The 72,089-nt window shown below is 39.0% G+C and overlaps 1 protein-coding gene across 2 annotated transcripts; it reads right to left on the bottom strand.

The window, feature by feature from the left end:
- Positions 1-32,599: 32,599 nt before the first annotated feature.
- Positions 32,600-58,187, bottom strand: WASF3 (WASP family member 3). Of its 2 annotated transcripts, none has more exons than XM_009820330.2 (8): positions 58,055-58,187; positions 50,828-50,962; positions 47,340-47,493; positions 45,144-45,261; positions 38,624-38,799; positions 35,480-35,743; positions 33,466-33,836; positions 32,600-32,757 (listed from the first exon to the last, which is right to left on the bottom strand). In XM_009820330.2, the coding sequence occupies exons 1-8, from the start codon at positions 58,185-58,187 to the stop codon at positions 32,600-32,602; spliced, it is 1,509 nt and encodes a 502-aa protein (XP_009818632.1). The 2 variants fall into 2 exon arrangements, with proteins under 2 accessions (XP_009818632.1, XP_009818633.1); XM_009820331.2 differs by lacking the exon at positions 38,624-38,799 and adding an exon at positions 36,603-36,769.
- Positions 58,188-72,089: the final 13,902 nt, after the last annotated feature.

The following is a 72,089-nucleotide window of genomic DNA, read 5'->3' as shown; positions in this document are numbered from 1 at the left end:
TAGACGAAGAATTTGCAATTCCTTTTAATGGATCAGAAATCTGGATGAACTGCGAGGATATCTGCTTTCATATTAGGTGGATGATGAAAGATGAGAGGATGGAAGTCTTTATGGCTTGGTGAATCAGTCAGGTACTCGGTGCTTGAGCTTGCATAGGAAGCATGCTTGAATCAATGCATCCCCTGTGAGAAGGTTGTTTTGAACTGTCCATTTTGAACATTACTCGATGTACACGGAGCACATGAGAGGGGCCTTGGGGCTGCCATTGTCCTGGGGTGTGGTGCAGCAGTCCCATGTCCTTGAGGCTGGCAGTGTGGCTGTTCCTGTTGAATGGTGTCCAGAGAACAGAGAGGAGGAAATATGATCAGAAGTGAGGTCCTCCTTCCTTGAAAACATGACCTCATATGTTTTATTCAGATTATTACTTGTCTTGTTAGCACAGTCTTACATGGCTCCACTTGAACTCAGAAGAGGTTTTTTGTGGAAAAATATTGAAAATATGAAAGTAGAACCAACAGCATATTATTTTACAGTAAGTAATTATGTATTTCTGTTTCTTCTGAGGAGCAGCTGAGTCTGTAACTTTGCAGCATTTCTTTGAAAACAATATGCCTTTGCACTAAAAAACTAAAAAAGTCCATGCTGCAGTTTATTCACAAAATTATTATTGTGGTCTTGTAAGACAGACAAGAGGAAGAAACAGTTGCATATTTTACTGTGTTATACAAACAACTTCTAGAAGAGAAGGAAAAAAACCAAACCTGAATGTAGGTTAGATGAAATCATAATGCAGTTCACTAGTGCATCACTGCTGTGATGCAAACTAATTCAGTGCCATTGAAAGGATAAGGGGAGATTTTCCAGTGGAGAGGTTCTTTGCAAATGGGTTGAGAGTGTAAAATTCATTTTAAAACAAAGGTCAGTTAAACTTGCCATCCCAAACTCCTTGATTTGGCCTTTAAGGAAATTGTCCTCACCTCCCCAAACCTTTTGTTTTGCAGTCTACATATGCCAAGGCAATTTCTACAAACTTGCTGACATGATAGATATTTAACTGGACAAGATAGTGTTATGGGTTTCCCCCTCCCAGGTCAGGGGAAGACTTGTATGTCCCAGAACTAGTGAACTGTTTTATTTATCTGATATCTCTAGGTAAACCAGACCTTTCTAAAAAGCACAGAGTACTTACGGACATTCACTGCACATTTAGGGACTTCATTAAATTACTGCTCTAGACTAATTCAGCTGACGGCCATAGGATTAAGGTGGTTTTTTTCTCCCCCCACCCCGTAGTAAGAGACAAATGGTTGGACTTGGTGATCTTAAAGGTCTTTTCCAACCTAAATGATTCTATGATTCTAAGAACCTGCTTCTTATAAGTACAGTGCTGCATTCGTAGGTAAAAGCTTATTTACAAAGGTTTTAATAGTTTGTTATAACCCTTTCAAATATATCAGCAGCACATTTTCATTGAACAACTTTGGTGAGCATTTGCCTTACACTGGAAATTTATCTGATTCACCTGTGGTGGGGGGGAAAGCAAGTGAACTGCTACCATTTTCTTTACACTGGTGATACTCTTTTTTCCTCAAACCATTTGATCCCAACCATATGATCTACCATGATGTCTGAGCACAGGCCTAGTCCCGGTTTCTCAAGTCAAAAGCAAGCCAATACTAATTGCACATGCTGAAGACTGCATCCTGCAAGGATTTACCTTAGAAAATGGAGGGGCCTTCCACTTTTGAGTAGATGCCAACAAAATAGATTTGTTTTTTAAAAAAAGTATAATTCTTGAAAGGGAATACCTATGTCCAGGTTTAACTTAAAGAAGTACTAATTATATTACATGCCAAGTGGTGAAACAGTTTCTTAGAGTATTTTGGTATGCCATTAACTTAATCAAGTATTATGAGCTATCATACTTAAATAGCATAATTACATAATTAAATATAATATATATACATAATTATTATGATAATTTAATTTACTTTTTATATGTATGATATGCTAGATGTCATGCTCTATGCCTTCAGTGTTGTAATGGCCAAAGTGTAACCTCTTTGCTGAGGCAGTTTCATATGATTAAATAAAAACATTGGTAAACTTGTATGAACGTTGCAAACACTGAAAGATTCAGTGGTAAGTAATCGGTATTTCAACAAACAAAGAGAATCCAGAGTTTTTGGAAGGAAGGTGAATTCTCATGTCTTTGAGAATCCCACTGCCAGCTTTGGGATTACAGGAATGTGTTATATGGCCACATATGGGACAGAATACAAGAAGGATATTTATCACTAACACGAGCCTATATAGCAGTTGCATGTTCCTGCGCACACTGTTCCCTGTTTTCTCTGTCTCTTGTAGGTGCTTTGGTAACAGGACTACACAGATCACAAGTCTAAACAGCAGTCCGCACAGTCATATGACATAGGTGTACATTTTGTACTGGCTGTTGCTAACCTGGGAATATGACAGTATCTAAATATCTTATACATTTATTTTTAAAGGGCAAACAAAATACATTTATTTTTAAAGGGCAAACGAAATACAAATATGCTTCAGGGGCATTCTAGGAAAAGAGAATAGGACCTGTAAGATTTAGGGCCAAGGTATAGAGCTCTTAATGCATTGATTACTTATGGTCCCCATAGAATTTTGCTCTTACTTCAGTGTTTTCTAAGATTAAACCCATCAAAATAATCAGGAATTCAGCTTCCACTGCTTTCGGGGAAGAGATATTTTATAGTATGCAAAGGAAAGCAGCATGACCTGGCCCTTTGAAAATTGAGATACCCACATCCTGAAAGGTATGTACTGCTGTGTCCCCATGGAGCTCAGGGAGTTGTGCCCCATCTATGGGTTTTGTTTTGCTGCTCTTTGGTTGCCCTCTGGCAATGTACTCCCTCAGTACATGAGCAACACTCAGTCCACTTTGTGGTGCATCTGCCCCAGAGGGCTCACAAGAAAATAGTACGGAGGTGAGGCTTTTCTATAGTGTTGATCGCAGGCTCAAAGCATGCTGGGTTTGGGAGGGAGCTCTGCTCTCAGCAGAGAGCTTTCTGAAGACATGATAGAAAATAGTGAGCCTTCTTCAATCACATTCCAACCAAATTTCAGCTCCTTTCTTTTGTATTTCCATTTCAGTCCAAGTAGAGACTTCCCTTAGTCTAGGAGGAGGAGAGTAACTCATTGCTGGGAGTTAGCACACTCCGGCATGCAGCTTTTTACACGGCAGCTGTCCCAGAGCAGAGCAGCTGAATGTACAGTAGTCTGCTTCTGACCTCAGGCTGGTCCCACAGGTTAAAATGTACAGGAGGAAAATGCGATTTTCCAGAATGTGGAAACAACATGTGTGATTTGTGGCAGAAGTGTGGAATGGGTATTGCAGCTGAAGAGGCAGGTAGATTACCTAGATTACACATACAGCAAAATACGCAAGACATTCTCTAGGGTTACTTGCCTGTGCTCAAATATATTCTCCACTGAAACTGATAGCAGTTCCATGTATGTATGTATGGAGGAGGAGAAGAGTATGGACTTGTCTGTTGGGCCTCAGCCAGAGCCCACCAAAGGAAATGACTATTCTTATTTTTGTCATTTCTAGAAAGAGCCACATTAGACCTCTATCCATTTTGTATGTCTACATCTTTTTACTCTTTGGGGCTAAAATCTACAGTCCTGTCATCCTTTGTTTGGTCTCAGCTTTACTGTCACAGCCAAAACCTACAAAAATTGATTGTAAATTTGTTTACAAGTAAAAAGAAATGTCATAGGATAAAATGTTATAACTGTGCCTCTGAAATAAAGCTGTAAAACTCTGTATTTAACTTCAGGCCATGGTATTTGGAATACCCTGGGCTAGTAGAACCCCTTGTAATTTTCTAGACTTGCTAACTAGAACCCTACTTTTTTTATTGCCAAATGCAATTAAAAATAACCTGTGGTTTACTACACTCATCTCATGAAATACTCAGAACTTTCCCTAGGAAACATCGTATGATTCATGTAAACTCCTGATACTACTGACTGCAGTGTGGTTCTATGCTGAACTCTAAAAGCTTTAGCAAAAGCAGCTGCATGGGGGTAGTTCTCACACTGCACATCTCATTAGGAGCCAAATGGCTTTAAACGAGTACTTTAAATTCTGCATGTTGTGTTTTTCGTACGAGAACCAATTACTGGTTTAGTACATGAAGGCCTGTGGTTATTTCTTATACTAATTTAGGGGTTTTTTTCATTTAACTGTGGTTGACGTTTGAACCATAGCTTGCCAGTATATGAAGTAATTTTAAAAGGAAGTGAAACATCTTAGCCTCAGTTTCCCTTAAGATTAAAGCTTTGGATTGCAACTACAGAGCTTCTTGTTGTATACAAGATAGTCAGTTAATGCACTTTATTTACAAAAAGGCACAAATTATTTTGTTTATAAAATGTTACAATTGCACTATGCTGTAAGAATCATTTACTAAATATAAACTGTACAGTTTTGTAGTCAACATTGTAAGTGTTTAGTCATAAATAATTGAAACAATTACATGTTTCAGTTAAATGTTAATTTTATATGTGGTATATGTAACCATAAATAAATTTTCCTTTCTAAAAAAAGAATGGTTGTCTGTTTCATTTCATTGAATTTTACATTCTATTTCAAACAACAAAACAATATTCTTTCTAAAAAAGTAAAATTAATATCTTCCAGTGCAAAGAGATGGCAGATGACACTAACTAAACTTTGCAGATTAAATTAAGATGTGCAGACTTCAGATGAACTTCTGTAGATCCCCTGCATCCACTAACACTGCAGAAGGAAATATGAGGCACTACAGTTTTGTACAAAAAGTCTGAAAGAAGAGCTAACCAGAATTCTTGAATGTAGAGTTGTAAATGAAAGCCAGAGTGCCCTTCCAAGTCTACCTTTCTTATCCAAGTTAATTTACCTCTACTGCACTTCTCTTCTGACACAATGCCATTTATTATCACTGTATACGTTCAGTTTTGGGGAACAAAATTCAATACAGATCTACAAGAGGGTCTGCATTGGGTCTTGCTAAATGGATGTAAATAACTAATATTTGAGTTAGTGATCATTAACTGGGAGAGGCAAGAGTTGAAAGTAAGTATGTTCACATAGATTTATTTTTTAGAAGTTTGGTCCTGATCTTCCAATTAAGTAACTGCAAAATCAGATGCATGATCAGAGTTCTGGTTTTCCAATTTGACTGTTATAGACAGGCTAAAAGAAAACGGTGGACTGTCTCATTTTCCAATTTTTTTTTTTTTTTTTAAATGTATATTTTAGTTCTTCTGAATGGTTTTCTTGAATACCCAACTTATTTTCCAGGCATATAAATTGATGGAATGAGCTACATCTCTAACAGTAAAACTGACTATTGTGTACCGTAGATGGTGAAAATAATGACTTCTGAAAGTAATTAACCAGTGACTGAGAGATACCTGGGTAAGTAATGGAGAGTGAGACTGCTTCCTTTATACTATGCAGGACTAACAGACCTGCAGCTCAGGTGTATCCTCGAGATCTTAGTGATGTTTACTTCTACCAGACATATCTGTCCTTTCCACCTCTCACATCAGACATTCAGGCACCAGCTACTTTATCTGGAGCAGAAAAAAATATAGGTATCGTGGTGCAGGGGTAGAGTCCCAGTTTGTCTCTCTGCAGTTAAACTACAGCCAAAAGGACTACAGCAAAATGGTGATCAGGATGTATTTGATAAATGATTTTTGCTTAACTAAACATGAACTGCAATTACACAGTATAGACCCTTAGGAACTATCAGCCATCCAATCTACTAAACTGGAAAATGAATAAAAATTAATGGGAAAAAAATAGAGAGGGAGGGGAAATAAATGTTTCACCTAATAGAGAAGCCAATATTGAAATTATGTGGCCAGGGCTGTTTGGGGATCTCTTTGAGCTTAATTGCTGGTGCCTAAAGTGGGACAATAAACTGAACCTGTTCTGACCATACGATGCATGTTTAACCTGCTTCTGCAGTCAAGAGGACCAGGAATGAGGTGGGAACGGCAGGGACGGATGGTTCAAGCATCTTGGTGTTGCTGTGTTGGTGCCCCTTCCACACCTGACAGCATCAGCCTAATGGCTTCCTAGCAGTCTCAGATGGAAGTATCAAGAGGGCAAAAAAGCTGACCAAATCAATAAATAGAATAGTAAAAACCTGCCAAAACTTAATGGTACTCAGCCAGAATTGTAAAGGAATTCCTATTAAAATGGTGGAAGTATTAATGACATTACAGAACTGGTAGGTATCCTCGCTGCGTTTTTGTTCAGTGCAGATAACGTCCTGCTTACAAAACAATCCAGGAGTATTGCAAGCTCAGAAAACAGCACTGCTACTAAACAGTGTTTTGGATTAACTGGGAACTTTAGGCATTGGCAATGCTTAGACCACCCAGTAACAACTACTTTGTGCCTGCTGCCAAATGCATAGCGCTTTATGCACTGTGGTTGGATATCAGATATGTCAACTGAGTCTGGAACTAAGCAGAGGGTAACAGCAGAATTTTTAATAATGGATATGCAACAGAAAACCACTGCGGCCAATAATAAATGCTCAGTGTATTTACAAGGATAAAATAATTGAAAGCTGTCAGGACATCAAATAATTTCCATGCACAGTAAGCAAAAGAAGGTTTCTTTGTGTGAGGCCCACAAGTGGAAATCACGAGTGTAGTCCAGTGTTACTCTTTGGTTCAAGGAGGCTTGGCTGCAGCGTTCGAAGTGTACATGCCTGTTCTTAGGTTCTTCTCTTCAGTGTCTGTAGGTCACGTCAGAGGTGAGCTGCTGGGTTAGGTGGACGTTTGGACACAGTGCAGCGTATCTTACCTTCTTACTAAATTCTTATGGATCATCTTACTTATAGCAGGATAGCAAAGAGTGTCTACAACCTCACCACTGTCCTATAGCACAAATCTTTGATGTCTATGCAAAGTGTGAGGCGTGTGCAGTTAATGGATGTTTTACGTTCATCACTGAAAACTGTATAGGAAATACCATCAATCTGGCATGTATGACAAAGACAATTCCATTTGCAGGTGCTCAGGCTTTTAAAAAAACTCCATATATACCTTTTAAAGTTATTTTGAAATTATCTGGGATCATATGGATCTAAATTTTTTTTTCTCTAAAATTTCTCTAAATTGCTTTTAAAACTAGCAGCTCAAACCTAATTTTTAATTCTTTTTTTTTTAGGTGTTTTTAATTGAAATGTCATCCTCATAACAGAAATACTCCCTGGGGTTGCTTCTTGCATTCCTCTGACTTGGATGCAAGCTGAGCAAACCCAGTGCTGTACAGCATGTTACAACCAACACTTGGTTACTACATGCAAATCAGCTCTTAATTGAGTATCTTCTGCTGGTGGATTTTATTGGGGTTTTGTTCTTTCATATCTACCAAAGTGTTTCATCCCCTTATTTTGTGATAATTGCAAAGACGGTGGCCTTTCAATGCAGAGCATTCTTTATCTGACAACAAAAGGTATTTTAATGTACCAGGACACTGTCTTCCCACCAGTGGCCTAGCAGAGCTAGTTTCATCTTCATTTTTTATCATGATATATGGCATTTAAATGATGCTTGACAGAGAGCCTATATAAATACGTTTTTAAGATGCATCAAGTTTGCCATCATCATAATTTTGAGCTGTCAACCTCAAAAGTACAAGGATCATCACACTCCAAATCGTTCAGCTTACAAGGGGAATGCAGAGGATGTGGCAAGCTAAGGTGGGAGAGAGCCCTTACAACTCCAGTTTCAGGCATTAGGCAGGTCTAATTAGGAGCGAGAGGATTCCCCTTACTCCCCTGGATATTCTTACTCTTTCACCTTCGCAAGAGGGGTGACAAAGAGGGGGCTGGTGTTCAGGAAGCCTTCGTATTCCCCCGTTCTCTCTTACATGCCATCCATTGCTGCAGCCTCCAGTTCCTGTTTAGCTTTTTCCAAGAGTTGGCCTTTCTCAGTGGTGCCACTGGCAGTGCAGTGCAAGGACATCCGTGGAAATTACTGTTAGCCAAACCGTGCATCTCCGAGGGCATCAGGCAGGAGAAGGAAGCATTTGCTATTTGCCAGTTTAACCCAACAGAAAAATATTTCCTTCCTGACATCCAAGCAGGTCAGAAAGACCCACTGCTCTTGAGCAAGAAGCAAGGATAAGTTTCCACTTTGCTCCTGCTGACCAAGAGGCAGGGGACTATCGGAGAGGAGCTGCTGGACCCTGCACAGCCTGCAGACTCTCCCTTGGCTCTATTACTCTGCAGATATGGTAGAGTTCACTGCCTGGCAAGGTAGTATATGCTACGCTGAGCCAGGGCCATGCAGCAGCAGCTCATCTCTGCCTTGATGCTTTGGCTCTTTCTGCAGCCTAGTTTCTTGTTGGAATGGACTCCAGGATTTATTGTAAATGCTGGATTCGCAATCCCTTCAGACAGCTTGCTGTGAGAACTAATAAAGCAGATCTGGGTTGTGGTGGTGTTTTTTAATTAAACAGCCTGTTTTAGGGTCCCTGGAGTTTGCTGTGCTGAGGTTGATTTGGGTTTGGGTTTTTTCCCCCCTTCTAGGAAGAAGTCACAGAAAAATGTCCTGACTCCTTAATCCTTGGTCAATTTCATTCATCATGCTCTTTCCGGACAGTGTTTGTTTGCCTTCTATCCAGCCACAGCTTGTGCACAGCCTTTACAGAAACACGGTCAGCCTTGCCAGTAGATACATCTGGTCTTAGATCTGCAAACCCCTGTGTCTACCATCACAGGGTAGTTCAGGCTGGCTCAATTTCAGCAGCTGCATGTCAGCTTGGGGACTGCTCTCACAAGCTGCCCACTTCCCCAGGAGCAGCAGCAGCCCTCCTCAGATGGCGACAGCGACCTACCTCTGCACCCCACAGAGCATTTGCTAAAATTGGCCATTTCTACTACCAGAAGAGGAGGCCAAGAGAGCATTCCCGGGGTGCTGGTTACTGCTGCTGTGGTCACCACATCCCTGGGGCCTGGGAAGAGTGGGGTGCAAGGGGCAGACAGCAACACGCACTGGTCAGGGAGGCTGAATTTCCTTCCTTTGTGATACCAAGTTGCGAGCAGGTGCAGGAATAGACATTTACCTGTCCAGGATATGTTTGCTGCTCAGATATCCGTGGTGCATCTTCTAGAGGGAAGAGTCACTAGGCTAGATGGGTATGTGTCATAAGCCAGACTTGTCCCGTGGATGCGCAGCTAGACTATGCTGGTAGGAGTACGTACACAGCAGACGCACAGCAGCTTTTTGGTTTCTAGCTCATATCAATTCAGTGTTTTCTTTGTGTTTACGCTTAATTTGTCTTACCAGGGAATGTTGTATTCTTCTTCAGAGATGAGATAGATAAAGCATTCTTTAGAGCCCAGTAGTTTCCCCTATCCTCTTTAGCATTTTTTGCTTCTACTTGATTCTATTAGAGGCTGTTCTAATGAGCACTCATTAAACGCACACGTCTCTCTCCAGAGAGCTAAGCAGCAGAATCTCCATCATTTCCGCTGCTTCACAAAATGATGCAGCGCTTTGTTTTAGTCAAGTTAAAAACAGAACAAAATCCTGCTCTGTGTCCCTTTCAATCATCTCACCTTTGGCAGTCATTTGCAAAAAGGCTGTTGCTTTTTCCTCTGCTTAGGAGTTATTTTTTACACCATTTAAATGACAGCTGAATCATACGATAACGGACTTCCCCAAGCACAGGTCTTTCCCATGTGTCAAAATATCAGTGGATTTCATATTCAACATTAGACACAGCTGTTTCAGCCATAGATGAAGTTTTCCCTGTGAATAGCTTGCATGATATTATACCACTCTAGAGAGCGCTTCCTTTTGGAAACCTGTTTTGAGACAAAAGTCAGCAGGGCTCTGACCCCCGCAGTGGAAATCAGCAGCAAAAATCCTGAACAGCAGCTAAGTACCTGTAAAGATGTTGGTATACATGGAAAGGTAGGACCATATATAGAATAATTCACGACATTTATTGTAAAGTAGCAGTATTGTTCTAAAAGACACAGAAGCCTTGGCAAACACATGTAAAAAGTGCTTCACAGCAGATGGCAATGTGAGCAGAAAGAGGTCATATCAAGCATGCAGCAAATATAAATATCTGCTGCTCTTCCTTCTTGCTTCCCTAAGTGCTTGCTGTGACAATGTGGCAGATGATAAGACTAGTGCTCTCCGTCACTGTGCATTTGCAGGATTAATGCCTGAAAGAAATTATTAGAGTGAATTTAAAATCTACTCAAAAGTTTTGAAGAATTTCCACTCCTGCAAAAAGCTAGGTTCCATCACATTAACTGTATGTCTCCCTGTCAGTAGCTTGTATCATCTGGAAGAGCACACCACCACATAGCAGTTGTAAAGCTTAACGTAAAATTTCCATGTTGTCAAGCTTACAGCTTAAAACAGGCTGGCGTCAGCCTTCTGGTGATGCAGAAGAAAATAGTGGTGTGAAAAAGAGACGGTAACTTGAAAGACTTCCAGTAATAGGGTAGGGGAAGGGTACGGATACTTCACAGATTCCATGAAGCTTTGGGCACTGTGCACCACCTCCCCTTGTGCACTGTAGACATGTCTCCAGTCTGAACCAGTGAAAATCCAAGGGGAGATGCAGCAACTGGGAGTTTCTGGGCAGTGGATCAGGTTAAAGGCTGTAAGAAGCCTAAGGTTTACTCGACCCATTAAAAGTTACAAAAAGCCTATTCTGCAATAGGGTTTTACCAGATGCTTGCTAACACAGATGAAGAATGGCTTCATTTTTTTTCCTGGTGAAGACAGAGCCCAAGAGGTATTTTGCAACCAGCATCCGTTGGTTCAACTGCAGCACAGATACTATTTCCTGCAGAAAGTTCACAGGCCGTTTGCAGCTTTCTGAGTCAAAAACAATCCTTAAAACTCCAGCTAAAAACCACCTAGCAGCTGTGTAAAGCACTGTAATTGCCCCTGAGTTGCAGCAGCTGACTACAAGAACCAGAACTAGAAACAGAATCCTGCCCAGGAGAGATTACGGGTTTGTTGCTGATGGTAAAACCAGAGCTAATGTGTAAGTGGGAGAGCAGGACTGTACTTTGTGCGCACAGCATCATGGCTAGGATATGGTGTTTCAGAAATAAATGGGGCAGTGAGCTGGTGCATGTATATGAGAGCTCATCCTCTCTACAGTGAACATTGTAAAATAATTCAGGAAGCAACGTGGAAACCTCTTGATAGCTCTGCTTTCCCTCTGGTTTGCAATGAGAAACAGAGGTCTGGGTAGCTGGTGAGGTAGGGAGATGATATTTGAGATAACTATGAGGCGAGAAGCTGGGAAGCCAGCAGGGCAGCTGAGAGAGACCCAGCCTGGAGGAAAGGGTTTTAATCTTGATGCCTGAGCTTTGAGCTGGAGTGAGGGTGGACAGGTGGTGAGAGGAGGGCACAGTCCTGGAGGTGCCACTAGCCCAAGACAACAGTGTATAAAATCAAATTTAGCAGATGAGATGTATAGAGAGGACCTGATGGGACCTTTGACATTTATATAAAACATATAGACATCTGTGCTTTATCCTACAAAGGCTTTATAATACCCAAATTGTCATCAAGATAACTGAAATCAGACTGCTCAACAAATCAACATCACCTTGTGCTGCACTTTGAGGTTAAGGGATTTGTTTCATAAACACACATCCACGGGGGAAGGTAACAGTACAGGTAAGTCATAGGTGGTTCCACAACAGCCTGTGAGGAGGCACTGGGGGAGCTTGGCTCATTCAGCCTGGAGAAGAGATGGTTTCACAGGGACCTAACAGTGCCTGTGGGGAGGTTATCAAGATGACGGATCCAGGATCTTCACGGCAGTGCATGATGAGAGGATGAGAGACAACAGCCATAACTGAAGCAAGTGAGTTTGAGACTGAGTATAAGGAGAAACTATTTCCCCGTTGGGACAGTCAGGCAGTGGCACAGGTTGGCCAGAGAGGTTGTGCAGTGCCTCTTGGAGGTTTTCAAGGCTCCACTAGATAAAGCCCTGACCAACCTGGTCTGACCCTGCTTTGAGACAGAGGTTGGACTAGAGACCTCCTGAGGTCCCTGCCAACCTGAGTTATCCTATGGTCCTCATGGAGAATGAGACACACCTGTGGGTGTCCCACCATCTTACCCATCAGTTCATGAAAGGCAGATGGAGGTATAAAATAAGAGGTGTTTTTGTTTTGGGGGTTTCTTTTGCAAAGTTTGATCCAAGATGTCCCACAGGTAATCTTGAGTCAGAGACCCGTACCATGGTCCAGAAGCCTTAGACCTTGGCAGAGCAGTAGTTCATAACAAGGAAGCAGAGATCAAACTATGTCCAAGTGTCAACCTCAAAAAACACTGCTTACAGCATCACAAAATAACTTGGATTGGATGCAGTACTTAACACGGTACTCCAGGTGCGTTTTCAGACCTGCTTGGTCTAGGAGAATAATCAGTGCTGGCTGTGCTCTTGCTAATGCCCCCCTCTATGTTGTATCACTTCAACAGGCCATTGCTGCCTCACATTCAACTTGCTGCCCACCAGGACCTTTCCAGCCTGGACTGATATGGATTTATTCCACCCCAGGTGAAAGAATTTGCATTTATCTTTCATGAACTTCATGAGGTTTCTGTCAGTCCATTCCTCCAGTTTACCAACACCCCTGTGAACTGCAGCCCCGCTCTCCAGCTTACCCATTCCTCCTCCCAATTTGGTACCATTTGTGAGCTTACAAGGATCCTGTCCTCTCGTTCGGGTTACTGATGACAACGTTAGGCAGTATTGGCCCCAGCGTCAGCCTCTGAAGAATAGCTCTTGTCCTTAGCTACCAGCTGGACTTGACCCTTTGAACCTGATAGTCCTTCCACTTTTTCCACCCAAACTGCAAGTCCACCCATCCATTCCGACTTCCTGGTCCGGCCACTAGTATCCCACAGGGAAACAGCATTGAAAGCCTTGCTAAAGTCAAGGTAAACAGCCTCGCTGCTCTCCCTTGTCCACACAGACAGTTTTTCCACCATGGAGGTCGCTGTGACCTTGCTAAAGCTGTGCTGGCAGTTCCTGATCACCTTCTGGTCCTTCGTGTGCCTGGAAATGGCTTACACAGGACTTGGTTCAAAATATTCCTAGGGACTGAGCCTGTAGCTCCCCATGTTGTTGTCCTTTTTGAAGATGGGCATAAAAATTGCTTTTTTCTAGTCACCGGGAAATTCCCTTGATTGCCATGACTTCACAAAGATGTTAAAGACCATCTTCACGTACTGACAATAGCCTCAAGCTTCCTCGGCACCCATGGGCGCCTGCCATCTGGACACCCTTAGCACTAATTTCCTGAAGGAGTCTGTAGCTCGGAGTCAATATGAGGACAAGGCAGACAAACTTAAATGGTGCAGCTTGACACAGCGTGCCAGATTTTATGGCGTGCCAATACCTAGCAAGTTTCTACGCCACCCATACGATGGCAGGGTGCCTGTGCACACTGCAGGGCACGAGCAGTGCCATGCAATGAGCCCAACAGATGCAGCTCTTCCCACCATGCTTTGAACCCAGCTTCCCCTAGAAGTGTGAAGATGCAGAAACCAGCCCTGGGCAGGAGAAAAGCCAAAGGCTTTTACCCTGAAGCCACATTTTGAGATGAAGAGTCCCACAGCAGCTGCAAGGCTTTGGTCTGTTCAGATACTCCTTTTCCAGACAGACGCATGGACTCTGTGCCCCATCAGCAAGCAACGCAGCATCACCAGACGGGCTGCAGCCCCAGCAGAGCTGCCCCAGAGCTGCTGCATGTCACAGCACCTGCTGCACAACACCTCCTGCCCCTGCTCTGAGCCAGCCCTTGGGGGGCAGGTTTGCAACACAGAGCCTTTTACAGAGCCTTTCTCATCTGGGAGTGACCATCAGCACGAACAGACTCCTCTTCCCTCTTTCTCCTTGCTCAGCACGGCTGCCCAGCCCTGGCAGGAGGTGTCTCTGGATGATGTGACACATCGGGTGCAGGTCTCTTGCTCCTTTAGAGCAAAACCCAATCTGCCTTTTAAAAAAGTCATTGCCCAAAATGAAAAATTCAACTAAATTTTGAGCAAAGCTGTCACAGGGGAAATACACCTTGTTCCTCCCCAGGGGCTGGAGAGCTGCTTCCCACCAGCCCCTCAGCAGTGCTGCTGGCTCTCCCACCCTTCTCGCTCCTGCTTTCCTGTCACCAACCAGTGGCACCAGAGGACATCTTGATTCGGGCCCACGGGTCAAATCCATGTAGCAGTGTTCAAAGGACACGCTTTCGGAATACTCCCGGACGAGGTACCTCCAACCACGTCTTCATAAGTTGAGTCCTTGAATGGGAGGTGTCACACATAGGAGCCGAGAGGCGATCTTGCCTTTTTGTTTTGTACAGCTGAGGTGAGATGAACCCCGAACACTGCAACCCAGTCTGTTCCCATGCTTGTCAAAGTATCTTTTTACATAGTCTGAAAAAGAACATTTAATGTTTTTACATAGGAAAGAGTCTGAAAAAGAACATTTATGGACAGTGGGAGGCTTGGGAATGCAAGTTATTTTGCCTACCCAAGGAAAGCTGAAAAGTGACATAAATACAGCATTATGGGAAATACCAGTTGGAGAAAATAAGGTCTGAGGACCACATGCCTCAAACAGAAAATGATGTAGCATGAGCTAATGGATGGAAGCTGAAGCAAGTTATATCCACTTCAACAGCTAGGTATGTAAGTGTTGCAAGACACTCCCCAGGAAATGGGGGATCCCCATCTCCTGACGTGTAGACTTGCTGATGGAGTGGCTTGAGCCAAGCACAAACTACTGGACTTAGCAGAGGAATAAATGGCTGTAAAATTAGAAGAGCCTATAAAATATTGGTGGTCTGGCTTGATGATCTAGTTGCCATTTCTGGTATTAAATACTAGGAATCAATGACCATGGTAACAGCAGAGCCGTGGGCACAGCCTCCACAGGTTACGTACTGGATCATCCTCCTCTACTTCTTGCTATAAGCTGCCTTAAACAGTAACAAATTACTTCGGTGCCTACATTTTGGAGGAGGGCAGAGAAAGGATGGGCCCCTAGCCATTTTTTTCACTTTTTACATGATGCCCTTCTAATTTTAAGTATTTCCCCCATTATTCACAACATCAGGTGCACACAACAGGTAAAACACAAACATTTTAGAATTTTAAACATTACAGAAAGATCTGCCTTGAGGCATGAGCTTTGGAAATAAAATTGATTAAAATTAGACCAAGGTCTTCCTTGGCCCACAATGTGTTTATGTCATATCAGAGGCAGAAATAGCATTTAAAATTAGAAGTTCACGCTTGTGTGTTGGTCTTCTCAACCAATAGACCAGAACAGCAGAAAGATCAGGATTATGGCATGAGGCACCATTAGCATTTGGATTCTGAGTGGGAAAAATCTACCAACACCATTAAAAGCATATCCTTTGTGAAACCAAATGCCTTACAGTCACTCAGCTCCAGCCCAAGTTGTAGGCATATCTCAGTCCTCAGAGCCAGATCATGTAGAAGAGTTAAGGCAGGACTTTGTGTCTGCAGGGTACCTGGCACAACATACCCTGGTCCTCACCTTAGAATCATAGATAACATATGCTTAATACAAATAAAAAAATATAAAGACCAATCACAATTATCAGTTCACCATGATTTATTTCTCTACTTGAAATAATTTGTGGGTATCAGTCTAGCTGGTAGTGACTGACCCATAGTTACTCTGACATTTGGCTCTTTTATTCGCAGTGCCAGACTGTAAAAGAACCGAGAGCATCTAACTGACTTAACAAGACATCCTGTCCTCCCTAGGACTGAGGCACACGGAAAAGCTTGCAGAATTTCTGGATGGAGTGAGCCTTCCAGTCTCCAGGACTACCAACATGACATACTCAAAAACACTGAAGTCACAGGGAAAAAAAAGGGGGGGGGGGGGGCAGAAATCCTGCCACTGCCAGCATTATCAATCAAGTACTAATGTTTATTAAATGAAAATTTTCTACGGCAGCTGCTGTTTTTGCTAAACTAATATATATTCCTTAATACTATTTTCAGTATTATCTCTGGCATTATCTCACTATAATATAATTTTGCTGCAATAATAAAATAAAATACTACACGCCCACAGTTTATAGAAATTCCTATTCTCTGCTCTGTCTTGACAATGGATCAAGCTGCCTGAGTAAGTGAAGTAACAGCTTGTTTGTCACTGTCCCAGATGGTTGTGTAAGCCACTTGCTAGGAGTCCTGTTCAGACTGCTTTTGTAGGTGATGTTAGGCTTTTGTCCTAGTGAAAAGTTTCATTGAAAGCCTTGAATCTGCAACAAGAGATTGTTCCTGACTTACATTACATGCATTTTAAAAAATAATTTCACACTCAAAAATATCTGATGGAAATCTCCACATAAGCCACCTGGACTCATTACAACAGTCCCACCACCATCCTGCCCAGCCAAAACCTGCTCACCTGGCAGCTTCCATCTCCATCAGACTGGGAGAAAAACATTTTCCCAGTTCATTTGCAGTCAGTCACTGGAAACCCTGAGTACTAGCTCCTGAGCGACATGTTAGCCCACCCTGAAGCACAGCAGAAGTTGCCCTCCACCGAACTCTCAGCAACTTGCCCGTGGAGGGGTGTGAGGCTGCCAGTGAGGTTCATCGCTGAGGCTGGGGATGAGGGAGGAGGCAGGGAGGCTTGTCCTAAGGAAAATGTATGTTACAAACTGTGCCCAGTTTCACCTTAAAAGAAAAAACATTCTTTCCTAACTTCTCACATAGAAAAGGAGAAACCACACACACAAAACAGTGTAAAAAGTGTCCCTCTCTGCCATTCAAACCTGGGCTCTCTGACCTGGGCTACTTACTGGCCACCAAACCCCTTTTGCTTTGGGTAGGAGGGAAGTCCCTGGGACAATGCAGAAAGTGAGACTTGGAGGGAGTGTGCTCCCATCACTCCCTGAATACTTGTGGAAATGAAGGTGTGTGGAGAGTCCCACCCATGCGGAGTGTATTGCACAATGGAGACTAACAGTGAAGAAAACATGAAGATCCAGATGTACTGGGAATAGTAGCACGTGCACATTTACATCCATCCATAAGGTGAAGCCCATCCGTCACCACTCTACTCCCCGACAAGACATGGAGTGGACAAACAAGTGAGATGCAGCAGCTGAGGAGGAGTTCCTGGGGGAGCCTGCTCAGCACTGGTGTTTCCACAAGCAGCGCCTATGCAACAAAATGAAGTATAGCTTACGTACGCCCAGCAGAGCTGCATACACATTAGCTGGGTGTAGCGTACCTGCCATCTACGTCTAGTATAGCATGAAATCCCGCTTGATCCAATTCACCCTGCCACGAAGCCAATCTTAGGATGCACCAGAGCATATTCTCACTTTAAAGACAAGGAAATTGAAATAGACTGAAGGAAGAAGATTTGTCTTTATGAACACAGCTCCCAGGCCAGTAGGGCTTTTCCTCAGCTCTATAGCACCAATAAAAAGGAATTACAGAACCTACATTACTAAAATTATCTTAGATGCATGTATATTCCTGCAAGAATTGGCAAAAGAGTAAAACCAGCACACCTAATATCAGTGCTATCTCATCTAAAAGATTTGCCTACTGATGGGAGACAGACACTGTTCATGTAACTCCCTCTCAAGAAGCTGAGCACCAGGGGCTGAAGGATGCTGCAGCCACCCCGAGGCAGCCCTGGCACCAGCAGCGGGGCAGAGGTGCCCTTACCAAAGCCCGGGGGGGCTGTGCAGGACAAGCTGCGGTGCCACCTCCCTTTTTGTCCCGGTTTTCTTTCCCCATTCTGGCAGGTCTCCTCCCTTGTTTCTACCTCCTCTCTGCCTTCTGCCAGCATAGTTCAGGAATTAGCAGGGGATGCTTTTTGGCCTCCTTGTCATTACATTTAATTAGAAGACACCCTTGTCTGCTTTGCTTTCACTCTCCTGCCTGGCAGAGTAATTTGCATTTCACAGGCAATTCTCAGGCCTTGTTGAACATCCTCTACCTGAAGTGTGCAGCATGGAAAATCACGCTGAATGGCTTGGCAGCGGCAGCTGTGGCACAGCCAGAGCCACCAGCTGAAGGAACACCTGGAAAGTCTACAGGATGGCTAAAAATTAAAAAAAAAAAAGGGAAAAATACTGAACACGCAGTAGGCCTGGGCTGTCAAAAGGTCAGTGCAGTCCCAGAGAGCGCATCACAATGAGGTGGTACACAGAAAGCAAACCAAAGCCCTGAACCCCTCTCTAACATAGAGCACTAAGAAAATTACAGCAGTTGTGCCATCTACACCCTTTGTTCGTAGTTACGCGTGTGCCTGAAATATCACTTGACAGAGAACGCGGTTCTCGAATCCCCACCTCCTCTGAATGGCGCAGCGGTGAGGCAGCAGTTCGGTTTCCATGCTCCTTCGTCGTCAGACTTTGCCAGTGCTGCTACCCAGAGCGATAGCTCATACTGGATCCAGAGCTGAGTCACTCTTTTGGCTCTGGTGAGTATTTTTATCCTAATGTCATAACAAATCATTTACTTTCAGAGACCAGATAGCTTTACAATGCCATGCCCCTTACCAGCAAGTTAGTAACACAGCAACTGTTAGGTCCTCAAATGAAGATGATTATAAACACGTCCATAAAGTATGGAGTAAATCAGATTCTTCAGAAATATTTATATTCTCAGTGGATGCTGGATGCTACGAGCTTTTCAGATCTTTGCTGTAAAAGTACAGATGATGTCGTATCATTTCAGATTGCTCTTGACTTCACTTTTGTCCATTGCTATTCTTAAGCCATGCTTCCATGGCTGAAATTTCCAACCTTCAGTAGTTAAAAGTGAAGTACCATTTGGAGGAAAAGGTGACGTTTTACTAACCAAACTGACATGTCTGGGGAAAAAAAGACAAGTTTTGATGTGCACAAGCTTTTTTTCAGGTCCCGTCTCAAACTGATCCTGAATTATTAAAATTACTAGTGGGCCAGGAACAATTAGTACATTGCTATAGATGTGTCAAATACATCCTTCGTGGTAGGGCACCCTGTTCACCCAGTGCCTGGCACGGGGCAGGCTCTCGCCAGAGAAAGTGGATCCTCACTAGAAATGAATGAAGATGCAGCAAAGCATGTACACATCAAATCCTGAAAAGGATTCATTGTTGGGAAGGTAATTTAGGAACAGAATGATGAAAAGAAGCCTGTCTGCTGTATTTTTTGCCACCTATTCACATGGGGTTTTTTTGGTCTAGTTCACTTCAAGAAACTGCAGTCATCTGGCAGAGCTGAAATGCAAATACAAATTAAAATGTCAGTCCTGGAATTTGTTTTGGCTAGAGATATACAGAGATAGGAAGATATGATAATTGTACAATTTGCAGACTCTAGGCGCTTCAGTAGAATTATCTGTGGATAAAACAAAGTAAATTGCCTTGAAAGAAATAATTCATTGAAATAACTAATTAAATGGGATACATCTTTTAAAAAAAAAGTAGCATCAGAATCTGCTGTCTCTTCTATAAAACATCGATCTTTTTAATGGAATTTGCAATATCTAAAGCTTTCTTCTGTATTTTATTTGCCTAGATGGGGCACAACCAAAGAAAACAAATTACTTCCCCATGACAGCATGAGAAATAAGTAATGCAGAGTAGATATAGGGTTTAAATGCTGCAGTAGAGACACAGTTTTATGGAAGAAAAATCCTGTCTATATGTGTATCTGCTGTGCACGCCAAAGCAGCGTTACAGAAGGTCATTAACCAAGCTGGACCAACACTTTAATCTCTATTCTCCAAGAAATTCTGAGAAAACCTTAGTCTAGAAAAGTCATAATTTTGAGTAATTCACTTGGAAACCGTTATATGTATTCTGAAAAAGGTAATTTTTCAAGCTATTAAAACAGCCTGCCTGAAAAGCCTTCCAAAATTTCATCACGCACCCAGCACTACCATCCCAAGGGTGAGCCCAGCTGCAATCTTGACATTCTTTACATGAGCTAATGGACAACGTGCAGCATGCGACCATCTTAAATTCAAGACAGACATGGAGAAATGGGATCTGCCACTGGTTCCCAAGAACATTCACAGCGGTAGAAGGGCTCTGGGGTTCCACTGCAAGGCACACTGATGATTCGTCTAGGAAGCACAGACACCCCTGCCCATTTCCCTCACATACTTTTCCTTTGCCTACCTTTTCCAAACCATGCTGCCCCACTTGCATCTTGTCCTTTGGTTGATTTTTTGTACCAGCTTTCTCCATTTTTTGGTACCAGAAATCCCAGCTCCATCCCTTCAAACTCCCCATACCCCTCCATTCCCAGCTGTAGCCCCCTTGCCTAGCTGTTTCCCATCCCTTCTTCTGCAACCAACCCTACTTCTCCCATCATATCATGCACCTATCCTCATCTCCCTCCTTCCATCCTCTCGCACCCGCTGGTTCTTGCATCTTTGTAAGTTAAAGCATAGCAGATTTAAGACAGACCTAACTTGGTTGTGAAAAGCTAACTAAAACCAGAGAAAGAAAAAGTGATGTAAAGAGTCTGAATAAAGTTAATCTTGGACTAATGACTGTACTCATCATACAGAAGAAAAGAGAGCATTGGTGGGGGAGGAGAAATAGCACTGCAACTTGGACTTGCAGAAGCTGCAGAGATCCAGCCAACAAGTACCAATACTCTGGCGCATCATGTTCGCTGTGCTCTGCTACTGTGAATCACCATTAACTGCACAGCATAAGATTTTATGTACCAACTGTGGGCGTTCAGTCAATTTTAATTGTATTTCATGTTGTGACAAGCCTTTGGAAAGACACATTGTTCTAATGGAAATGTCTTCTTTCATTGTCACCTTTCCCATCTATTCAAGATCAAAGCAAATTGCAGAAAAATAGAGCCTGAAGAACAGAATGGCTGAAGCAGATTGTTATACGGCTCCTGTCAGCTCAAAGGAAAGAACAACAAAATCAAGCAGTAGCAATGCCTTTCCAAGACACGGTGCAGACGGATGCTGCGGTTACTCTATGGGCAGACCCAGACCAGAAGCAAACTGGACTGGGAATCACACCATATGCTGTAGGAACGCACTGGCAATGTGGTCTTTGCCAAGATGGCTGGTTTTACTCTGAATCCACTCCCTGCTTGGTATCATTACAGCATTAAATTGACTACAATTTGGTCTATGGCAAATGTCCTTGCTCATGGGTGGGCTTTGAATTAACAAACAGTCTAGGGTCCTGTTCAGGTAATGTAGCTGCCCAACAACTACCCCTCAAATTCAGGTTAGACTGCAGGGATCACCTTTTCTTTCTGTGTTTATATACCACCTGGCATCACAAGCTTCTGGCCATAACCTCAAATGCAAATATAATGACAACACCTGCAACATATTTCTTGTTCTGAAAGAACAAAAACCCAATATGGAAACTGCAGATATATAAAATTTATTAAGAAAGAAAAAAATGATCCTTTCTATACTATTAGTACTATTGGCTTGTAATCTCTTGATTATTTATTATAATTTAGATATTATGGCGTTTCAGATTTAATATTCTGCCTAGAGGATGATATAAAAGTCACTATTAATCTCCACTCCCTATAAGCAGGCTTCATCTCTATGTAAATTAAATTTTCTATAATATATTTCACAATATAGATTAGTTGTCATTCAAGCGTTGATCTATTCTGAGAGAGAGAGAGAGAGAGAGAGAGAGGCACCAGGGACTGGATGAAGCCCCGAGCAGCTTGATCTGACCCTGCTGCAAGCAGGATGTTGGACCAGAGACCTCCTGCTTGAATTATCCTGTGATCTTATGAAAAGGCAAAGGAAAGGCTTTCTACTAAGACTCATTTCCACCACACAAAGGGGTATGGGAGTCCAAGGAAACAGCATTAGCTCTTGCTGCTGAACATACTTCCCTTCTTAGCTAACAGATATGTTCCCGATCACCTCCCCATCCAAACCTGTGCTTCTTCACAAAAGGAGTAAAACTTAGGCTTGCCAAAACCTCTCTGCCCCTTCAGTCCTTTCCTAAAAAGCAACCATCACACTCTCTCCTCCTCAAAAAATAGCCTCATCAAGCCCCTCAGGTTATTTCTCATTAGGCTGCTGCTGGGCATTAGAAAACCTCTCAGCATGGTGAAACTCAAAGCACATCTGCCAAGCAAGGCTGGAGAGAACCACCAAGGTTTTCTGGTTTCATCTTAGGGTCAGTTACAGCCATTAGAAGTCCAGTGATGAAACCTGCTCTGCAAACACAGTTTGTGCAACTAGGGTTTTTTTATTTAGTGATTTTTATTACCGCGTAACTGAGAAGCAGAACAGCACATCCATTGCCAGCCGTACATACTCCCCCCTGTAGAAAGAAGGACTTTTACCATTTTTAACTCAAGCATTGTGTTTACAACACAGTTGGTGAGCAGAAATGCTCAGCTTCCCTAGGGCTCAAGCACGGGACTGAAGACAATGGGCATTCAAGGGACAATGGGCACAAACCAACACACAGGAGGCTCCCTCTGAACATCAGAAAACGCTTTTTCACAAGGAGGGTGACTAAGCACTGACACACGTTGCCCAGAGAGGTGGTGGAGTCTCCATCCGTGGAGATATTCAAAAGCCATCTGGACATGTTCCTGGGCAAGTGGCTTTAGGTGGCCTTGCTTGAGCATAGTGATTGGACCAGGTGACCTCCAGAGGTCCTTTCCCACTTCAACCCCTCTGCGATTCTGTGAATGAAAAGCTTAAAACATCCAACACCAAGCTGCTGCAATTCACCCGCCTCTCCCAACTTCTCCGGAGGCCTCCTCTTCATTTGTGCAAAGTCACATCACCTCACAACCAGGTCAGGCTCAGAGGACTTGTGAGGGCATTTACAGGTGGGAGCTCAGCAGAGGTGCAGCAACCTCCTCAGCTGTCCTATCTTGTTGCTTCAGCGCTTTTAGCTTCACAGCAGTTTTACATTTCAGAGTGTCTCTGCCTTGTTCCAACTTCGTCAAGGACTAGGGGACTCTGAGCCTCCAGAAGTCAGCACAGCTGCACGTGCACTGAGATTTGCTGTACGCCTGCTTTTATCGCAGTACCACTTAGTTACTGAGAGCAAAAAAACCAGTTGAAAGATCTGCAGAGAACAGTTCCTAGGGTCTTTGTCCTCCTGCAGCTATCAAATGAGTAGAGCAGAGCTCACATTACATCATGTCATAATAGCTGGGTTTCTCTTATTTCAGAATGCTTGTCTGCACAGGGCAGTGCCTGCACATAAAACGCATTCCTTGGGGGAAAGAAGTTGACAAGACATTTTATTGAGACAATAAGCAATGTTAAAAACAGTGAAATTTCACCAAGGTACATAGGGATATTTGCTCTATGCCTGTATAGAAAAATAAAGGCATGAAGAGTTTGGGGAATAGTGAAGTGCATGAATCTCAGTATCTTCAACTTCATTTCCTTTCTGGGTTCTCATACAGCTAAATTTTAATTAGAATAAACTCCTATGATTGCCCCATTTGTCCACTGGAGGTCAGTATCTTTCTACAGAAAGACAGTCCCTCTTACCTCCTGTGTTTACAGGGGACAGAAATCTTACAGCAGCACCTCATTTTCCTGTCACAGGATTTTAAGGCTTTGGGTACAAGATGAAGACAGAAGCCTAGTATGGGTCCACCGTTGCCAAAGGAAATCGTCTCCTCGCACGTTCCTTCTCAATCAAGCTAAGGTTTTAATAAGGTCACACAAAGAATTGAAGGAACCTGAAATTTATTTCTTTCCCAGATATTAAGCAGGCTCAAGCAGAGCAAAAGCTGCCAGGGCCCTCCTGCAGCTCTCCTGCCACTGCTACAGTGCTGTAGGAGCCAAATGCCTAGCTCCCCTCTTGGGTAAAACAGCATCTACTTGGGCAAGGAATTCCTAACTGATGAATAAACGTGTTCAAACATTTTCATGCTTCCTGCATTATCTGGCCTTGTATTTTAATCAAATACTAAAGTGTAATTGCCAGCCAATAGATTTTTACTATCTAGTTAATCCTACTTGGCTCATTTGCTAGGATAAGCTCCAGAGAAGGCGCCTGTTTAGGCTGCTACACATGCTGCGTAGGAGATGTGCTGCACCACGCTGCTTTCAGAAACGCTCCCTCATTAGCAATGCTTCTTCAACTGCCAACACTTTGCCAGACGTTCAGCACAAAGATATGGGTGTTTGCCTCTCCCAAGCTGAGCAATATATGATGTTGAAGGATGACAACAGTAGTGGACAGGAGTGACTGAGTGTTGTGGGGAAGGGTAAACAGCCATGAAAACAGAGCTGTTTGGCAGTCATGCATAGATCACAGCCACTGTTTAGGCATTGTTCATACCAGTATTTTAGTTTGCATCAGAAGCACTTTTGAAGCAAATCTGCTCATTCCCACTTGCTACGCTTTAATTCCCATCATGGAGGAGCACATGAATTTGATTCCTCCCAGATGCAGCGAAGAGTGAGACCTGCTCTCACTGCAGCAGCAGGCATTTAATTCGCATGAAGCAGAACTCCTGAAACCTGGCTAGTGCTGACGAGCACCCACTGCTCCCTGGTCTACTGACTTGCTCCCTTTGAGATCCACCTCTGAGGAACACGGACACGGTCTGACCAACTAGTGACATCATGGCTGTTTATGCTGCAGTTTAGCTTATTTCTGCTAGAGTACTTGTCATGCATGAATCTCAAGCCAATTCCAGTGGAAGGAAAGTAACACTACCAGGGACTCTCCTTGCCTTCGTCTCTCTAGTTTGGGCACCAAATGGAAAAACTGAGGCACGAAGTCTGATGAGATGAGACAGTCCCCATGCCATGTATCTCAATACCTGGAACTTTCAAGTTCTACATTATTTTCTTTAGCTTCTGTGCTAACAAATGGTGCCTCTGATAATTTCAGTTCTGTCCTGCCAAGATGACCTGTGTTTTCAGGACTAAACTTTGCTCTTACCATCCCACTACCTCTCCATTTCCATTCCACATACGCTTCTTGAGCCAACAAATTTTTCTACATCCTTTCTACAGCACTGGGATCCCTGCTGGCATTCAAACAGATGGGCAAGAATAAATGGTTGCTGCCCAAAACCCAGAGAGAAGCAATACCTGCAACAGGCTGGTAATTACAGCAATCATGCAAAGCTCACACCTGGAAGCCTTAAAATAGAGCTGAACTTTAGAAGTATGCTTTACACACACATTCCTTAAATATCCTACCATCCTGAATATTCATGTTTTGCTTTCTGAGCAGAAAACATTCCCAGTTCACTAGACTCCTTTAGTAATTCTTGTATTCATGAATTTTAAAAAAGACCTATTTACTATTTAAATGTCAACATAAGTGTATTTATCCTAATCAGGTATCAAGGCAAGCAGCACTGCCAGTGTCATTTGTACTCTCATGTCTCATCTGATCAGTGAAGGAAATAAAAGCTGAAGCAGGCAGACGGCTGAATCGAAGAGAAAGGTCATTACATACTGCAGCTGATAAGGTGAAGAGAATAAAATAGGAAAGGTGATCTTCAGAGAGAAGGTTAAAACTTAGCCCCACCATCCAAAGGGTGTTTCTGTATGGAGATAAAAACAAATACAAAGAGAAGTATCATCAAATATTCACTGAAACATCTTCTCCTATTGTTTAGCAGAGAAAAAATTCTGGCCTTTCTTTTCTTCCCCATCTCTGTCCTAAAAAATCTCTGTTTTCCTACCTCCCATGTAAGAGACAGAAGAATGCCACAGATCTGTGGTGTTATTCCCCCCATTTAAGTGAGGCATCCTGTACTTAAATGCTTTTTCTCTGGTAACACAGTAAGAAGCAATCTTACAGCTAGACAACTCCTCCGTCTATTATCTGAAATAGTTCTAGTTCTTAGCAGCTGCCTCACAATTTGGTATATTTTAACTAGGTTTGAAGATCCCTATAGTGAGGATTTATTATCTCTTTCAGCAAAGCACAAAGTAAATCTATCATGCCATATAAATAATTCATATAATTTCTAGAAACATGGCAAGGAATATAGGTCAGGAGGTGCACCACAAGAAAGGGATGGAGCATACTTTACTTAGGCATGTGGTAGACCTAAATTCAGTTTCCTAGACAGACTATGTCAACTTAAAGAATGAAGATGGCTCTTAAATAATTTAAAGTTTAAAAAGCAAAGGGTGACTTGACAGTCACTGGGGGTTTTAAAGAGAATACAGGGGATGAACAAAAATGACATAACTAGTTTTCTTCAGATAAGAATTTGTCTGATGGAAGTCAGTTGGGTACAAGGCAGCTATCTTGCATATTTTTTTTAAAGACTTGTGAAATGTCAGAATGGTGGTTTTCAACAGTTATGGCAAATTGGTGACTAGTCACTGGGAAAAGCAACCAGCCAGCAGGATCTACTAGTTTACTTAGACTCCAAATGCCCCTATAAATCATTGACATTTATAAATAATCAAGATTCAGGTGTATGTCAGTATTTCGATGTACACATTGCAACACAGTGCTGCACACGTTACATACCTTAGCATTCTCTTATCACAGTCAGATTCAATATTTTGATGAACCTATACAAGAGTTCTTCACAGCAATCCAAAAAGTTCCCTAACTGCTGTAAGCAAAACTTCTAAACCTTTGTTAAAGCAAAACATGCCATAAACAGAAATCACATAGAAATAAATTTATGAAGAAGCTTTTACAGACAGTCTAGAAAGTGTCACTGTGGTAGTCATTCTGAGAATATGAAACAAAATAAAATCCTTCTTTCTCAAACACAGAGATAACATTTGCAAAATAATGGCAATCAGAAGCAGTTTAGCCAGCTGCGTGAAGGGACCCTAAGAAAAAAGAGTTTTAGGAGGTATGTTAAATTGGGAAGGAAGATCAAACAGAACAGACAAACGAACCAATGTGGGTGTAGCTGAAAACCCTACAAAACCAGACAAGAGAAAATACACACAAATCTGAAAGAATGTCCCAAGCAAAGTTAAGGTGAGGTCTCACACGGCTGGACTGAGCAATAACTTTGGAAATACTCAAGTTTCATCACTAAGGTAAGCCTATGATAAACAATCCTGCTACTACCATCATCCCCCGTGGAGAAAGGCCCAGTACCTGGAATTGGCACCCCTTGTAACATCCACTGTTACCAGCACAGTCACAGAACAAGAATCTATTCAAGGGAAAAAAAACATGGCCAACCAACCAACCAACCTGAAAGTCCTGCTGACACAGTGAAGAGGAAAATCCTTGGCTGGTAACATGCAAGCTATCTATTTAAAAACCAGAAGGAAGAGACTCAAGAGAGAAGGATGCAAAGGGACAGGCTGCAGGTGAAAATCAGCACTGGACTGTTGACTTCAGGAAAGTAAAGACATTTTTACAACAACTGGGGACTGCATCCAGTTTGTAAAGGGTGACAAGCAATGGGTGCAGGCCATTCAGCAAGTCAGAGAAAGATAACCGATTAGGGACTAGAAAGTTAAATTTGCTAGAGAAATGGAACATTAACAGCAGGATTACTCAGAAAACTGAGTAAGGAATGCATTAGCCTGACTTTCAAGAAAAATGGAGAAAGCAAATGAGTTCTGCCATCTCCTTCAGTATAGTTGGTAGGACTTCTGCATAGGGTTCCTCTCAAAGACAGATGGGACAGACTGCCCAATATTAACTGGCATTAGGGTAACTGTCAGACTCCCAGGCCTTTCTTCCTTCCTTTAACCTACACTGCATTGGCAATGTGAGCAATTGCTGAACAGGGCAGATAGTTTTCATGTGGTATGACAGCGTGTTAGCAATTGAGAATGCTGAGTGACTCAGAAAGACAACACATCTAAGACAAGCTGTCGAGACATCTCAGAAACAGCTGCCCCCAGCTCTTATCTCCAAAGCACTCTGCATGTGATGTGACTCCTCACCAAAAGAAAAGCACAGAAGTACTCCCTGCTCCAGCTAATCAGATAAAAACGTCTCTATTTATCTGTAGCAGTAAGAATTAATCTCTAAAGAGACTACTATATTTAGCTAAGAATCTCTTAAGGGCTACTTGTTTTCTTATGCAGCTGAAGAAAAGCCCGGTCCAGCACAAACTTAGAAGACTGCTTTCCACACATAGGAGCACACACACACTTATGTCACTCACAGGTGAAAACACATTTCTCCGGAGAAACCTATAGATATTTCACAGCACATGAACAAACAGCCTTTTCCTCCACCTATTACTACAAATGGCAAAATACGAAATTCCTTCTCCCTGTTTTGCACTTAAAGAACTTCTTTCCTGGGTTCCCATTCTTTCTATCCACCTCTAATGAAAGATGATGGTTGATTGGAAACCCACAGTCCTTCCGAAGTTCCCACACTTCCTTTAAAGTCCAAGGGAATTGGGAAGGTTGTTCAGTGACAAGCTCAAGTCACTCTGGACTATTTTGTGGCAGATGCCAGGGCCTGAGGGATTCTAGCAGGGTTCATAATTTAATTTCATTCCCCATACAGCACTGAGCCCACTGACAATGCTTAAGTACATGAATACAGAGCTGCCTCAAGATGCTGAAAATCCTTGGACTTCTGTGCATATGCACATACCTATGTTTGTACTGGCATCAGGAACACCTCAAACTCAGAGTCAGAATTAACAGCTTAGGCTGGCTGTCCCGCCACAGGGCAGGAAACTTGCCCCAAAGCAGATTATAGCAGGTTGGATTTGTTTGGTTTTTCAGAACGAAAAAGGGTAATGTCACCTCAAAAAAAAATTAAAAAAACACTGTCAAAGCCACCATTGGATAAGCTGTTCTAACATTTATTTTACTTTGCTGTTAGGAAATAGTACCTCAGCTCAAGATTGAATTCATGCAACTTCAGCTACCAGCCACAAGATTCTTATGAAATTTTCATTATCATCAGGTTTATACTCAGTTCAGTTTACAGGGAGATTTTAAACATTTTTAGAAGTTACACATTTGCTGTATCCTTAGGTGTGTTGTTTGAAGCAGAATGGAACACCTTTTTATTATTAAAACAATGCCTGGCACATGAGAGATAACATACCTGCAAAATACATGACAAGAATTGATTTCCCAAAGTGTCATTTCCCTTCCTCCCAACTCCACTTGCATAGTGCAAACGAGCTCAATTCTGAGCTTGTTCTGAACAGCATGCACCTCTCTCACAATAAAGATTTTTTTTCTTCTTCATGCAGTTCGTCTTAGTACACAGAAATCTGATGTCAGTTTAGTCACACAGAAATATTTTTTAACATTCAAAAGACAACCATAAAAGCTGTAGAGGTAGTATGCAAAGTGATCATCAGTCAACTCCAACTGATAATGAGCAATTATAAATGCTTTACTAAGATAGCCTCTGAACCAAAACTGTAAGCTCATACATTTAGTTTCTATGTAGAATTGGTGTCTTTGCTCTAAATTACCTGAATTAAGTTCAAATCAAAAGATGGAAGATTTCAGTGAGGTAAGAAGCGAGTGCCAGAGGGACTGAAATTTTCAGTTGAACAGATTACAGATGAATTCATTTTCCCAGGGAACAGCCAAGTCTAAGGTGCTTAAACAAGTATGTTCAATTTACAATTAGGCTACTACATTACACAATTGGTTTATCGTGTCATCCTGGGAAGAACTACATTAACGAACTGTGTAATATAGTAGTCTAATTGTAAATTTAACAGATATGTTTGTAGTAGGCAGACATAGGTTTGCATTTTACAATATTGTGCTTGGTGCCATTAACCTACAAAGACTCTTATTAAAAAAGTGGGAAAGGGGGCTTGCTAATACAACTCATACATTCTGCCCTGTTCTTTCTAGGAGCAAAGCCGTTTAATGCATTTCACTGAAAATAATTTAAAGCTACCTGTAGGGAAATTAATACCTCTTTACACCAGCCAAGAACTTCAACATGGAGCTTGAATCAAGGTACTAAAGAACAAATAAATATGCATGTTAGGAGAAGCCATGGTACCTTAAAGGAGTCTGGTTTTGTAGAGTCCAGCTTCCCAGTAAAATCGTGGTTCCCGGGATCACAGATAGCATTTGGAAGCCTTATGTTTTCATTTCCATTATTTACTGATAAGGTATAAAGATTCATCTAAGGAAAGACAGACAGGCTCAGAAGTGAGATTTTTATTCATATTTGTTACTTATTCACAACCCAAAGTATGATAAAACTGATAAAAACAGCCTAGAATAATGTTAGTTTATGTCACTAAATTCAATTCACATTTTTTTAATAAAATACCGAAAGGAAAAAGGACAACATTGCAGGTTCAGAAAAACAGGCTGGCTACTATGACTGAAAAAAACTACAGTATCTTAACTGGTCACAACTGATTGCTTGTTTAATATTTACTATTTAAAATTAACATAAATTACAAAATTTCAGACACACCCAACTTCTGTGCTCATAAAATATATCTTCTGTCATATCAAATTTCAGCAGATTGGAAAGAACTTTCTGCTGAGAAATTTCATTTCAGCATGTATTAAAAGAATACGAGAGTGCTCTCCTCACCTATACAGCGATGTAACATTGCAGTCCCAGTTCCACTTTTAGCCTACCCATCCAAAGAATTATTTTGCAAGCCACTGTGCAAGCACACCATGATGATCAGAACAAGCCACCTCTCACAGACTGATAAAACCACAATCAGGCTATGGCCTAAATTCTGTCCCCTGCGGGGGTCATACAGACCTCAGACTGCAGGACACAAAATAAAGCAGACTTCAGGTCTGTATTTTAAGGCAAAGACAAAACCAGCTCCAGCTGAAACAGATGAGTACCTTCAGCTGCCATCAATTAACAAGAGCTGTAGTTGCTCACCATTACACAGAGATTGGTCATACTTTATGTGATAGATTTTAACACCAACATTGAGGCAGCATGTTACCACCGTATCATAAAGACAGCCACCACAGATTGGAAAATCATACAGAAATTAAACAGCAATGAAGTAGCCAATAGTTTGCATGCAAACATCATGTTAGACTGGTACGTTCTCAGGACTAAAACTGTTGATTGTGTAAACACAAGTTAAATAATTATCTTCCATTTCTCTTTTTATTTTACATACTTTTTTTTTTAAGAACAGACAGGGCCTCACAGAACAAAGGATCTTTACCAAATGTTAGACCTGGAATTACAGACTTCAGTTACAAATATTAAAACTGTAATCTGGTAAGGAAAGAACGCTTCCCCTGCTATGAACACATTCTAAAAAAAACCTCATTAGGCAAAGCAGCAGCCTGACTCTCAGTCCAGAAGAGAGAAAAAACAAAAAAACATTTTAATACTGTACTGTGAAAAAAACAGTAATTATTTTTTAAAGAAAACAGAGACAGCATGGCAGCAACTGTTCCTAGGGAAGGAGAAAACAAGTGTATGTATATGGCATAGTACCTAAACAGCCATTAAAACTGCTTAAACTGCCAACGTTTTATCAATGGGATGTACTGGGAAAAAAATACATTCAAAGTAATAGTTTTGAGTAAATGCGCTACAGGAAACAGAAAGTGATCTATCACTACTATACACATACAAATCAACAACACCAAAACTGATTTACAAACATTTATACCTACAGGCATAAAGATGAAGTCTAATACTTGTGAAATGTATCTGATTGCTAGATCTGGACTAGCAAAAGTTCCAAATCTTTAGTAATAACAGACTAACATTTCTACACTGCAATAACCATATGGCTTCAATCATGTCTACCCTGAAGTCTTTGCATCTAGTTGATCTGTAATCATAAAATTGAAAAGCTTTACAGGTATTTTAACTTTCATTTGTAACACGGACATGCTTCTGCTACCTACCTGAGACCCCCCCAGCACTCTACCCAACAAGCAGCCAGCAACCTAGAGCTGGTACTGTTACAGACTTATCCAGTCTGCTCACAAAATGTTAATTTTGGATCATGCGGATTCATTCTTCGAAGCATACATTTCATCATCTGCTACATCTTTAAGATAAAACAAAGATTATATAAAATCAATTCTGTATGCAAAAAACCTAAGCCCAGAGTGATTAAAAATAGACTAAGGTGGGCATAATTAGTAACTAATAAACAAGTTAAAAGTCATATTTATGGAACACAACACTTCACTCAGTCATATAATTAACTGCCCTCAAAGACTAACAACCAGACCAATTCACAAGTACCCAAGTTGCTTACATAATTAAAAGAATAAGATGTAAAGTAAAAAAAAATATATTTTATCCCTTCAAGATCAGGAAAGTAAAATAAAATGCTGGTTCTGTAACAGTGCAACAACTGCAGCATATTTTGCATGCAGCACATGATTTGCTACATTTAGTGGCACTTAAGTATTATGCGGTAAATACTGAAAGTAAGACAAGTTTTGATCTGCATAAGCATAATCACATCATTATTACCAAAGTTGCTAAGCTACAGCATTCTGAATAATACCAATTCAATTTTAGTACTTCGATCACTAGCCTTAGTACATGTCAACGTCCTCCTTCACATCTTGCTAAGAAAGCAATCACTGAAGCCAAGTATTTCATGAATTTGCCACTGGGTTTGAACCAGGTTCAATCTGACCAATCATTCTCATCAAACTCTGAATCATCATCGGAATCACTGTATTCCACGGCAATGCGTCTTGAAAGGATGGTTGCCACATCATTTCCAACAGGCTCTCGTTTTGCTTCTTGCTCACGTTGCTCCTGCACCTTTTTCAGTTGAATTCCTGTAGAGACAATTACTCTCAAAGTTTTCTGCACAAGATACTTTAAATTTCATACTGTTATTGGTGAGTTTTTTGTATTCTAACAATATATTCAGGAAGAAGAAAAAACCCGAACCATTGAGTTAGAGAGCCTCCCTGAGCAAGGAAGAGAAAGAAAAAAGGCAGATTGGAATCCATCCACAGAGACCGAATACTTCTACACTTCTGAAACTGCCAACAATATGTTAAAACTAAATATTCACGACTGTATGGCTCCTTTTGATCTGAATAAGAAAATTTTCATAATTGTATTTGGAAATACCATTAGACCTAGAGCTCCATATTGTAAGCAAAGTCAGCAACAGACATTAGTCACTGGTTAAAAAAAAAAATCAGTGGGCTGAAGCCTGGTGTTGGATAACTCAGTTCTTCTGAACAGAGCCAAACATCCATGTACATCTACTGGCTACTTTACATAATGAACACAAGTACTGTTTGATTGTGTCCACACAAACACTAGAACATGTTTGACAAAGCTGTACATCTTTAGGCATTAGAAAAAATCCAAAGTCAGGGTTGACATGTTAGAATAGGTGCATGGTACCTGTGGTTAACTAGTCTTAATGATATTCTGGCCAGCTGGGAACAGAAGCCATGAACTCAGATCACTTGAAATCACAGTGCTTTCACTGAAAAAAAAGAAATAGCTAAAACTCAGTGTCCACTTACCCATTCGAATGGCAGCAAGAAGATCGCTCCGTGCATCACTTATTGGTGGCTGTGCAGGTTCGTGACGTTTTGCCTCCGTAGCTGGAGGAGCATGCATTGGGGAGGAAGACAGGGATGAACCGGTAGCAGGAGGGCCTGGAGGGGGAGGAGGTGGGCCGGGAGGAGGAGGAGCAGTGACAACAAGCCCACTAGAAGGAGGAGGATGAGTAGCTGCATACGTAGAGCCAGTCACCAGTCCAGAATGGGATGGTGGCACAGGAAGCTGAAGGGGACTAACGAATGCAGTTTGTGCTGAAGGAATCATAGGGGGAGGAGGAGGAGGGGGAGGACCAGTAGGATTGTAATAATCCACCATCTGAGCTGGAAGCATCCTACATAAAACAGAACAAAAACATTTCATGCATTGAGAGTTAGGACTTACACAATCATCACCCCTTAAACTGCTCTCATCCAACCTCAGCTAAAACAAAAATCAAAAGGAATTTAAACTGGTGAGTTAAATAGGCAAGTGATTATAAACATACGAATTGTCAAATATTGATAATACACTGAGATTTAAGGCAGATGATGATGAAGTTAAAGGCAGTGTCCTTTCAGCACTCCACAAAGTGAGATTTTACCTTAATACTCCTGCCTAGTTAAGTGTAAAGCTATATTTGTTACTAAACATCTACTCTGTGAGAATATTAAGTACAATGCCTATGATGAAGAAGGGACCAAGAAAACTGTAGACTATGTGTATCACTTCCACAGAAGACTGACTGTTAGAACAAATACTAAGAGATAGTAAAAAAGCCAGGAATGGAGGACAACAGAAAGTATGAATAGAAAGATTTACCTAAATGTATTTCATGCATCTCATGTGCTTCTTTAGTCAAGTTTATCAATTTAAATATTATTTAATTAAATTGATACATTTGATTGATACTTTAAAAAGAGAAGACCAGGGAAGAGCCAATTCATTTGTTAAAATGTCATTAAAAATTCTTAAGCAGAAAAAATAGGAATTAATAAAAGGGTTATGAAGTAGGTAAAGAACTAGATATAGGAGATAAGAGTTAAAGGAAAGTTACTGATGGCATTCAGGGATACATGTCAATGTATGACAACTGTGATACACTGACAATGGTCATGTACCTGGGGACTAAGCACAAGTATTTCTGTTATAAACTGGAAATAACAGAGAAAATGCAAGTTGGAGCAGTCAATCGTAGCATAACTGAGTCATCTATAGCATGATACAGTCATGAATCGGCAAATGCTATCCTAGGATGCATCAAGTGAGGCTGAAAAACCTTGGCTTGCTTAGTTTAAAATGACACAGGCAAGAACAATTACAACTTTCCTGGGGTTACAACTTCAAAGTTTAAGCTATTTAAGTAAAAGACCAAACAGGCACAGACTGGTTAGAAAACAGATGTTTTCTTGCTATTGGAGAGCCAGTGCTCCAGAGCAAGCCTTCCTTCAGAATGCATTCAGACAAAATAGCTACACAGGATTTTGATAAATTCATGTATTGAATTATGGAGTTGTCTGTGGTAGCAGGGAACTTGATTCTGTGTCTGCGGAGATCCCTTCCAATTCTGTCATAAGCTCCTTTAAAAAGTCATTTCAGGGATGCAACACAGACTGCCACGTTTATCACATTCAGCAACACTTTTTCTGCACATTTCCTGAAGTTTAAAATATTATTCAAATTATGCTGTAACTATTTTCCACTTCAAAGGAATTTATAATTTTTAATATTATATTAGGAACCCTTAATATTTTACAAGCATATTGACTTCATCACATTCAATACACACAATACACATTCAATACATCACATTTCACCACTTCACTTAAATTCAGTTCATGCATAGAAATTATGTCAATTTTTTCTGTCCTCCCCAGGGAGATAAGTAATGGATTTGGGGTCTTTTTGTGTATATGCATGATACGTTGTGATGGTTATGAAAAACATGCATCCCTCTAGTTTTGTCAAGAATCCACTGGAATAAATCAGGAGTTTTACCCATATTCTGCTGGTACCACAGGTACTGAGCTATGTTGGCCCTCTGAAGGCTGGGGTGGTGGTGGAGGTGGTTGCTGAGGTCTGTTTAAAGTAGCATGTCGTACAGTGGTGGAAGGTGGTCTGTATTCATGCTCATGGCTTTGGGATGCTGCCATGTACTGTGGGCCATCTCCTGTTCCATATGAAGGCATTGCTATCTGCTGATGGAGGGAATGATTCGGAGTAGCAGGGTAAGAATAATCTGTAACATCAGATGCATGGGACCTAAAATTAAAGTAAATGGATGCAGAAGAACAGATTATGTGAATGTAACACGGTATTATCTAAATAGTTCACAAGAAAAGCTAAAAAGAATGCAATTAGAATTCTTTTTCTTGCAACAGGACTCCCTGATTATGAAGCACCATTCCCTTTTAAGTCCACAGAAAGCACAAGAACAAATGCAACAAAAAAAATCATGGTTCAGCTTAACATGACTTGAAAATAAATTAGTCTGACAAGTCAGCATAAAAGGACTGAAATGGAATGTTTTCAATATTTCAGCATACTAGCTGCATGCAGAATGTTCTGCTATAACATAAACTTTAAAAAAGGCAAAAAAATTTAGAGCTTTCTCTAGATTTTAGAGTTCTTTAGTAGCCACAAGGAGGCATAGTTTTTACCAATGATTTTAACAGTCCATTGTTTGAAATAATATTTATCAGGCTTGCCTTAAGTTAACAACAGCAGCAGAAAAAGAAAAGCAATACTGCAAGCACTCACAATTATGCAGAAGAATATATTTTATCAAAGCAGAGAAAACCAATTTCAAAAGTTAGAAAACACTTTTTATTTTGTTTGCACAATTAATTTTGCTGGAAAGGCGTAGAGAAACTGGGAAATGTAAGTATTAGTTGAGCAGAGAGTTCATAAAGATACAAAGTCTAGGATGCTCTGTCAAACAAGCCCAAGAGAGGGAGCAAAAGGGTCTCTTCATCCCATTAGTGCCAATAGTTGTTTTAGTAATGAACAATTGTGCAGCCTGGCTTTTAGCGAACACAGTGAACTGATGCACTTATCTGTAAGACTGGAAGCAAGGTAAGCAACAAAAAGCCAGGGCTTTGAGTAAAACAAAATGACAAACCCTTTGGGCATTTTGTCCTCTTTCATGCTTCCTGCCTGCTCCATTTTCTTTGCGTCACTCATGAACTCAATGCCCATTTTCCTTCTCTCCCACTCTTCTTTTCTTGTTCTTACTTTTCTCACATTAATTTGCTGGTTTCTGTTTGGATTCAGCTTGTGTTTCTCTCTCTAAAGTACAATAAGTATAACAAATACGTTGTAAATCACCACAGCCTGGACACTCAGATGTCAATGTTTAATGCATAAGTCTTACAATTAGCAAACGAGAAGCATGAGGGTTTTTTTTAACTTTAGCATTAAAGAATCACCACAATATAACCAAATACACTTCTTTTGGACCTTATTTATAAAACACTGCTCATGCAGTAGCTGTCAGCATAAAAATGTTTCTGAAACCAGTACTTATTTCTATGTATGGGGATTTTTTATAGCTTAGTTCTTACAGCTAAGACTACCCCAAGATAAAAAAAAATAGAAAGCCTTCTCTCACTCTCACTACCACTCACAAAATAAACCCTTCATGCATGTAAAACACAGATTTCAGGATTCAATCACTGATATTTGATTCACTGAAATTTAAAGTTCTCTATTCATTATAACATTTGAAAGGCTTATATATGTAAAAGATATGTCATACCACAACATCTATATCCAATATAATGATGCATCCTATAATTTCTGCTTAAAAAAATCCTACAGATTGCAAATATTACAGATATCTGCAAACAGACAAATGCGTGTTGACATTGCTGGGATAGAAAAACAAATCACTTCAACATGACTATTTAAACTCAGGAATCCTGGAAGCAACACGTTAAGGCCAGAAAAAGACTCAAAATGCGTGAAAGGCAGAACTCTGAGATGATGAAAAAAATCCACATCTTGTACTTGACAGCTGAACACCAATGTCATTTTACCAGATCAACCTATGGTAAGCATAGTCTTAGTGAAACATTACAGACTGACAAACAGGAGACAACGTTTTGCGTTAGAAACTGTAAAAAAGAAAATTGGTGATTAGAGGATTTTAGACAGAGAGAGGGGGTCTGAATATATTATTGAAACAGCAGTAGCCATTGTCTTTAATTTTGTTTCAATTACAAGATGGTTACTCTTCACAAAGACCAAAACATTACATATACAAAGTTCTCAGTAGATTTTTTTTTTATATTTTTTTTTAATTAACCTCCACTGGATGGTAAACTAAAGATATCAGTCTACACTTCTGCAGTGGTGGCTGCTTCCTCAACCTACCATTCAACAATTTAAACACTAAATTGTCACACACTTTTTCCAGCAGATTCTATTTATTCCTAACATTACTGCTAGCAATTAACCATGACAGACAGAGAAATAAATTAAGAGGGAAAATCCTCTAGTGAGACCAGCTTAGTGACAAACTCAGACTTCTGTGCACACCAGGAGAATGTAACTCCCACTGAGCTCAAAGGGAATCTCAGACAATGAAGGTGTATTCTGCTGTGTGTCTCTAAGCAGAGATTTCTGCTATTTCAAGCAATAATCTTGCATCTGGTTTTGTAGTTTGCTTTTTAGACAAACATAACATCGATAAAGCTGAACTGTTCCCCCACTAAAGCATTCTGTCAGAGGCAAAAGTATGCCTGAGTTGATCACAGAAAAATATTTATTAAGCTATCAGCAGTGTAACATTCAACAAACTAGACATGAAGGAAGAGGTACTGACATTATCTAGTAAAGACAGATTTAAATGCTTTTGCAGCTACGACTACAAGATCAAATATAAAGTATACAGCAAACACTTATTTCACTACAGTGCGTAACATTATCATGACAAAATGCTCATCTGAAGCTGAGGAAGAAAGAAAAAAATAATTTCAGAATTTATGTTATTTGTGCTTTAAAATAATTTTGAGAACTTTAAAACATGCATCATATGTTTCGTCCCTTCTAACTGTTCCCAGCCTATAAAAACACCTAATTCTACTCAGTATTTCTGAATGTACAACTGTGGTATAACAAATAGCTTTGCTGTAAACAGACCTAGTATCTGGGGACAGTGATCCCTCGGAAGATGCTCCATGGTACACACTTTGAGACAACCTGTTGTCAGGTCTAAGCTCTTTGTCATATGCCATCATATTCCACTCCTGGCGTCTGTTCCTGGCTTTTCTAACCTTTTTCACCTCACGGGTGGTGCCATCTATACGCTTTTGCTCCTAATGTTCAAACAAAAGAAATAAAGCATGCAAAGAGAGAAAAAAAGGAAAGGAAAAAAGCTGGTTAAAATGCAGTTAGAGTGCATGAAAATAAGACCAGATTTACAGATGAAGCCAAGTCTTCATAAAATTTTTCTGCACTGAAAATGAGAATATCTCCTTAAGCTATGAACCTCCTTAGTAGTAAGACTGCTGCTTTGCCCTTCTTCTGTAGGATGCATGTGCTGGTGTGCTACAGACCTACTGTTTTTCCCAATACAGACAGAAATGCAACTGATTTTAAAAGCCAGAAAGTTTAACTTCTTCTGACATCATTTGTCATTTATTTAGACCATCCTGAAGCACTTCTAATTTCCTTCTCCTGCAAATCAATCTTATGAGAATGTGTTAGAAATGCTCAGAGTTATTTTGGCTATTCGTTAGGGTCACAATCACCTGAGGCCTCGCGGAAGTATGGAAAAGTTAGACTGTGAAATAGGGAAGTGTTTCTATGTGAAATCTTTTTTTTTGCTGTTTTAACTTCCTTTCCCTCCTTAGATCTGATTAACTACTGAAATTCTTCCTAGTTTTTCCTCATCATTGTTTCCCATTATCTTATATAAAAACAAATTACAATAATCCTCTCTGCAACGTGTCAGTAATATTCAGGCCAGTAATATATTACAGCTTGGTAGCTTCATGACAAATCAGTCGGTTTAGTTTTTTAAAATCTTTCTATATAGTTTCAGGCCCAATCAATGTCAGTGTTTATCTATCAGTAAGCTCTCCTAATAGCAGAACTCAATGCTTTCACAACTCCGAAATGTCATCCTCACCTACCTCTGACTACTCAGTATGATGATAAAATCCATATTGGTGCTTCAGCAGAGAAATAAACAACTTTGCTCAAAACTGAGAAGAGTATTTATGTGCTATTCTTTTTATCAACATTTATAAGGGCATTATATATTGTTTTTTAATCAGCTCTAGAGGCCACATCTTACAATACCAATTCATAAATAGGTTAAACATGTTTTATCTGTTAATAAGTTGGTATTAGGTTTTTGGCTGCTAGAAAAATAGTTTCTCAGGAAAGAATTATATTGATACTCTGAGAATGCAGTCATATTCAACTGTATTTAGAGAAGAGTTCGGTAAAATGCTGATATGCAAGCCTTTTATTACGGAATCTCTACCTTCAAAGTAAGGGATAATAGTTGGAAAGCCAGTCTCACCAAAAAGAAAAAAGGCACATCACAGATGAACACAGGTATTTTACTCCAACTGTCAAACAGCACTGAGTAAATAATTCTGAAATAATGTATTTGGCATTATACAACTAACAATAATCTATCAAATGGCTTGCTTGCCCTTGTTTTGGATCTCTTGCTTGTTCATGCATGTCCATATGAGGGACCTGCTGATCCACACCTGCTAGCATTAAGAATGACAGAGAAAAGTCTTTTTAAATTCAACATCCAAATGTTCTGAAAACACTTGCTCATTCCTGGCCCCTGCAGTGAGTAGATTTTTGATCTGATTCATGTTAAGTAAAGATCATCACCTTGGTTCTTAATTACTTCCTATAAAATCTTTTTCCTTCCCAAACTTTTTAGAATCACACCCTTTTTTTTATGCAGGTTATGCAAGGCTTTACTTTCCCCTTTAATACCTCTTCTTCACATAAAAATTTTCCAATACAGGAATCTGAGGAGAAGGGAGACAGATTCAGCCATGCTTTGTTTTAAATAAAGTCTTGCTATTGCCATGGTTGAATATATGCTTGTTAAAGGCTTTACATGGGTCTTTTTCATTTGACTGCGGCAAAAATTTAATTTAATTTGTGACTCTTATCCTCGTTCATTTATTAAGATTTTCTTACTAAATCATGCTAGATTTGAGACGAAAGTACAAGTAAGCCTTTTGAAAATATGCTTTAGTTTTTTCTTCTCATAGAGAAACTTGCAAGAAATACGTAGTTTGACCCTTAGAGGATGCAAGTTTCTAGATAAAGTAAATATCTGCCTTTTGACGATGATGATGCTCCTTGGAAGATAATAATTTTGATACAATTCCTGCACAGTCAAGAGTGCTAACGTGACTGCTTACACAAAATCACTTATTTAAAAGTTTGGTTTTAAAGCTATAACTGTTTTTTATGAAAAAGGTAAATACATATGCATGTATAAATAAACAACAGGAGATAAACACAAAGCTTAGTTTGCTTTCATTGGATCAGATTTCAGTTGGATAGGTTGTTCCAGACCAGCATCTGTAAGTGTGCTAATGAATAAATATACTGGAACCCTTTTTACTCAAACAATACTAAGCTCTACTGGTATTGATTTCTGGATGAAATATTATACAAATACATCTCTAAAACATTTAATTTCTTCCAAAGCAGTGGGGCAGGCTAATCACCAGCAGTTGACAAAACTGTATATACCTCTAACTACAGATACCTCTAATAGAGTAGTTTTAAGTTGTTCCAGTTATACTTTCATTGCCTTGACAAACAATGGTGACAGCTCTAGTTTAGTACCTAGGGCAATGACAACGGAGCTCTAGGGGAGGTGAAACCTTTCAAAATAACTACAGTTAGAAATATTTATTAGGCAAGTTAAGCAATATTAAGAAGAGATACTTCCTTTAACCAAATGTAACAGAAGCTGTGGCAGACAAGTGGATGCTGTAGGTTAAGCCAGAAAACAATTATATCATTCGGCTATCGGCAGGAAGTGATTTCAGCAAACACAACAAACATATTAGAGCCCTCAAACAGGGTTGAGTTAAGTTTGATATTTGCATCAAGAGTTAGCAAATGATATTTCAAGCATCTTAATAAAGAATTAGCGCTAGTAACAGCAAGTAGCTTCAGCAAGTATTTTCAGTACTTCCAAAAAAACTGGAAGCATGAGCCTAGAGTATTTTTCTGACTCCAGAAATTTACAATATCCTATCAATCACAAGTAATCAAGAATCATTTTTGAAATACAAGCCTTCCAAATTTAAAGATTTCTACTTATTTAAATGACTAATCATTCCTCAGAAAAAAATGGGGAACAATAAAAAGCAAAGCAGAACAACTTTTCTTTGGTTAACCAATGGTTAACAACTGGTCTACTATGGTCATTGAATTCAGAATATTACTGAATTCAATGCAAAAGTCAAAACTAACTTCATTGAACTCTTAGGCACTGACCTACTGAAAGCTTGACAGTAAAAAAAAAAGAGACAACACCACAGATTTTAAAGAATTAAAATTACAGTATTCTTTGGAGAAGTTCACCTGAAAGAGCCAAATCAGAGAAAGCCTGTGTTATATTTCTTCAGTTACAACTGAATGCAGAAACAATAAATAATTATGATATCTGAAGGCAGACAGGAAACCAAAACTCCTCACAAACCTTCTGTCGCAACAGCTCAAGCATTTAAGGCAAATTACCAAAATAATATAGGAAAACGGATTCTCTGGTGCAAGGAGTACTCTCGGGCTTCACTGACCACCTGAAAAAATTGAGGCTAAAAACCAGCTATATTTCATCAGCTGAGTAGGACCGCATTTGGATGTCTAGCTTATAATTTGCTAAACAATACACATCTATTTCACCTGCGCAGTTTCTCAACAACTTTTGTATTTTGTGCTTCTGAAGGGTACAGATTGCTTAAGGAATTCTCACTTAGTAGATTCAAAATACAACTTCAGTCACAAAATTGTTAATAGATGCTCTGGATTCATTCCTGGTCACTGCTATCGTAAGGACAAGAACAAAAGAAAATGACAGTCTGTTAAGCAACCTGTGGAACAAATGGTGCCTGTGAAACATCTCACCCAAACCCTCCAGCTCTCTAAAGGTTCCAGATGATAAAAAGCTCATTTGCACACCAGCTTCTGAAAAGTTAAAAAACAGATTTCTTCCTGTCACAAGATTATACCTTAAACCTATCCATGCAAACTCAAACCTATGCTGCTTTCTTCTTAGTTGGTCTTGTAATATATTTAATCAAATCAAATAGCACTTCAGGTAGAATTTATCAAGGGGTATTTCTGTGATGTATGGCTACAATCCTACATGATTTCGAATTGAGCACATTTTACATCTGGTTTGTAGACTGTAATAAGACAATTAAAATTTACAAAAACTATACCATGGACGGAAATAAGCGAGATGTACAGCCTAAAATATAGTCTAAAAGCAAGTTTATATATAAAGTGGTTTTGTAAAAATCTCTCTAAAGCTATGAAAAAATGTTCAAGCAATATTCTGTTATAATTTTTTTAAAAAAGCTTTTGTATTTTTTCCCTTTTTAATATTAAACCAGAATGAAAAATTTAGCAGCTGATAGGACAAGAGGAAACGGCCTAAAGTCGCATCAGGGGAGGTTTAGATTGCAAGTTAGGAAAAAATTCTTCCCTGAAAGTGTTGTCAGACACTGGAACAGGCTGCCCAGGGAGGTGCTTGAGTCACCATCCCTGGAGGTATTTAAAAGACGTGTGGATGAGGCACTTAGGGACATGGTTTAGAGGTGGACTTGGCAGTGTTAGGTTTACAGTTGGATTCGATCTTAAAGGTCTTTTCCAACCTAAACGATTTTATGATTCTGTGACAGTTTCTTTTTATCCCTCTCACTAGTGAAAAGATCTAAATTTGAAGGGAAAAAGGTGGGAGGAAAAAACCCCAAAGGGTGCAATTATCCCTATATATTTTTTCATAAAGAAATACTGAATGAAATTTAAAAAAACTAAACCAGAGAAAGCAAGCTGCTTTAATTATCTCCAGTCTTTTAATCAGCTCTGTGCCTTATCATACTGAGAATACAGTGGAATTGTAACCTTGCCTATGCATTTGTATACAATTATACAAATAAGCAAGTGAATATTTTCCAATACTTTGCTTTAGACAGTACCTTCTACTGAAAATGTTTACTTGGCCTTTTCAAATCTATTTAATATTTCAATACTGAGATACCTGTCAAAACAGAGAACATTTTTTACTCATACTCCTAACAGGAACACCTGATTTATTTCTTCCAACACTTTTAAAATCATGAATTCATGAAATGTTTTAGTTAAACCAAGTCTTCATGCTTTGTTTTAAAATATTGTCATCTGAAGGTTTTGTCTAGCAACTGGAACAAGGAATTAATAAAATTTTTATAAAAACAGAATAGTAAAGCTTTCCAGTCATGTCCTACAATAAGATTTCTAAGCAGGTACCACATATATTAGCATACATATACACATTTATTATACATATGATGTATATACACAAATATACATTAGCATATACATTCACATATTAGACATTAGGTATATACACATGTGTATAATACATGTGTATATATGCTGATATATTATGATACCTGCTTATCTATGCACACTAATATGATATATGCATATGTGTACATACACACTGAAAACTAAGGAGCTTCCTTCTATTTCCTCTGAACAGTCTGTGGATCTTGTTTGGATTCCTTTTATTTTAAATCCCTTATCTCTCACTGAACCTATCTAGAAGGGCACCTTCTGCCAGATAAGGTAGGCAGTCATTGCTTCAAACTTTCCTTCATCACTTCCTTTTTTTCCAAAATTGTCTTCAAAAATCTTAAAAGCCCTCAGATTTGTTAAAAAAAAATTTCAGCAAAGAAACTGCAGTAGTAGCGACTAATTTCTTCATTCAAAACTAAGAATTAAGAAAATCTTGATTGCATCAGAACACACAGCTTGGATGAAACTGCTGAAGATATTCCAGAAGGACTGAAGACACTTTTCTATGAAAAAGCCTTTTTTGTTTGTTTTAAACTTAGAAGTAATATTCTTTGTTTCCTCTAAAATTAGTATTTTCTTGTTGCTGAACCACAGAATAATTTTGCTGTGTGTTATCATCTTATGAACTTGTAACAGGTGTAGAAAAGTGAAGAGTTACTATCAAGGAATTAAAAGCCCAACAAAATATTCTTTCTGCATAAGCCCATGTTTTGCTACAGGAGTTGATGTTGCTGGATAAAAAAACAACCTATGAAAATAAAGGAAACCATAATTCAAACTCCTCCCCCTCCCCCCAATCACAGTGTCTTTTTCTGAAGCACAACAAGGCCATTTGCTGAGTACTCATAAGCAGATACTGGCAAAGGATTAAAGCAAGCATCTTGGAAGAAACTACAGTACTCCTAAACTTCAATTTGCCAATTTCTTAAAATAGACAGTATAAGCTATAAAAACAACCAACTAAATCTACAGCCACATATAAAAAGGAATAGTCTTTCCATGCACACAAACTAAGTATGACCTAGCAATTTTTATGCCTGGACAACCATACACAAAATTGTAATACATACATTTGCTATTATGTTTCTGCTTTTACCTTTTGTCTCCTCTTTTCTTTTCGCTTATCTTCAGTATCTTGTAACATTTTTTCTTTCCAAAGATCAAAAAAATAGGAAGGATCGGTATAGAACTTCAATCCATCTTTCTTATCATCCCTGGAAATACAGTGGAAGAAACGTTAAGCAAATATGAATTAGTATTTTTTAAACCACTAAAACTCACCTTCGATGATCATCCAAGCTTCATCTTTTTTGCATTATAGGATGACAGCATGCCAAGTGTACTGGACACTAATTTGGTAGTTAACAGCTCACAATTGACTTGATTCATGCCAAGAATTTCAGGGGAAAAGGGGTGGAATCCAGTGTCTTTTGGGAGGCACACTCCCCAGGCTATGCTTCATCACAGCTCAACAGGAGCCAACCAGGCTCCTGCATCAGCTGGCTCACCAGAGGAAATCCACTGGTGCCACATGAAGATCAGTGCCAAGACAGCATGTGTAGGGGACAGAGGAGCCTAACAATGCAACTCAACTGTCTCAAAAGACCTGGAAAAGGAGTATTTGGCTTAATCCAGATGGATCTTAAGATCTGAATTTAGGAACAAGGTAGGTCTGAGTACCTTTGCCCTTATGACAGGAAGCACAAGGCATTCACTAATCTCAGTGGGACGCTTCTAACTAGGGGAAGGGCTAGGAAAGGGGTGGCAACTGCATGGTTGAATCCTATCAGACTATTCTAGGAGGATTTGAGACAGAGCTGATCTGCGTTTGCCAGGTCCAACTGGCAGCATGAGTCAGGGTCACCCAGACTAAGAAGCCACAAAAAAAGGTATGCTATCAAATCCTAATTTTACCCCATGACCTGGACATAAGGAATCTTCTAATATCCTGAACTCCTGGAAAGGAAGGGGGTGTAGGGGGAATCACTCTAGCTTGCTAAACTTGTATCCTTCGGAGTCCCTTTTGGCTGTGGATCCTAATTTCTTCCTGGGTAAATTTTGATGGCAGCTGAATACTAATTTCTACCAGCAAGATCAAGAGCAATAGCGATCCAGCACACTGAAACCTTACAACTGCTGGAGCAGGGTACAGAGAGCAGATCTTTTATACTGTCTGGTCATACAGACGTAAAACCCTTACTTTTTGTTTGCCTCATCTCCTTGCTACAAACATCTAACCTACTGAAGGGGATACTGGGGCCACTCTTCCACCCCTGCAGCTTTGGTCAGACTACAAGTTGAAGTTTGTTTAAGCTTTGTCCAAGACAAATAGAAATACTTCAAATTCAGCAGATGTAAAAGACATAGCAAGAAATAGAATTTAAGTAGATTTCACTATAGTATCCCTAATAAAACAGGAATAACAATAAAGGTCACTGACACTGTCATCCAGATACGTATTAGGATATAGCTGTGCAGAACAGCTGATCAATAACAACGCTTGCTAACTGGATGCCTATAAACAATCAAACAGCACCATTATCTGTAGCAGTGGCAAAAAACGTGTCCTTCAGCTGTAAATCTAACAATTTTACCTTCCAAGTAAAAGCTCTTAAAAATAAGATACACTGCAAATGCTCTGCTATGTCATTCCTAAAAAAATTCAAATAATTTACTGCAGACTAAGTGCCTGCTTTATACAGATACCTCACAATCTAGTACCTCTCAAAAGTTGAAGGACGCAGCAAAAACGTGTTGTCCACAACCCTTCAGGCAGAAAAATTATATTCATTTCATGAACAATAAACTTAAAGGAAACAAGAAAAGAAAACAGGAAACAAAGTCCTGCTTGCTGCTCTTTTATTCACAAGTAACCAGGAAAAAAAAAGGTAAAGATTGGGTGTGTGCACATGTGTGTAATGTTGAGGGGGGGAAGAGGGACAACAGAGGGAAGGCAAAAGCAACAAATCCAGCTTTCTGGATAAATGAACCAAAGAAAGCAGTTTAGTATATTACTAATTTTCTTTTCACTTTTTACATAATCAATGGCCCTTATTCTCTGATCCTGTGCTGCCATGTAGCACTTATGTTGAAATACGATGATTTTTGTCAGGTACAACTTATGATTTTAAGTGTGATAATAGCAATTTTTGTTTCCATGAACAGAGAAGTCCCTGAAAAAATAAATCTCAATAACCAATACAGCTTTTCCCTTCTGCTGTAATTATTGTCTTCATACAACTAGGAGATAAAGGGCTAAGTACAAGAACGTAAACAATGAATATTTGCATACCTATAAGGTGAAAGAATATTCAGAGGTGGTGGTTTGTCGCTCTGATTATAAATATCAGCCACCGGGTTAGGAATGCTGTTCTTTGAAACTACCTGCTGATCTTGAATTGTTGAGCTCTTGAATGCTTTTTTCATGTTGATATCCTGTAATGATACTGTTAGAAACAAAAATACATTTATCACAGGTCTGAAATTAACATAAGTGTATAAACAAAGTCCATTTTACACCAGCTATTTAAAATACTTCTGCAAAATATAGAAGAAAAACTGAAAGAATTTTCTTTAGTGCATAATCATAATATTTAAGCACAAAGGCATATAAGAACTACCATAATAAATCAGATTTAAGTCCCACTTGGTCCAGAACCTCACTTAAAATAATGCACCATGGACTGTGTCTTGGAAGATGATGCAAGAATCCTGTCACATGCAGATGTTCAATGATGTCCCCTTTTAATGAAGTTTAACCTGGACTTTAATAGCAGAAAGACTGGCTTCAAACCTGAAACACAGGTCTGGTATTCTTCTGACACAGCATGTTTTATAATTACATGTAGTATCCATACATATTCAACCCCATTCTAAGTTTAATTAAATTATGGCCTCCATAACCTCCTTTGAGAGAAAGAGTTACACATCTTTTACCATCTTTCCACTCCAAAACCTTTCCATATAATTGAACTTCCCTTGATCTTGAGTTTTCCTCATCTCTCTATAGAGACAAATACTTGTCGTCTTTATACAGTCCAGTAACATATTTCCATTTTATCTTTTCAGGTGCACAGTTCTGGGGGAAGCAATACTAGCCTTTTCATTTTTTCTTTTCAAATGAAAGATTTAAGTTGCTTTTAATTGTTCCTGTCACTTTTAGCAAGACTTTCATTCTTAATATAAATTTTCCTGAGATGGAGTGACCATTGTTAAAAAGATCCAGATAATACCAATAAATTTAAAATGGCAGTAAGCTCTCCACATTATCTTCCATTCTTAGGCAACCTGAAATACAGGTTTTTGACTGCAGTTGAACAGAGCGTTGCAGTCTTCACTGGCTTGTCTACAATGACACTAACCATTTCTTTAATTGGTTCAACTGTTTTACAACAGTGTAAGCTGCAGGAGTAGTGCAAACAAAATGCACTGGCTTGTTTTCTTTTTATTCCCATTGACATTTCATCTAATATTTCTTGCCCATTCGTCTAATTTATTGAGTCTCAAGAACTGTGAGAATTTCACATGGTAACTGAACAGTACCAGGCAAAAGTTTAATATATTGATGACCTGCAAAACCAGAAAGGCATGAAGTTTGAAACACACCCTGTCAGGTACACTGTTATGCTTTGTCATGATGGAAACCAAATCCCACTCAGACTTCTCTACCCAACTATTTTTGTTATCTGTGCTGAGGTCTTGCCTCTCACTCCAAGAACACTAGATTCTTCCGTAGCTTTTAAAATAGCAAAAAATTAGAAATAGAATATTTCATTCCAAATTGTCATTGCCCCATCCACATCATCTGAAGTATCAAAACAACATTTTTGAGAAATTAATTTCTATTTAAACCTGCCTGTAAGTAAAACAGTAAGGTACTTCAGGCAATTTTTTCAGATTTATATATCTGAATTGTTACATCATTCTTTGAAAGAAGACATTCAAAAGAGCACAAAACCCATTTATATGCTTTTGAAAACCTAACCTCAATTATTTTAAAATGTTTTTCAACTCTAGTATTAGTTATATATAGCATATATATAAAAATATTTTATATATTAGCTATACCTGAGAATGTAAGAAATCACTGACGCAATTAAATCTGAAGTTTTGTTAAATCAACCTAGCAATTGACATTTTTCTTAAATGCCTAAGCTACCCAGAAATATATTTAGTATTAGCAACAGTACAATGAATTATTATAAAGACTTCAACTTCTACAGTGAAATAGCTAATAAAATTTCCTACTGAAACTAAAGTGACAGCAGTTTGTATATACAGCTTATTAATGTGAAAGACAATTAGCAATGCAAGAGTAATAACTGTTGTCAATTTAAAATAAAATCTAATTAAATTCTCAGTCCATATACTAGTTTCCCTTTCTAATAGGCTGCTTTTAATTACTCTCCAAACTCTAGAAACTAGCCAGGAGGTATTGCATAATACAAATGAGACATTAAAAAAGAAACAAAAGCAAAAACAACCTCTGATGAGGACTATGGTTCCAAAAATTTTGGCCTTAAAGTCATGAAGACTGACATCATCCACCTCAGCACAGAGCAAGTACGGTGTGTGAATATTATCTAGTTTGCTCATATTACCACAACATGCCTCAAAAACTAACCTGAAGAGTGACCCCATAATAGCTTAGGTTATGTTTACATATATCTCTTGACCTTTAAGACAGCAAAAGAAAGGTGCTAGTATCAACTGTGATAGTCTACCAGTTAACATGTCCCAAAAGCAGAGAAAGAAAAATCAGACATGTAATAATCTTCAGACAGTAACAAGCTAAAAATGGAAGGCTAAATACTACACTATTAAATATCAACGGTAACATTTAATATTGACATTAATAGTAGTATTAAATATACTATATAAACTATACAAATATAAATATTAAATATGATCTATAAACCATATAAATAGTACTATTAAATGTATCACAAGTAGCATTAACTACTGAGTGAATATTACACTATTGTCCTGATGTAACAAGCTTTTACATTTTATTAAATGTCAGGAATCATCTAAACAGGGCATACATGCAGTGGCTGGCTCAGACGTGTAACTGAACATGAAACAAACATGCACACTACAGCTTTTAGACCTAGACAGAGAAACATGTTTTACCTACCCAAATAAATGCTTCCGAACAACGTAATAATGTTACTTAAATCCTTTGGTTTTACTGTGTATTTATGCAGTGAATGACTAAACACATAAGCAAGTGAGGATGTAACAGCATTTTAAAGGAAATACCGTTTCTAGTGACTAGAACCCCCTAGAGAATTTCACCTAGTTGATGCAAACACACAGTGCCTCATTTAGGTAAAGAGTACTGGAAGATCTTAGATGACTGCAGAACAGACACTACTAATATAGTTTGTGACCACCCTACCCTGAAATAAACAAACAGATCTACTGTCTCAAATTTTTTCCAATATTCTGATTTATTTCCAGTAAGGTCTAGATTTATTCACTTCTGATTTATTACGCTCACAAACTAAAAGTTTTCCCTGTAAAAAAAGCAGCTTAATGGCTCCATTACTACGGGAGCTTCTTGAAGTAACACTAAGTCAAAAATGAAGACAGTTATACAATTCAAGAATATTTTTTCCTCGCTCTGCTAACATGATTATTCCTAGCTTGCCTTACTGAGAGAAGATGATGAAATATCGGTTCAGGATTACTTTGAAAAGACAAGAGATTGTTGTGTAATTAAATACTGTGGTCTTATCAACATCACTTCTGGATCAATGCTTTCATGCAATTACCTACCCTCTTCCACTGTTGAATCCAGCTGGGTAACTTTGACAGCAAGACGATCAATTCTGTCTTGAAGGGAATTTGCTCTGATGTAGAAGCTGTTGGCCTCATTAAACAATTCACCAAATATGTCTTCAGCATGTTTGCCTGTGTAAGAAAATAGACAGGGAAATCCCTTTGCTAAAGGCTTACAAAACACAAGACAACTGGCTTCAATATCATGACATTATAATAAAACACATTAGCTGTAGGTTTATAACAGCGCAGTTTGTCATTCAGCAAAATTCTGGACAACAGATTTGTACAAAAATCTCAAAATACACCATAAATGCTGCCTGAAGCCTGGTTAGTCTTCTACTTGAACAGGAAGACTTTCAAATTTTAATCCTTATGTAGCTGAACTACTGCCAACTGACACACAACTGATAATTAAAACCTGCCTCTGTGATGAAAATAAATGCCCAAAGTTACTGCTGTCTGTAAAAGCTTCTGAAGTAAATTTTGAAATCTAGAATCTTGCAATCCATAGTCATTAAGATTTAATTATAAGCATAAGCACAAGCCAACATCAAAATGAAGGCAAAGTGAAACATAAAAACCAGGATCCTCACGCAAGGCAGCTCACTTACCTCTACAAATGCTCCCTGTATACATGTTGCTGTCACTGGAGTCATTTGAGAGACTGAGTAAGACAGCACTGACCATATTTACTCATGGCCAGTCTGGACTTGATATAGCACAAAAGAGGAGCCTACAACCTTTTCAACCTCCCTTTCAGGTGCCGTATTTTCTCAATCACTAATGAGAGTGAATAGCCCAAGTTCAGATCTGCAGCCTCATGCCCTGTTCACTGTAGCACTTTTAGGGTAGGAGTGCCACATGATAAACCAAATCCCCTCTTGGTCCACAGATCCTTGTGCATGCCCATTCCTTCCCTAGACCTCCCACCTCCCAAAGTACTAGGCATCCTCATCCACAGTTCACTCTCCTCCTGCCCCAGTCGGAACCTCTCAACCACTCTGGATCAGAATCCCCAATTTTAACACTTCTCCTGCCCCAGAACTTCCCTACAAATTTCAGATTCCACCCAAATTCATTGCTCCTGCTCGCTCAACTGACAGAACTTCTGTCTCAGTCCCTCCTACCCAGATACCGCTGCTTCATTTAAGATCTCCCCCCCAATTTCTGCAGCCAACACTTCTCCGAAGACATCCACACTCCATCAGTTCTCCGTGCAAAAACCAAAATCTTGCCTCCTGCATTGAACCATGCTTTTTGAACAAAAATAAATTTTAAAACCATAGTTCTGAATTAAATTCATCTTGTTATGACCTGTATCAAGATGAGTCTGAAGAGCAGAAATGGAGGGGAGGGGGAAAGTGAAACTTTGTCCAATAGTTGGAACAATATGGAATGTGTATTAACCACGTAAATGACAGTGACTTCCAAAAAGAACAGCAATTGTTGACATTAAGTTGGGTCCTATAACCAACCTTAATACTTTACAAAGAAGAGTACAGATGCAATGAAAATTTCAGTCAAGACCCCCTCCTGTGAACATCTGGAGACCATAATTCAAAGTAAAAAATAGCCACACCTAGGAAGTCAACAGGATCTGCCCCTTCCTTGGATCATTTACTTGGGGGGAAGAGAACACCACCACCACCACAACAATATCTGAAAGCACTGTTTGTGAATTACAAATGAAAAAAATTAAATTTGATTGCCTTGCTTTTAGTGGAGGACTCTTACCAGTAATAGATTTCTTCACTAAGCATAAGATCAGCCAATAACTAACCCAAAATATTAGATATTTTGGTGTATCCAAGCTCTGCTTCATACATGTGTGGAAGGTGGGTAGGCAACGTGTGCTGCCTACCTGCTCTTAATCTCCTCCCCCTCCAAAACAGAAATCATACAACCACAGCATAGTTGAGGTTGAAAATCATTAGTCCAACTCCCCGCTCAAAGCACAGTCAGACAGAGCAGGTTGCCCAGGACTGTGTCCAGTTGGGTTTTGAACACTTCCAAGGATGGAGGCTCCACAACTTCTCTGAGCAACCTGTGCCAGCGTTCAACCACCTTCACGCTGAAAGTGTTCTCTAAGTGCTTCCCAGCAACTATTTGAGATTCAATTACAATCCCCATTTGATTTAGTTGCTGCAAATGAAGAGGTTATTCCAAACTGTGGAGCTTTTCAACTCTTCAGCTAAATAAAGCAGGTATTACATTCTTCAGCCACCAGTATTCAGTGCTCAAAACATCAGTAACTTTTAATGGATGTTAGTTTATGTTAATATATTGAAATCAGCCTGCTGAGGGAGGACTGCCACATTCTAGGATTAAAACACATCGCCCCTAGAGAAGTCAAGCAGACAGGTGCTTGTCAGTTATCTTTCAGGAGGCAAAATAAGTCATAAAGTTGATTTGTGGGAACATACTTTTAGTATTGAAAAAAATATTTTTTTAAACACTCACTACTCTAAAACAAGTGAAAGACAGGTTGTCACTCCTGACAGTAAAAACAGTGACATGGTAAAGCATTAATAGAACACGCTATTCTGATTAACATGACACAGTAAGTTTTAGAAAGAAAGTAATAGTTCTCTAGTGTCTTCTATGTTACCATCTTTTAAATTAGATTTTTAACAATACAGAAACAAGCAGAAAAAGCGATCTGAAGTTACAAGCATGTATCTTTCAACTTAAGAGCTGATTTTGGTACTATAAGACAGTCATTTAAAAACATGAGGTGCTTCCCAATGTACAGGCAACCTAAATGTTAATTTTAAAAAAACCAAAGGAATTATGCAGTCTTTCCTTTTCAGGCTCCCTCCAACCACAGAAGTAGTTGAGGAGAAATTTAGTCATGATGTTGCCTCACCAAAACCCCCCCTCTCAATAGGTTTTAATGTCAAGTAACAGTGCCTCTTTCTAGCACTTCCACAGGTCATCTTCATAGAGCTGTATATTTGATTGCTGACAAAATAAGTTTCCAAGCATTGTGAGACATTTCTGGAGATGACTGTCTCACAAAAATTTGAAATAATACCTCTACCCAAATTCTACAGTAATTACATGAAACATCATCTTGCCACATCAGTTTATAACATCTCTAGCAGAGACTAGACACCACCTGAATTAGTTACAATTGATTTTCACATACTGCATAAAAAGGTGTGCATTAACACACCGAATATGTTGCCCCCAAAGGTGTCTTTTGTCAGCAGTCAAAATGCTCGGTGCTGTAACAGAAGAGGAATTCAACAATGGTGCTGGCTTGTCTGAAGACCGGAAACCCAGTCTTTATTACTTTGGCTCATTTCGTTTCACATATTTGAGTCTAAAAAGTACATCTTTCGTTTGCATTCCTTGTTCCACAGCACAAGTACATGGAAGAACACATTCAATTTAATAGAAAGATGTACAGTGTATTAGAAGGATTACAATTTTCCATGTTTACCATGAACATGCATTGCCAAAGAGAAAAGGTAGAGCAATGTCATCACCTGGCATTCAGGTGTCAGTTCTACAAGACACTGGAAGAAAGATGACACTAGCACTGCCCCAAAGGGAGCCAGTGCTGCACTAATGCCATCCTCAGGGTCCTAGGTAAGGACTGAAAAGTCCCACAGAACTAGCTGGTGTTTTGTAAATTGGAATTCACCCAGGACATGACCATTTTATCACAACATGGAGCAGAAAACAGTAATTCCACCCACCCATTTTTAACTGTATTAATTAGCATCAGAATCATGCTTTCTCTTCCCCCCCCCCCCCTTTTTTTTTTTAAATAAGCAAAAGTGGTAGGCTGTTACTGACCAAGTCTTGATTGTTATATGCCTCCTCCTACTACCTCCAGGGCAATACCTAATGCCAAAAAAGCTAAACTTCCCAACTCAACCTGGTTTAACCATGGTAAAGAGCACAGTCACACAAAGCTGGATGCAGTGTGCTCAGGCCTGCATGCAAACCAGTGAATCTCTGAGCCAATGGCCAATCTACCCAAGAAAATACTAGGAAGCAAGTTGGACATGGCTCTCTGCGTGAAGGCAAGTCTTCAAGTCCCCACAGATCACATTTCCTCCATTTTATATTGTACAGCAAAAAATCATTTTGTATCAACTTGCATATGTGTCAAAGAAAGTAGCTCTGTACCCATGTACAGATGGTTTATACCCATGTAGAAATAAGATTTCAGCCTGACAGATAGTATCTGAATGAATGGAGAAGCCAGAGATACAAAAATACAAAACATTTAAAGATTCACAGAAAGGAAAGAAGTGGTAATGCAACTTGAAACACAATGGATGTACAGACTGAAATCTAATTAAGAAAAGCTCAATAAAGGAGTACATATACATTTTTTAATATTTACTCTTCAACAACAATCAGATGTAATTTATTATTCCTTCCCCATATATACACATATGCAAAATTCAGGAACACAATCATGGTGCAACAGATCCTGTTGCAGACAGCAGCTTTTTTCACTGGCTAGACTCCTGCAGCCATCAGACCAAGCTCCACTGCCAAAAGTAACAGAGTAATTTGCGGAATCTTTCTTCAAAGTCTTTGCTCCATGACTGTGTTTACTAGGAAAGCATCATGGTACTTACAGATACAGGCTGCAAATGCTCCTAGTCCTCCCCCCAGTAGATTCTCTCTTCCCAAATGGAAGTGAATCCCCTAATCAAGCTTTTGCCTTATATAAAAGCGCACAGTTTCATACAGAACGCAGCTCACTCTGCCTGTACTCCAAGCCAGCTGGCTGCAAACAAACCCAAATCCCAAGACATAATAGAAAAAACCTCCACCGAGAGCACATTCCCTTTGGATAGAAACTTGTTCATGTCTCCTGAAAAGAGCAGAGGCAGAAGCAAGCTAAATTTGTATGCAACAGCACAGATCTGCCAGTTTTTAAAATTCACACTGAACTGACGGTGCAACATTAAAAACCAGTGTGACTGCAAGATAGACCTGTACTTGGCTCTCTCTATGCTTCAAGCTGTGGGAACACCAACAAGCTCTGATGCTGTCAGCAGGACATACTACATTAGCTCCAGTACACCATTTTTCTGTGATCATTTCCTTGCTCCCAGCTGGCTTGAAACACAGGCAAGAAAAAAAATGCTGTCTGCAGAAAAAACCCTCTGCAAACATTACAGATTTTAGACTGTGGACAAGCCTGGTGGTAGACTTCACTCATTAAATACCATGTATTCATCTGTTAAAACAAAAGACGCATCATTTATTTGCATAGATCTTTAATTTGACACTAATAAAGTACTTTAGGGATTTCTACAGATACTTCTGACGACCTGAGAAATCCGTTAAGGGAAAATTGCAGGATATGGATTGTGTAAGTAGCCAGTTCCTCAGCAACAATCATAAGAGGATCTGAATACGCAATGGAACAGGCAGATTAGCCCCAAGACCAAATCTGGAGCAATGAAAGCTAGACATTACTAGCAAGTCAGACAAGTGAAAAGGGTATTATCCACACTTTGGCGATCATTGTACAATACCAAAATGAGGTCTTATCAGATATCCTTGAATGTAATTAGGAGATACTAGTCATTCTTCTCGATTTTCTAAAACTTAAGGACGTCAATACTGAGCAACTGCCTGATAAAACAGTAAATGAAACTCAATGACAATACAAAACACAGATTAACTATAAATAACATTAGACACTAAATCGGCAGAGAATCACTTGGAAACTTCTCTGAAAATATCAACTCAATGTTCAGCAGCAATCAAATTTCTATTAATTTTTAGGGAACTAATGATAAAACAGAAAAAGTCTGTTTTGATTATGATCTGAAGTCCTCAACACTCCACCTTAAAAAACCCAACATACTCTAACTTACATATCCAAAGCAGAAATAACAATGATCAGAAATACAAAATGGTTTCTATCCAAAGACTACTAACAGATCAGGACACTCCAACCTGGAAAAGATTCCACTAGGAGAACACAATAAAGATTTAACAAAATCACAAATGATTACAGAAATACACGAGATGAAAACACCTTTCATTATTTTTCATAACTCAAGAACCAGAAGGTAACAAAAGGAAGAAACAGATAACTTCTACTGTGGGACATTCTGTCACAGGTCACTAGGCAAGAAAAAAGTGCAATCCCTATTTGAACACATCTAAGCAATTCCACAAATGAATGGTTTATGAATGCTCGTTACACAGGATGATTCAGATGGACCTCCAGTTCAGAAAATCCCTAAATCACTGACTGCTGGAAAGCGGAACATGCTGTGTTTCTTGTATTCTTTCTCTAGGCATAGGCTATTTCCTATCATCGCAAACTGAACACTGAATTTAGTGGGACCCATAGTCTAAACTCCATACAGACTTTCTTACATTCTTAAACCATTTCCATTTACAAAGTGAAGAAACTGACGAAGCGATAATTTCTTTTCTAGAACCAGAGTTATCAGCACAAACAACAGCTACTGATTGTTAAACACACTCTGAAGAAATCTCTTTTCTCATTCATTAAGAAATATTATTCTTCTTGCAAGCACTCCAGGCATGCTTCTAGAATTGCTAGTTGTGGTGTCAACTGACAGGCATGCTGCGTAGGCTACTCTATATGGAGCTGACACTAGCTTGCCTCAACAGTAGCCTATAGGTTTGTTCAGTGAATGCCATTCTTTTGATGTATGTCCTGAATTTCATTCATATGAATTGATCACACACATACATAAAGAAAAGGCTTAAGAAATATTAGCACTTAAAACAAATTGAAATTTCAGTCAAATGCGCCGCTTGATGCCAAGAGGCAGGAGAGTCTGCTGGCTTCCTCTTGTATAACTGAAAGCCAAGAATAACTCAAGTGCTAGTCTTGTTTCCTGCACCACTTTCTCTCACCTTAGAAAAATTCCTGGTTTTCTATGCCATAGTTTTTTGGTTGGTTGTTTCTTTGTTGCTGGCTGTTTGGGGGTTCTTTTGGTTTGGCGGGTTTTTTTGTTGTTTTGGGGGCTTTTGGGGTTTTTGTTTGGTTGGTTGGTTTTTTACACTTGTAAATCTTAGAGAGGCTCTTGTATAAACTTCAAAGAGCATAAAAGCAATGAAGCAGCATTATATTATTATATAACATAAGTAGCAATGTCCTGCATCATAATTTTGCTATTTAAAACAAGCCATCTTAAAACTTTTCATTTATTCAGTTTTTCATCAGGAATCAAATACTTGCAGGAAGTTACAGATACTTACTTAAGCTGCTTAGCTGGCGTATGATAGCAGCAAGGGTACTATTTGTTACACATTCCAGTTCACTAGTAATTCCCTCTGGCAGAGCTCCTCGGCAGAGATGCCGTGGTTCAATGTTCCTTTTCACCAAAGGCATGGCTCACAACCTGGAATTTACAGAAAAATATGTATTATATTTACCAAAATGAAATTAAGAGCTATGAATCTGTGTAGCACATATTAATTTTTTTCTACAAAATATACTTCACCTTTCTTCTTTTAAAGCACTTGCTTCAGTCTTCCTGCTGTAAGATACTGTACAATTCCTACTGAGGCACTGAAGTCATGCATTCAAGCCAGAACATGACAAGAACACTGCAGATAAGCCTGAAGGATACAGTGCATGTAGATAACGTACACCAAATTGAAGGCAAAAAAATGTAAGATTTACTGTCTACACAGACCTGTGCTCCAGTACCAGAATCACTGGACTTTAGCGCACATTTGCATTTATAAAAAACTGGCAGTCCCCACAGGAGTGGCAGGAAAGATCACTGTCTGGAGCAAGCTGGCTCGCTGCCTTGGCAAGCTGGCCACCAACAAACTGTCCATGCATTACAGCCCCCTGACTACATCAGACACTGACCTCCCCTTGCTCTGACAGTTTTCAGTCAAAATGATAAACTCCTCCGACAGATAAGTGCAAGGGCCTCGCAGAAATAGGCTGGGTGAGAATAAGGAAGAAGCTTGTGAGGAAGATGGTTTTCCACAGGTGGTGCTGAATGACAATCTGAATGAGGTAAAAGCACATACTGAACAGATTTTGGGAATGTACCAGATGTGGGAAAACATTTATCTGAGAAAATAAAGGTTGTCAGAACTGTTCTTCTTAGAAAAATAAATGAAACTAAGAAGGGTGAAAACAAATACAAAATGAGATCTCAAAGCATCACAAAAGGGCACAATGGTATAGAAAACGCTATCCTGCGGAAAGCAGCTTTGAGACCCAGGATGCCCAAGTGGGACAGAATTCCCCCAAAAGGGAAAAAGAACATATAATATAAAGAGTTCTTAAGCAGTTATCTTTAAAATGGCATTAACACAATTATGAGTCTATTTGATTAGCTTTTTTAACACTGACAATTCAATGTCCATGCACTACTTATGAATAATGTTCCGTTTAACTACGTGGCACTGAAATTTTCTGGAATAAGAAGTTACAGTACTACCAAGCACATAAGTTCATTTGAAAAAGACTTAACTGAAAATTTCTTTTTTATTGCACTAAAGCAAGTAAAGTAACCTTTCAATTTCTCTAATTAAAATCACATTAGTAAACTGAAAATACCTTTCTGCTTTTCAAATGTTGCACAGTAATTTTTGTAATTACTTTCCCCCCGAAGTTTTAAAATATTTTCTTCAAGAACATTTCTAAAAAATTAACAACTTAAGTAATTAGCAAAAAGCAAATTATTTAACTGCAAGATTACTTCAGAACAGGCCAGGAAGAAATAGGCTCATGACTTCTAACCAGTAGTCTTGAATTCTATTTTACATCTTTCTTCATATGAGACAGTTTATTTGGCCTTTATTAAGGCCAGCTGAGTTTGCTAAATTTTAAACAATACATCAGAGGTAAGAGGGGAACAATTTTTATTTTATATTAGACCAAAAAGCTTCTGTTTCTGTTCTATGTCTTCGGATTCCTCTACAAACAGATGCATTTTAAAATATTGCTTAATATCCAATGCAGTCAGTTTTCTGAACTTGATCAAACATAGGTAAAAATTGGAAATTCACAATTACTGAAGAGCAACATCACACTGCAAATAGGCTAACACATTGCAACTATGAAAGAAAAGTCATCATGAGGAATTATTTCACTGTGCAGTAAAATGTTCATAAACATAATTAGTAAGAAGTAAATTAATAGGAGCACAAATCAGTGCTAAAGCAGACAATTCCAAATCTTACTATTACTCCAACACAAGCTACATTTTTTCTTTTTCTCTGTAACATTAACAACACTGTTGTACCAACTAAAGGCATAAAGACTCCCTACAACTATAACAACAGAATTCCTGAAATATTGGTGGGTGATTCAACATCTCAAAATTGTCTTTCCTTGGAACTCATTTTTATGTGCAATTCATCAGTAAAACACTCTGGCGAACAAAGCAACCATTCTACTGGGTTTGGGGTTTGTGGGGGTTGGTTTGTTTGCTTTTTTAAGAGAATTACTGGGAATATGTTTTGCTACACATGTTCATGCTCCCAATTTTTATTTTTTTTTTAACAAATCTTACTTAAATTCTTATATCAAAAGACCAGAAAACCAGCAGAATAAAGCCTGGTTTCCCATGGCTTTCTGTCTAGCATTTGCAGAGCTGGCCCCTCCTCTTACCTTTTGCAGTTTACCCGACTTTTCCCCACCACCCCACGCAACACGCTGGGGCCAGTCGGAAGCTGGCTGCATGCTGCCTGGCTAATTGCCTGCTACCTCTTGAAGCATCTACCACACCAAGTATGATCAAAATGCCTTTCACCAGGAGCACTAATTTAAGTCCCTTCTCCACATCATGTTCTTCCTCACCTGTAAAAGCTAATTTGAAGAAAACCTACAACTGCAGTTTGAGTTTTTCATTTTCTCATCAATGCTTTATGAAATGGTCTAATGCATTCAAGAGCTAGCAGGGAAGAGACAGACTGACCCAAGACATCCCATTTCTTTAAGAGCAGGCTAAAACACACAGTAGTGCTCAGAGTAGGGAAAAAAAAGGACAAGTTTCATTTGTGAATGCATGATTTCAATTATGTATCCACCTCATTTCAGTGTGAAGCCTGCAATTGCAATTGTAAGTTTCTTGTAATTTAAGACCTTCAACTCTCTGAATCAAACACTTACAGACCTATTCAGTTTTAAATGCACACACTTTTTTTTAAAACTTCTGACTTAACTACCAGATAGCAATGGTGTCGGTTATCACTGTGTTGCAAAATTTTCTCTTAGCCTATTACAAATGCATCTGTTCTTTATATTTATATGCCATCTAAAATAAAAGCAAGGTAACATATAACCCATCAGTAAGTAAAAAAGCTCTTATTACTATGTGTCCTTGCCACTAAAGCACTATCACCCTTTTCTTCACCACATACAACTCAGACGAACTTAATCTCTCGAAGCAAATTCATGAGAAGCAAAGCTAAAAATCTTTTCAAAATATATGTATCAGGAGGTTAAACAAGAAATTAAGACAAAATAAGCCTCTGAATTACAAGGGCTTCATGAGGCTCAACCAGGCTGGGGGATAGTATGTTACCAGGTGCAGAAAAGAAAGACTTGGCAATGGCAGTTCCACTGACTTCCACATTTGTCTTGTCCCTGTTTCAAGTCACACTTCAGCCCCAGATTATTACTAGACAAGGTATTCATTGTGATACTCTGTCACTCTATTAAACACATTGGCATTTGGCAAATCATACTCAGTCTTACAACACAGAGGTTAAGTAACAACTTCTCTTTGCTCTGCTCCTATCCCCAAATAAATGGAAAACATAAGGCAAAGAAGTTATTATTTTCAAAAATTGTATCACCTCAGAAGACTGGGACCAATAATAGTTGATCATTTTGTTACATACTTTACCCTGGCTACGTACGCAACACAGTCACAGACTTACAGCTATGATAAATAGGTCCAACTCTGATCCCTGTGTGGAGCCATCTATGCCCAACACAGCTGGTTTAAACACCAGCTGCATCTGGCACAAGAGATGAAGGCTCTAGAAAGATGCTATACTGCACATATATAACTGGCTGCACTAGAAATGTATGAGACATTAGCATCAGACCAGAACAAATGGGAGCAGGAGTCAAAGGGCGAAGAAGAAAACTAAGAGGGTGAGATGTCGCTTAACATCTCACTAAATCCATGCATGACTCATTGGACATGGATCGTACGCAACATCTGGCTGGACTGAACTCTGACTGGAGCACAAACGGACACTGCTCTCCAAACCCTACAGGCATCAGCAACTGCACCGTTAACCTAAATTGATTTCCACGCACATTCTGAAAGGATAGGACATCAGAAGCTTCAATTAGTTTAGATCAGCCCATTAAAAATTCACATTAGGCATGCTCCCTCAGTATTCTCACCTCCCTTTTTTCTCTCTCCCCCCCCCCCAACAACTTGCATTAACTGCCTTTTGTTTTAAAATTAGAAGGCACTTATCCCAGTAGTTATTGCTGTAGAGACAAGTGGGGTACAGAAAGAGGTAATGAAAGCATTTTTGCTTTTCTTTCCACACTTCCCCTGCAGTTGCAGGAGTATCACTCCAGGTCAGCTCAGACCACCTTCCTCTGGACAACAGCTGTTAAACTGTACATAAGAAGTTTGACATTGCCTTGGCAAGTCAGATTTAAAAAAAAAAAAAAAAACAAAACAAGTAGAAAGCAGATGTACAGTAACAAACAGGAAAGATGACAAACACAATGTACAATCTTTCCAAACAACAGCGGAGCACGGCTATTATAAGAGACAAGCTGGATTTTCAAGTATTCGAGCAACTGGCAAAAACTCAAAGCACCAGCTGTTCCCCAAACCTGCTTTAGCCCTTTCACATCCCCAAAAAGGCACTGTAATTTACACTAGCGCTAAAAATATGTAGCTGAATTTCATGGTTTTTATAAGTTCTTTATATATTCACTAATACCACAAAACGAATGCCAATTCATTATACAGCCTCTCTACTTGTGAATGTTTCCTTATTACATTTTCTCAAAGACATTGTTCGATCCCGTTTTTAAACTGTTGAGAGTTTTCTTCTTATATCCTCTAGTAAAATATAACAAAGCTGAACATTTTTACCATGGAAAAAGAGCTTTCCACACATCCATCCTAAATTCTCCCTGAATATATTCTATTATTTTCAGGGAGCTTTTCATTGACGAATCTCACAGACCTCTAAGAAGAGAGAAACCACCATAATTCTCCTTCTATGGAGAAAAAAAACAAGAGAAGGACTGAATATGCAGTTTGTTTTAAGTGATGTACAGGATGGGATTCCATTCAAAAGTAAGCAACTAAATTTCTAAGACTACATATATATATGAGCTCCGTGTCCCTCTTGAGAGCTCAGCAGAAGCCTAGAGAGCAACTAAATCACTGCATCTATTGATAGATAGATAGATAGATACAAGAATTATATGGTGAGCTCAAATACCTCATGTGTAAGCTCTGTTATGCACCTACCTAAATTTAGGTGTCTGAATCTAGAACTGAATTATCACCTCATCAAAACCAGAGAAATACTGTCGGTTTCCTAACCTCTAGCCCCACAATCAAGTTACACTACCTCCTAATCACACTGCCTCTATGCCCAGGGCATTTCAACATTTCAAATGTTCACGGCCAGCTAAATTTTCCCATACCTAATGTCCTAACACTCAAGTCAACATGCTAAATTTCCATCTCTGAATGGCACCCAATATTGCCTGTTTTCCTATTCAAGTTTCTAATTCTAGATAGTCTGCAATTGCCCCACCTTCAAAATTTATGTATGTGCTGAATGGGAAGAGAAGGGAAAGCAGGAAGATGAAAAACACCAAACACTAGTTTTGTAGATGCTCTCCATCCACATTTTTTCCACAGAGTCACTATTATCGCAGATACCCCTCTGTCCTCCAAAGGCTCCTCATCTTTCACTACAGAACACAAAGGAGGGGCTACATGGATAGCTGACACTGCTATCCTCATAACTCAAGGAAAGGAATACACATGCCTTTATTCATGTCCCTTTCTGTTTTTTCTTTGTCCTAAATGATGACTGGGAATCTGATGTTTGGGAACCTTTCCAACTTAACATCTGCAAACATAATTTACTTCTTTATCAGTAATGACAACTTAAAAACAAACACCCTGGAAGCAGCAGATAATCTAGGAATCATTAAGTTCATGATCCATATATTGTCATTATTCTGTACTTTCTGAAGTTTGTCTTGTTTTTTAAAACTGGCTTCATTCTAACCAAAGTTTGAAACAACATTTTGTATACTGCAAAAGAATATAAAATATTTTGCCATTAGTTACTGTATAACACTGCTCCAATGTTCTAGAATAATTTGATACTTATCAAAAAGCATCTAAACAAGACTATCTGCAACTGATTTTTACAACATCTTCTAGTTATTCAAGTTATTATTCTTATAGCATCTTCTAGCTGTTTTAGTTCTATCAAGTATGCAATTCCTCTCTCAGCCAGGTTACAATGGAACAAATACAAAAAAAATAAAGTTTTACTAAACATCACAATTACGCTTTAAGTACTAAATACTTTACTTCTATTAGAGATATCCCAATTTAAGGGACAGTATATTTATTTTTAGTTAATATAAATTTTTTCATGTTTCCCCTAATTTTTAATGCAACTCTCTTGATTTTGATACTGAGTTTGCTGAAGCAAGGGCAAACATTTGTTAGAAGTATGTACAATGTCTAATAGAATTCTGTTCCTTAAGGATAACTAAAAATCAAGAACAATTTTTTTATCCACAGCAAACCACATCTTTCAACAAGACAATACATAAAGCGAAATGCCTAGAAAATACCCATCTCAAAAGAATAGCTAAAATTTAATATATAGCCAACTCTATCAATGTCATTTCCACAGTTCTTCCTCCTGATCTACCTGAACAGCATGACAGTCAAGGCTGGAATGAAAACAGGTTTTTTTCTTCTTAGCATCAGAGCACCACTTCTGATCTTCCTCTCACACCATACCAACCTGAGTATTAGCAATGACGAAACGGGCACAGAAATCCCTAAAGCAATTTGGTTTCTTTAAGAGAGCTCTTATTTTAACGTCTGTTGCAATGAGCTACTTCTGAAGGTTCACCAACTTAGAGGGTTGGGGTTTTTTTATTTGGCTGGGTTTTTGTCTGTGCTGAGCTCTTCAGGGCAGATTTTACGGTCTAGTGATATTATGAAGGAATCAGGACATTAAGCAACAACAAATGAAAGGGCACCAGGGGAGGGGATAGTGTTTGGTTTTGTTTATTTACAACCTAAATATATTTTATGCACCTACACTTCCCTAGCCAACCATCCACATCTCCAAAAACCCCGTAAGAAGCATAACAAAATTTTTGAGTTGGTAGTTACCTCTGCTAACACTGCGGGCCTGCAACACGAAGAGTTTACAGAACCATTAAAAAGGTGAATGTATTAATTCAGAAATTTCCTCTAATTAAAAAGTTGGGAGAGAAAAAAGTAAATGGATCTCTACAGCACTGAACATTTAACACTTGCAATTACCTTAATAAATTTAGTTCTCATCAGAATTTCACAGTAACATTAACTCTAAACATACACACACAAGATGACAATCATTAATGCATGGAAAAAAAGTCTGGAGAATGATTCAACCTGAAATTAAGTAGCTATTCTTTCTATGAAAGTACAGATTGTAATGTATAAGAGGTTTTAAAATATTATCAGCAACTCCGAAGACAGAAATCTGCCTTATTTTCTCTAACGCTAGCTGGATGATTTTTTTTGCCTTTGTCCTACAACCCCATCTTTGCATTACCTGTTGACTGTGGTTCAAGAAGATACTTGTGAACCTGCCATGCTGTAACAGTGTTAAAGGTCTCATCAACTTCTATTTAAGTACTTGTGTCTATAGCTCACTGCTTAATAAGCACACCTCAATGAACAAGACTAAGAGATTGCTTTAAAGAAGTTATTGCTTTAAATTTTCTTCCCAATAGAAGTTAAATATTCCAAAACTACAATCCCACCACTAACTTTTCTTCATCACAACATTCTTCCCCACCAGTTTCCAAGGAAATAAAAATCTTATCATTATAAAGTACAGACAGATTATGATGTATACAACCATAGTTCTTTTCAGGCCCAACTAAAACATATCTATGGAATACAGAACACACCCATGGAGTATCTTTTTTCCTGTATTAAGTTGTCTCATTGTCCAAACTAATGGATTTTGCAATTTATATTCACAGCACTTTGTCACATTGTCCAATATACAAAAAACATTGCCAGTAAATTAGTTTGGATTTTTTTTACCTCTCTGTTACTTAACTCTTTATACTTTCTAAAGATGCTTTTTTTTTATGAAAATACAGGAAAACATACATACACTGTATTTTTCATATTGAAGTACTTTCCTTTTTAGAATACTAATCCTTTACTTTATTTCATCACTTCATTTCTTCACCGGATAAGCTTTCCCCAGAACATCTGTGAATATCCCTCAGCTAGTTTTAACCTTTCTTCTTTTTCTCATGCTTACCTTTCCTCTGAAAGCTGCGATGTGAAAGCTGAGATCTTTGGTTGTGTCACCTTCTTCTGATTCACCTTCTCACTTAGAATAGCTTATCGCACTACCGTAGTAGTAGTTTCAGCCTTTAAGCATCTCATTCTCAAGTAGCCTTCTTGAATCTAATGCCAGATTCCTATTCCTTAAAGTTATTTTCATTAAAAGAAACACAAAACAATGAAAGAAAAACACTGTGGTCCCACTGAAGCTATTTGTTAAGCTTTTAAATAAGATTTCTCCTTCACTAACACGTTAGTCTTCCTTGGTACACTTAACGTTACTAAGATATTTAAGAACAGATTTGCTTACCTGAAATCTAATACAGGTTCACATATTGCACAGTACAATAGCTTGCTATACTGAATGCAATCACTCTGACAGCATCAGACCCACCCACCCTTTTCTACTCATCCTGTATCGTAATACAGATGATCCAGGACACCTTCACACATGACTAGAGTCCCTCGTTTCTAGATCATAAGCTGTCCCTTCTCTAAGGAAAATTTTGTTCATTAAGGCAAAGCACTGATCACGCTTTCTCTCAAAAGAAATAAGGCTAAAGGGTACTAAAAAAAAAATCCAACTGATTAAAGTGGAAGACATCCACATGCAGTATACTTGTTGCTGTAAAAAAAAAAAATCAGGGTAAAAAAAAATAAAAGAGTACACAAAGAGCATGACAAACTCTGGAAAAACGTGTTCAGAAGCTTTTACCCAAATAAGTAAATTTGAATCTGGTTTAACAAATTATATTACCTGACGCTGTGCTTGAGGGTAAAAGGTGGGTAGTCACATTAATACAGCATGCTGAATGGGAAAAAAAGTTGATTTGTGCCTGTGTGGGTTCATATCCGGACTAACCATCATTAAATTTATTAGTTTTTCTATATAAATCACATTTGCTCTTCTGTCTTCTCTCCATATCCACGTGGATAATGTAACCACACACACAATGACGACAATTCACGTTGTTGCTTTCCGCTGAACGAACACTGACCTGTTTAAAGTATCAACTAAAGATGCCGACACATTAATCTTGTTCTTAGTGTCATGGCTGCTCATCCTGCTCATAGTCCCTTCCAGATGGCTCGGTGTGAAAGGGGTGGTGGGACAGGGAAGAAAGAATATTCCATACTGTTCTGAACATCTGTTCCACTGCCTTTATAAATTAAAAAAACCAATCTTACTGCCACTATCAATTTTACTATTTCAGCCTAATACTACTAGGCTAACACCAAATATAGTATAAATGTTATGCATGTACATGAGAAAGAAAAAGACTTTTTTTTTCTGTGGTTCTAAATCACATAAGAGCATGTGTTATGTTTTTGCTGTCTTAAGAATGGACTTGTTTCAATAAGCAAGTACTTAACGCTGTACTGAAAACACATTTTTCTTTCTTATGACCTTTCTTGAAATCTGTATTATACTCCAACAATTTACTATCATCCCTTCTCCTACTCAAGCAAACAGAACCGAACTGAGTCACCATTTGTTTCCCTTTAGTTTTATTTGTTTGTCTTTACTGAAAAGATACACACTGTGCATTTGTTGGAGTTGTTTAAAATTCTATTTGAACAGTTTTGCACAGCAAGTCAAAAATATTTTCCTTATGCATGTGCAGATATAGCAGTAGCTTTTTCATTTTTAAGCAGAGTTGAAAGAATGAAATAAAAATATAAATATCTTACTGCAGTATACAGTCTACCTCCCAAATAACATTTACCCTTTAAAAATACCATCTCTTGAAAAGAAGCACTCAGCCAGAACAAGGAGAAGGAACTCAGCGCAGAGTTAAGAAAGCAAAGGAAGCAGCGCTTTGTTCTACAGCACAGGAAAAAAGACTTAAGATTGATCATCCCCCCTATTGTATCATCTTGACATGTGCAAACCATACAGCTGCTGTTTCTACTCTGAATAACCAACGATAACACATATGAAAATTCAGAAGTACAGAAACACTGATTGTAAAAATGGCATCCTGTAAAATCTAATTTTGTTTTAACCTTTAGGACCTAAATGGTACCATTCAGTGAGGAGTATAAACTGGATGAGGTCAAAAGGAGCAAAATCACAAAACAGCAGAGAGCTAGTTATAACACCAAGCTAATTAGGTCAGAACAGCCCTTCACTAGCAGGTCAAAATGTTTCCAGATGTCATCAGGCTCGGATCTTACCAGATTTGAGTACAGAGTAGGTTGCGTAGACAGAGCCACACAGTTCTCACTCTCCATAGCCAAACTCAGTAGCCCAGATATCTGAGAAAATGTCTACAGGCCGCTCTTTCAACAACCAGGCAAAATATTCCTATGAAATAGCTAAAATGAATCTAGCTTTAAAGTAAATCATGGTTCAAACATCTTGCTGTGCACTTCCAACACTAGTGATTCCCACCTATTTAGTACATCTTAATTTTTCTAACACAGTAATACCACAGGGCAATAAAATTAAAAAATTACAAAACCAAGAGAACTGCTATTTAATAAATACAATTACTTAACTAACAATCAACCATACCAGGACATTTCCCCACGTAAAGAAGTTTTTCTTGTTCACCACCTGCCTATTCCAGGATCTTTTTGGACTACAGTCCAAAAAGCATCATTACAAACACAAATTCCTTCTTTATCCATCTGACAATTTAAAAAGAAAAGCCACTCTGTGCCCTCTTATTTCCCAATTTACTATGAACTGAGAAACTATTTTAAGTGCGGTTCTTTCAATACGATCTCTTGAACGATGGCCTTATACATCTTAGAGTGCTTACTTTAAATCTGTTTTGGCTATCTAATACACAATCTTCTAATAGTTTAGTCTGAGTTATAGAAAGTCACATTTTTATATACGTTACAGAAATTTAATAATTCTGTAACACAAGAATCATTACCGGATGATATTTTACACTACTTTAGACAATTTGATGCTGAACAACTTGTAACAGAATATTAAAAGTCTGCAACTACAAACAAGCCTTTTCTTAACATTTAGGCTACAATAACCTACAAATAGCTCTTGGAGACCATTTCGAGCGCATTTGTCCCAGCCTTCCTCCTTCACAAGGAGTGTTATCAGCAGCAAATGCCTTCATTATTTAAAGAAAACATAAGTTACAGATAGGCCCTGCTGACTTACATTGATCCCATTTAACAGGGCCTTACCGGATTTAAAGTGCTCGAAATAACTGTCTGGGTCACAGCCCATGTGACAAGGCTGCCCGGTAAGGCCTCAGGAGCCTGCCTGCAGTGAGAACACGCTGTTCAGATCCTCAAATGACCTCAAGCTAAATCAGAAGCAAATTTAGTAGTTTGTTTCTCAGATCTCCAATTAACCTTAAATTGGAGAGAAAAGTACCAAAGGGATGAAGTATCCACTTCATTCGAATACTACCAATTTTATGGCAATACGGAGTGTTCTCTATTTCCCTTATCATCTAATTTACCATTAAAATCCTTTCAGAACAACATTTTTCAGAAAAAAATTTGTTCTTAAACTTTCTCCCCACAGCAGTTGATCTAAAATGTCACAGGGAAGTGTTAAGTTTTCTCATAGTTCAGTTAATCCAAAATCTAAAATGTCATAGGGAAGTGTTAAGTTTTCTTTTAGTTCTTTTCCATACCAAAAAGCCTCCAAAAAATCATATATGAATATATACACAAGTACACAGTTTGTGTACATATATATTTCATATATACACATTCACACCGAGATATATACACATTTTCATATATATGACGCTCCGCAATGATGGATGAGAGCAATAACATAGGTCAAACTGCAAAAGAAAAAACACTTTGTACCATGACAATTCAGCATTAATCTTTGTCTGCCTCAACTCCTAATGTGCCTCTTCCACTCCCAATTCTCACCAGGCAGGACAGACCTCCCCACTGGGAAACAACTGCAAAGATGCTTTATCGGGCTACCATAGTGTATCACGATCCCTAAAATACCTTGCAGTCAAGCAACTTCAATGTCCACCTGAACAACCAGGTTCTTGGAGACAGCAGCAGAAATTTCCTGGCACATGTTCCCAGCATGCAGACAGCCCATGAAGATTTGAGTTAATACAAAATAAATCAACATCCCTACAATTCCTCAAGGTGGAGATTCCCACCCACCCCGCCATGGAATTTCAGCAGGAAACTCAGGATTTCTCTAATTCTTCTGATTATGAAGCTACCACCAACACTGCACTTTCCCTATATATCAGAAACCTGGAAGTGGCAGCTAGTCTACGTGGAGAAAAAACAGATTTATTTTGGGTGCTTTTTAAGGAAAAACGGAACAAAATATTTTGTGTTTGAATCCAACAGCTGAGCCTAAGTGAATCAACATAAAAATTCCCAGCTATTTTCATCCTGAGCCAAGTGCGCCATCTGTTCCCATGAAGTCCATCTTCTGGTGGCTACTGTACTACAGCCCATCACAAAGTGCCAGGCGATTGAGGACTGGTGCATAAATCAATAGATACTATAAGTGACAGAGTGCAACACTCAAGACAGTAGGAAAAAAGAAATCAAACCACCAAAAAAACCCTCAAAACCACCACCCCCCCAAAAAAACCACCATAAAGCACAAGTAGCCTTATTAAGCCCCAGCATTAATGAAGCCAGGTATTCTGCAGCTTTGTGTGTTGTGGTTACTTTGTTTTGGTGCCTAAGGAGGGCTGAGCTCTGATTAGAGGTTTTCCCAGAGTGGGGATGCTTTTCATATCTTTCCTACTGCCAGTGTTCGGTAGCTTGAATACTAATGATGCAATTTCTCTCTATCAGGTAACCTTCCTCTCTCTCTACCACATGGTTACTGTCTTCCAAGTTAATCACAGAAACCATTCATGTTTGATGCACTAGAAATTAGCAATTCATAATTTTCCAGTTCATAAAATAAAATAGTAATCGTTACAGATGGCAGAGCAGAACATCCAGTTATAAGAAAGACAGGAGCTCCATATAGCCCTACAATTTAATCACAAGCAAGTAACACAGGGTCCAGCAGAAATCAAGATGGATCATACCCCTTTTCCTGGCCTTATCGATACCGAAGACATTTTTAAAAATCAAGTTACATGGACAGATATCCATTTATACCTTTCACCAGGAACAGAATACCAAAAGAAATAAAACTGCAGTAAAAAAAAACCTGAATACATTTGACATACCTAGTATTTTATTAATATATGAAGCACATCAAGACTGAAAGCAGCTACATCTCCCCAAATATAAAACATTACTTTCCCTTGCTGTTTCTGGTTCTTTTACTAGCATCCCAAATTCAGATGTCGAAGTTCTGTCCACCATTAACTTCCTAATAATTCAATGTATAATCCTTGGCTCAGTTTTGTTGGTTGGTTGTTTGTTTTTTTGTTGGGGGGGGCAGGGCTTGGGGGTTTTAAAAATAAAGCCTAAAATGAATGTCAGGCATTAGTAAAAGTAACATGTTTAGATACAGTAATGTTGGCTTACAAAACCTTATTTGCAGCATTAAGAGATTTCCTCGTTACACATACAGTAACTCCCATTATGAGACAAATAAGCTACTATAAAACCATAGTGAGTTTCAGACTGAATACAGCAGTTAGTCTTCTCTAAAAATCTCCTTTCAAGACTTGAAGGCTGAAAAGCTGTGTTCCATGAAATCTGGCATTGTATCAACAGATCTCCATGGAGCTGGCAGAGTAGAAGTGCTCCAGAAACCAGCTTCAAGGAAAAAAAAAGCATTC

The sequence above is a fragment of the Gavia stellata genome, chromosome 1 (genome assembly GCF_030936135.1).
Source record: "Gavia stellata isolate bGavSte3 chromosome 1, bGavSte3.hap2, whole genome shotgun sequence".
Classification (NCBI taxonomy): Eukaryota; Metazoa; Chordata; class Aves; order Gaviiformes; family Gaviidae; genus Gavia; species Gavia stellata.
This window is presented reverse-complemented; position numbering and strand designations above follow the sequence as displayed.

What these genes read in the sequence shown, in the direction of transcription:
- WASF3 (XM_009820330.2), bottom strand. Translation starts at nt 58,187, where the DNA reads ATGCCTTTGGTGAAAAGGAACATTGAACCACGGCATCTCTGCCGAGGA. An exon ending in ACGCCAGCTAAGCAGCTTAA is followed by an intron (nt 50,963 to 58,054) that starts GTAAGTATCTGT and finishes TTTCTTACACAG; the next exon opens with GCAAACATGCTGAAGACATA. An exon ending in TCTTGCTGCCATTCGAATGG is followed by an intron (nt 32,758 to 33,465) that starts GTAAGTGGACAC and finishes TTGTCTCTACAG; the next exon opens with GAATTCAACTGAAAAAGGTG.